This window comes from Lepidochelys kempii, chromosome 13 (assembly GCF_965140265.1).
Source record: "Lepidochelys kempii isolate rLepKem1 chromosome 13, rLepKem1.hap2, whole genome shotgun sequence".
NCBI classification, from domain to species: Eukaryota; Metazoa; Chordata; order Testudines; family Cheloniidae; genus Lepidochelys; species Lepidochelys kempii.
This window is the reverse complement of record NC_133268.1, coordinates 19,267,090-19,338,700: the sequence shown is the minus strand read 5'-3', so window position 1 is coordinate 19,338,700 and position 71,611 is coordinate 19,267,090. Positions and strand designations below refer to the sequence as shown.

Sequence of the window (71,611 nt, the reverse complement as noted above, 5' to 3'; positions counted from 1 at the left end):
CACCGCTTGTGTTTGTACTATCTCCATCAGAACTTCCGATGGAAAGGCGACTAAAGACAGCTTTACCTGGGGTACTGATACAACTTAAACCTAAGCAGTCCAACCTGAAAGCATTTTTGCAAACAGGATGCTGAAATAAAATTTTGGCAACAACAAAATGTCAATGCTCAGCACAAAACAAAAGCACACTATCTGCACTGAAACTAGGGGAAATGTTTGGCTTAGAAGCTCCCAGACATTTTGAAGTGTTCAGCCTTTGACAGAAACTCCCAGATCCTACCTAGTGGAGGCTCCAGAAAGACTTCTCTGGAGGAATGGGGGTTATCTTCAATATTTCCTAACACAATGAAAAGAGGATCTGGGACCTGCTGGTACTTTGTCAGGAAGTGAGCCCCTTCCACAGGGAACTCTATACACAAACTCAACACAGTCTGGAAGAATTGATCAGACCCTCTCAAAGACTTGATCTTTAGAATACTCCTCAGGACTAATTAAATGCAAATTGAAAAAGGGACTGTAGCAGGGTGGCTTGCTCCATGAGCTGGAGAGCCTGGGGCTAAGCCACCCTGAGCCTCATCTGAGGAGAATCAGGCAATTCCCCATAAAGTAGAGAAAATGACTGCTTTAAAGCAGGCAGAATCAGGCTTGAATGGTGATAAAGCCCAGCTGGGGTAGGAGCCGGAGGGAGAGCTAGGTAGGAAGCTTGGACAATCAAGGAAAGCTCTCCAGGCAGGGAGGCCTGGGAGAAACCCTGACTAACCAGGGAAGAGACTGGGAGAATGGAGGGGAACTTAAGAGGCCGAGTAGGAAATGGAGGAGGGAAGACTGCACCACAGGTAAAGGAGCAGACCTAGCTGTTCAATACAGGGCCCTGGGCCAGAACCCAGAGCTGAGGGTGGGACTGGGTTCCCCTACCAGCCCCAAGGAAGGGGGTGTACAAGCCCATTGTAAGGGTTATTGAGCCTAGCACAGGGCTGTAGACTGAGCTGAAGAGTGGGTGAGGAAGAATCCCTGGGAGGGTGGAAGGATTTTGTTTCTGTTAAAGACGTTTTTTTGGACATGTAGTTTGGGACAGTTGGGACCCTGGCAGGGGTGGACTAAAGATGGTGAGCCAGCCAGAGGGCTGTGTTACCAGGCAGAGACATACCACGGCGCTGGAGCAACTGTCGGCTGGGGCTGCTGGCCAACTGAGAGAGCTGCGACTCCATGCCTGGCCACAAAGGGATGCCTAGTGGTGAGTGAACTTGGTTACAAGGACATAGTAGTGTAAATAGCTTTAAGGGATTTGAAGTTTATTTCACACTGTTGTGTGTGTATATATACATGACTTTATAATTTGTTTTAATCTATTGTTATAAAGAAAGGGAGATGTGGAGTGGTTATAGAGTTCCAGGTCCTCCACTTTCTCGAGAGATGACCAGGATGTGTTGCAGCAGGGAACTTATAAACGGGGGAACTTCCTGGTTAGGGAATTCTTTAACTGCTGCTTAAAGCTTGGCTCTTTGTGTTCATGTCCTCACACTACAGTAGAACCTGAGCACCTTTCACTAGCGCACTAAGCAACCTTCCTTGGGTGGAAATAAGGGACAATGCTTTATTTTAAGGGACATTTCAGGGAAACACCATTGCCCTTAGCATATTTTTCTTTAAAGTGTGCATTTCTTCTGCCCTCATGCAAACAATGCAATTATCATAAACGTCAATGTGATGTTTATAATGGTACCTATGCTCAATTGTAAAACATTTCAATATATCTTAAAAATGAGACAGGTCACTGAAACAAGGGGTGGTCCCTTAAAATAAGGGAGCCATGGTCACCCTAAATGTGACTAACATCTGTCATGCGTGGGTCATTCTTTTTCTTGTCCTCTGCTCAGAGGGAAATTGTATGTGCAATGAGCGGGGGTTTGTTAGGTTTTGAAGTTTTTTTTTTTTTAAAAAGTAAATGTCGTTCTTTTTATATTCGAGAAGGGAGGGTGAAGTGCACTTTGCACTTTAAGCAGAAGGTGGTTAGGTACCAGTGAAATGCTCCCAGTGTGGACATAGCCTTAGACCAAAAGGTCCAATAAACACTAAACTTCATATTTAATATAGTTTTAAAAGCTTCAGCATCCTTATGTTAAAGACACCAGCTGATGGGGAGGCAGATTGGAATGGGGAAAACTTCCACCCCTGGGAAACTGGGTCAAATCCAGTCCAGGTTAAGTGAAGTTCATGATCATCTGATGGTGGTATGATGGGTGAAATTAGCTGGTGGGTCTAAGTCCATCTTGTTAGTGAACAAGTGCCCACATGGCAAAAAACAGCACACAGCTGGCATTAATCAGCTCCTCGACTGACTGCCTCAGCATAAAGGCTGGGACGTGAATGGGCCCCTGAATCTCAACTCTCCAGTCCAAAGACCTTTAAACTTTGGTGGGTGGGTCTGGATAGAAACTAAACCTGAATCTAGATTTAACAATTGGTCTGACTTTATAATGGGTCACCCCAAAACTCCAGGATCAGGAGACCCATAATCAGTCATGTCTGAAAATAACAGCTGTAAGGCATATTCTGCTCTCAAGGAATACAGCAAGTGGTGTGACTCTGGAATAACCCTGCTGATTCACTGGAGTGACTCTGGATTTATACTAGTGGCAATGACATCAGAATTCAGCCCTTTACTTTCACCACGTATTCCTGACCAGAAAAAGGCGTTTCTTACTATTCGAGGCATCAAGCTGAGCAAAAAGTTGATTTGTCCTCTTGAGTTTATATGGAGAATATAGGAGGGGAAAATTCCAGTTCAGGTACAAATCCCTCTGTCATTGCATTTTGTGTGCACCCATCTCTGCAGCTCTTGGAGGGGTTCAGTGAACTAGCAGGATACACTTCAAAGCCTGCTGAACTCTCTGTCCAGCCATCTTATACAGTTGATCATTGAAATGACGAGGAGGGTTCATCGGTGCCTGCAAATATTTACATGTTCTTTTGAGTTTAGAAAAACTTCTCTCTAGCCCCCAGCTTTGAAGTGGAGTTCAAAGGCCCAGCACCTGTGAGATCGCTGGTGGAGCAAGCTCTCACAGGCATACAAAAATGCCACTCTGCAAAGGTGGGAACAGAGCCACCAACTCTCCTCATCTAAGCATCAGCAATTGTGCTGGAATCCTGCATTATCCTTCGCAGGGTCCTGCTGATCTCCCCACACTGGAGTTAGAAATGCCCTGCCAATTGTTTGGGGCCTACATTAAAGGAACATACTGAAGAAAGACCTTTTTCAGCAGAACATACATCTCATGTATTTTTCCTAACATCTGAATTGTGTCAACAGAGATTAGGTCAAGTCACACATCTGTGGTGTATTCATATAAAATAGATTTATTTTTTTTTAAATTGTACAGACAAATACAACTGAAAAGAATCCTGTTCTCTTAGGGAAGCTGGTTAATGCTCTGATTAATCCCAGCACTAGGATTTGGCTTCATATTTTTTACTGAGCTAAATGCTGGTGAAAGTTTCCAGCCCTAGAAATCTGTTTATTCTCAAAACAAGTACAGTCCAGGCCGTAGCAATGTGAGCTTTCCCTATGCCCCTCCCCATATTGCCAATTGGATTCATCCAGGCAGAGACTCTCCATGTCCATTCAGGCTGAGGCTGCCATCAGAGGAGACACTTATAATTTGGTGGTTTTATTATTTGTGTTATCACAGCACCTGGGAGTCCTAGTCATGGACCTTGGTCTCACCGTGCTAGGTGCTGTACAAACACAGACCAAAGGACAGGCCCTTACTCCAAGCGATTTATAAACTAATAAGACAGATGGAGGAGTACAAATGAAGAATGAGACAATACGGGCCAGCATGATAGGCACACCTCAGCACACCCGCTGTCTAGCTGTTATCAAGTTTTTTGTAGGCCTTATGGTAAAGGAGAGTTTTGAGGAGGGATTTGAAGGTGGACAATGAGGAGCTTTATGGATGTTTATGGGAAGCACTCCCCAGGCAGGTGGGGCAACATGGGAGAAAACACAAAGGTGCTTGTTTGAAACATTAATAAGTGGGCAGTGAAGGCTGGGATCATGGGCTGATCAGAGGAAAGCAAGCTAATGAGAAAGGACAGGGTGGGGATTGACTGTGAAGGGCCTTGAAAGTGAATAAAATCTGCTTATGTTTGATGCGCTAGACAAGGGGAAGCCAGTGGAGGGATGCAAAGAGTGGTGACTAGGAAAACTCTTTACAGCAGCATTCTGAATGGGTGTGAGCAAGACAAGATTGCTTTTGTCAAGGCCAGAGAGAAGGCTGTTGCAGTATCTGAGATGAGGAGAGCTTAGAGAAGAGGTTTAGCTGTGTGGATGAATAAGAAAGGCCATATCCTAGAGATATTATGCATACGGGTCCACGTCCATCTGTCCACTAGGAATCTTGGCTGAGGCCCAACTACTTATTTCACGTAGGCCATTGAACAGTCACCTAATCACAGCGTAGTCTCGATTTGATTTAAATTGCTGACTGAATGGTGAAAGGTTCCATATCTCAGTCCTAACCTTGTGTGTAGCAAGAGGGACCATCATATTCTGGGGCTCCGTATTCCTTGCAGAATGGGAGGCCTTGCCTAGAGCAAACCTGAAAAGTAGCCATAGTCTACTCCATTTTGTCAGTGTGTTGCATGGGAATTGCCAAACCATATCAGGCCAGTGGTCTGTCTAGTCCAGTCTCTCGTCTCTGACAGTGGGCAGCACCTGATGCTTCAAAAGAAGTTGAATGAAACTCCTTAATAAATACTTTTGGAATAACTAGCTCATAGGGGATACTTAGTCCTAACGTTAGTAGTTGTCTTTTACCTGAAATAATGAGGGGTTTGGTCCCTTATGTTTTGTATCATATCTAGCGTAATTATGAATGTTCTCATTATCTATGACTAGTCCTTTTCCTTAAAAAAAAAATATTGCTAAATTCTTGGCTTTCATTATATTGTGTAGCAGTGATTTCTGCAGGTTCACACTGTGCGGTGTGAAAATATTTTCTTTTTATCTGTTTGAAATGCGTTACCTTTCAACTTCACTCAGCGTCCCTGTGTTTGTGGTATTATGAGTGGGTAAATAGCAATGTCCCAACAACCTTCTGTGCACTATTAACTATTCTATGTCCCTTTATCATTTATCTCCTCTTTCAGCTGAACAGTCGTGATTTTGTTACTCGCTTCTAGCCGGCACAGCTCTGAGACGCCCCAGCTGGAGTTTGGGCATTGCTCCTGACCCAAATGCAGCCACTGTTGGTCGGCACTGGCACCAGGAGCTCCTGGAAGCCATGAATTTCAATTTTAGCAGCAGACCCAGCACTGCTCATTCTGACTGGTAGCTGCTATCTTTTTAGCTAAACAGTGAATGAAGGGGAAAATGTTCGATGCCAAAATACAAGGATTAGCTGGAGTGGAGGTGCCAGGTACGGGGGATAGGGTGGCAGCTGAGTGTCACCTAAAATGCTAAAAATCCAACTAAATACTGCCCATTTAGTTCTGAAAAAGATAGGGGCAGGGAATAAAAAGAACCAAGACCAGATAAAGTGAAGTGTACCCCAGAGCAGAGTCTGGGGAAAGGTTTCAAACTGTCACTGTTTTCCCTGGCATCTGAGCCACATTCCAACTCAAGCCCTCAAAGTTCCGCCTATCAAAATTTCCCCATTAGTTTAGATCCAGAAAAAGCATTCAGTTCTTCTCCTAAAAGCCCAGTAGTGCAGCGTCCTTCAGACAGGACAACTGCTGAGTTCTGTGCCCAAGGTGGCTACATATTGGTGATGGAGATAAATACTGCTGTTATAACATACGTAAAGTGCTTTAGGACTGTGCAAAAGGAAAGTTGCTAGAGAAGTATCAGGGAAAAATATAAGTAACAGAACTCTCAGAACTCTAACCACTAGCCCACAAACCTTTCCAGAGCTGGGAACAGAATCCCAGAATCCTGGGTCCCAAGTCTAGCCAAAAAGCCTATGCTCACACCCCAGAATCCTTGATTTATTTTGGATACTGCACCATCACAATATAGTCCCATAATGTAATGAATCTGCTCTCAGGAGCTCACCACTCTGTGTCCCAAGCTTGGTTTCAGCTCCTCTGAGCTTTGTTAGGTCTTGGCTCATGCAAGCTCCCCCAGGGCCGTACTCGGACAGCAAGCTCCTGTTCCCCTGAGAATTGTTGGTAAAATATTTCCTGACAGCTATTGACAGCAGAGGGAACAGACATTGACCCACCTTGCAAGGAGGAGGAGGGAGACTCAGTAGGCAGCTGGAAATCATTCGTTATATGAGGGAGACTCTGAGGTAATTGTGTGAAACTAAATAAATCCCTGTAGTTTAGTCTATATTTTGGTAAACCAGCTTTCATGGAGCTGGAGCAATCTGCATGTGGCTGAAATGCCCCATATCAGGACTCATCTTCTGTTCTTATTGCTGATGGTGGCTTATTATTGCTGTACCTATAAACTCTTGCCCCTTAAGAGAACAGCAGAGTTCACATTATTTTTGCATTATTTATTATCCCAAATCAGTAATGAAATTCCTGCCCAGAGGTAAATATTATAGAAAAGCATGTGATCCAATAAGGTGTTTCAAAATAAGCTTTTCCTCCATTTACCTGCCGCAACCTGAATTCAGAGCTGGCAACAATAATGACTATTGTTGTGGAAAACGAGTCACGCCATCTGTTTGGTTCAAACAGTCTGAGGTCTTTTATTGAATACAAGCATGCAGGGAGAGGGAGACAGAGATGGTCACACGCAGGTGCCACCCTGGTCTCCTTCTGTCCTGCCCCTATAATATCCATAGGTTACAAATCCAAGCCAAATGATACATTTCCTTATTTTATCTCACATTTTTATCAAGCATTGTTAGTAAAGCCTTATAAGGAGATAAAACAAAACTGTTTCATAACTAGTACTGTGCTCACACATTTTGTTATTATCAAGATCTGCGGTTTGCTTGTGACAGCATTTTTGTTTAGGGACTTTTGCAGGGTTGGGGGGGGGGGGGTGAGTTGCATATAATGGACAGCTAGGGACTTTTGCCCCTTTAGCTCTTTTGTAGCTAGAGGTTGGCCTAGTCCGTTATCTGGGTCAAATGCCACGGCCCAGCATAAGCAAATGCTTAGCTTAAGCTAAATCTTACAGGATGCAGGCCTGTAGGCCTCTTGCATTACCACTCTTGCCTATGTTCATGAAGTGCATAGATCTTGCCGCAGAATGATCAGAATGCTGCAGTCAGGTCAGCAATATTTTCCCCCACACTATGCATGCAAATTAGGTGTCCATTTTTATATTAAGTTGCATGCCTATTTTATTTAAAAATAAGTCGCAGTCATATTTTTTAGAGGTAATTTGCTCTATAATGAGACTTGCTCACAGCTTTGTATTTGGGATAAATACTTTTATGTTTAGGCTTTTCTGGACTGTATCACCATTCTGTCTGAGCACCTCATGAACAATAATGACTTTACTCTTGAAAGACTGCAGTGAGATAGAGAAGTCTTGCTATCCCCATTTTACAGGTAGGATATTGAGGTAACCGAGAGATTAAGTGACTTGCTGTGACCATTGGGCGAATCTGTCTGTCTGGACAATTTATGAATTCTGTGTGAGAGTATGAACTCTCTGTATCTTTATCAGACTAAGGACTCCATTGTGGATGGGGGGGTTCTTTACCTTCTTTGTTCTCCTGTTACCTCTATGTCGGACTGCAATTCCAAAGGCTGGTGGTAAAGGACTGACAATAGAGGGCCATTGATTTAATGGCTCTCACGGAAATGGAATTGTTCTAAAAACCAATAGGTCAGCTCCCACCCAGGAGAACTGTTTTATCAAGGGAGAGTTTGCCTGCTCAGGGTCTAAGATTACCTGAAGAGGCTGACCTGGGAGTCATCTGACAGGGGCAGGAAGTTTATAAGAGGGCAGGAGCTGATCCATTCAGTGTCTTTGGCCATTTTCACCTGCTCACAATGAAGGAAGCTGCTGCAGGAGCCTGATGAGGCAGGGGAAACTCTGGCTACCTGAATTCAGATTGTCTCCCATGGAGAAGGGGGAGCTAGAGTGAGGGGTATTACTCGGAGGAGGTTTGATGTTTGTCTACACAATCTGTATGTCTCAGGCAATTAAGTAAAGCGCAATAGTGCTGTAGGCTCCCGTGCAAAGTGTGTGCACCTTTTATGTGTTATACCTTGTGATCCTTGAGGAGGTAGAGCAGAAGATTCACACTTTTAGCTGGAGTTCTGGAGGAGGGTGTGTTTTTCAGCAAAGGGGTATGTGCTGGTCCTGGGGGTCTAAGGGCAGGTGGGCTGCAGGGGTCCATCTCTCTGAAGGGGTGACAGATCGAGTTGGTGCCCAAGAAATGTTCAGGAGAGGCCAAGGAAAGCAGCAGTGCTACAGCCTGCTGAGACTCAGGGAAGCTGGCAGCACTTGGGGGATTCACTGTCTGGACCTCCTCACAGCAGTCCGGTGGGTGACTCGAGGGCAGGGGGAGACCGACCCAATCTGTGACGCTTCCCAAGGTCACAATGGAACTCTGCGGCAGAGCCTCAAATTGAACCCAGAGCCTCTGAATCCCAGTCCCGTGACCTAACCACAATACCATTCTCCTTTTAAAATTAAAATCTGCCATTGGGCTACACTGCTGAAGTCTGGCTTTACAGAACAAGAAGTCTAAATGTTTTGTAGCCTTCGGTATTAATTTGTTGTTTTGTTGCCACTGAAAAATGAATTGGTCTCTTTATTACTCTTTGAATCTGTAGCTGCCCCATATCCCACATTATTTTGATCTTTGGATATAACCACCAAATTTGCTGAAAATTCCCTTTAGCTAGAATCGTATCCTTTTTATTCATTTGAACAGTCTGCCACGGAAATGTATGAGCTGCAGAGGGTTTGATGCTGAGAACAGAGATAGTTCAGTTTGTACAAATTATCTGGGGTAAGTTTCCACACTTGGTTCCAAAATTCTTGGTTTACGTTGTGGGGAAAGCCTACCACTTGTTTGAACAGCCACTCTGGTTGCGAAATAGCATTTTCTGTCACCTCAGTTACTGGATTCAGTATTTCTGCTGTACATAATGTACCATCCACTCACAGAAGTGAGATCCATAGGTCCGCATGGTACAGAGGCAAATCAGGATCTAAAAGCATCTGTTGTAACAAGGGACAGGCAAAACACCTGGTCCCGTGTCATGGAAAGATTGTCACATCCCTCCCCAGACAGAAGTTTAAAGCCCTGAGAGACTCAAAAGTGATCACAACTGTCCAGCTAAACACACTCTGCCAAGCTTATGGTGAGTGGGGCATGCTACATTGCTTGAGGCACTGGAAATCAAAGGCAGTGTCCCAGGGAAGGTCCAGTACCCCAGAACTTCAGGGATAAGCTCCCATTAAGCAAAGAAAATACTGTGCAAATTATGCTTATGTAGCACCTCTTATGCAAACATCCCAGCACACTTAACAATCAAAATCAAACAGAATCAATCACCGAGATGTAAGCAGCGTGAACTAAGGAAAACAAAGAGCAAGAAGGACTTGGCCAAGCTCCTGCAAGAATGAATTCCCAGTACAAGCAGCTCAGCCACTAAAAGCACATGATGTCCAAATGATTATCATTTTAAAAACACTGGGGGGGCGGGGGGGCGGTGAAGAGAAGCAGCCATGGAGAACCTCCCCAGGGGAAGGAGCTGGCAGATAATGAGTAATAAGCAGATCCATCTGGGTTGCAGGTGTCCTTCTGGGAAAGATCTGCAAACTGGGGAGAGAAACAATAGAACATTTCACAGGTGACTTGAACAGAAGTCTAAACAAGGATAGGATATATGTAGACTTGGCAAAACTTATTTTTAAAATAATTGATTAATAATATTGATATTTTTAAGCTGTTTTAAATTTTTATCCATGTAAATTTTCAATTGTGCAAAATTATGGGTCTTAAGCATTTTCTATTAAATTTTCACAATTGCAGGAAATTATGGGAGAATCAGACAATTATTTAATGACAGTAGATGTTGAGATTCAAAAATTTAAAGATCTGTAAACATTAAAACCCACGTTGTCAATATCACATCAAAATATAGAAAGTAAATATCCCTAAGTCAAAGTTCTCAAGCAGCAGTTTTCTTACTTTGCCTTTGACAATTTTGATTATTACAGATGGAAATGTTTTTTCATCGGCTTCTGTATGTATGGTGAAACTGACATTTACCAACCTTTAGTGATTAAAAATCTAGTCCTTCCAAGCCTTTGTACTTTGGTGTGAAAACTATGGATAGACTGTGCTTGGAAACAATAAGAATCTGCCTGTACCTTTCCCCCAAACTCAAATCAAACTAGAACCAACACTGGTTCTAATAATAGATGAAGGCTTGTATGATGGGGATCCTATTTTATCTGAACCAGATTGCCAATCCTGACTTCATATGTTTTTCTGACTTCTAGTTCAGAGTCAAAGAAGCAAATGCTAGAGAAGCACAGAAGGTAAAGAAGCAGTGAGAAACTTTCTGCATAACCATGACCACTAGAGCAGAGGTGGGCAAACTATGGCCTGCGGGCCACATCTGGCCTGCGGGACTGTCCTGCCCGGCCCCTGAGCTCCTGGTCGGGGAAGCTAGCCCCCGGCCCCACCCCTGCTGTCCCCCCTTCCCCACATTCACACCACCACCAGGTCACCGTGGCTTGCGCCTGCCCACCTCCCAGGCTTTCCAATAAGCCTGTCCTGCTGCTCTGAGTGGCATGGTAAGGGGGGGGTAGATAAGGGGCAGGAGGTCCCGGGGAGCAGTCAGGGGATAGGGGCAGTTGGATGGGTGTGAGGTCCTGGGGGGGCAGTTAGGGATGGGAGTCCTGGGAGGGGGTGGTCAGGGGACAAGGAGTGGGTGGGGGGGTTGGATGGGTTGGGGTCTCCGGGGGCCTGTCAGGGGGCAGGGATGTGGATAGGGGGTGGAGTAGTCAGGGGACAGGGAGCAGGGGGAGTTGGATAGGGGTTGAGGTCCCGTTGGGGCAGTTGGTCCTGGGAGGGGGCGATCAGGGGACAAGGAGCAGGGGGGGTTGGACGGGTCAGGGGTTCTGAGGGAGGCAATCAGGGGGCGGTAAGTGGGAGGGGGCGGATAGGGGGCAGGGGCCAGGCTGTTTGCGGTTCCCTACCCGACCCTCCATACTGTTTCGCAACTCCGATGTGGCCGTCGGGCCAAAAAGTTTGCCCACCCCCGACTTAGAGTATACCTGCACCATATGCACATATAGGAGCAGCAACAGAGATACTGACACTTACTGAGAATCCAATAGAGTCCCAAAGCGGTTAACAGGCCAAATACAGTGTAACAAGCACATTCTTTGACACATTAACTTTCCTCATTACAATACAATGCATTTTATTTTCCACAGAGTCAAGATGCTTCCCAGGTTTTTATTTTACAGTCCATGGGCCAAATTCTTTACAGATTTATACCCTTGAAATCAATGGCACTGCAGTACAGTGCAAAATCTGGCTCCCCTCTGCAAACACAAGGAGGATGCATGTTAAAATATACAAAAGAAGGAAGAGCAGTAGGCTATATCTGCTTTCCCCCCAAAATCAATTCACATAAATATAGATTTGGTCTGTCACAGTTCCACCAGCTGTGGGGGAACTGTTCCCTTACAAATCTTCCATAGGCAATCCCCATAGAGGAAACGACGTGGCCTTCTCAGATGCAAAATCAGATTTCTCCATGTTTAGCTAAACTGAAACCTCCTCTCTGAGTCCCTATAAAGGAACAGTGATTGGCTCTTCTAAAGGAGTATTGGCATGAGCTGGTGGCCCCTGGCAGCAGACACAGGTGAGACGTGGAATACCCCATCTACAAAAGGACTCCAAATAAGGAGGGGGAATTGCTCCAAATCTGCATCCCTGGAAACCATCAGATTTTTCTCACTGAACATTCTAGAACTCATGACCTCAGAGATAATTCTCGTGTTTCAGTTTGGAGTGAAGATAAGAGATCTCGAGCCCGTGACATCAGCTCCACTCATCTAAAACTAGCGCCAACCTTATGAAAGTCTATTCAGATGCCACAATATGTTCCATTAGCAACCAATCAAGCCACCAGTGAACTTCAGCTTACAGTGCACCTCTTTGAAAAACAATCTGAAGACAGCACTACAAATCTAGGAAGCAAAGAAGGAAAAGTTTCAAAGACAGCTGTGCCCTAGCATAAGGGGTTTAAGCAGACAATACTTAACTCTGTGAAACCCATTCCCAGCTCCTATTATCCTCAATCATTTGCGTGAGTGCAGATGTCTTTTTTTAATCCAGGGATATGATGTTGTGACTAGTAACGCTAGACATGGTCATGGCAGCATTGCCAGAAACAACAGATAATTAATTGTCAAATGCCATTATCCTGGATTGCCTTCTTAGCTGAAATTCTCAGTACCAAATGAAGAATGTCTCTGCAATGTAAGCGAACTCCAATGTATCCGTCTCTTCTTTCAGACTGCACAATGTCACAGATCTACTGGTGATGACTTTGAAAACTGCCTTGATGAGAAACCCTTTCTCCTTCTGTCTCCTACTGGGTGTCATCCCCTCCCCCCCTTGTTTTTATTACTAAGGACATTTGTTTGAAAACCAAGATATTTGTTCCATAGCAGTATCTCTGCTCCATGCTGCTTTTTAATTTTAAAAAAATTGATTTGAAATTACTTCCACAACAGCTGTTTGACAAATTAAATCGCTCATAAATAGGATAAAATCACAGGGGGCCAAATTCATTACTGGTGGAATTCCATTGCTTTCAGTGTAGTTCCACAGCAAGCCATTTGGTATTGTGTGTGTGTGTGTGTAGTCATAAGATCGACAATCCTTTGAGCTCCAAAAATTCACTGAATGGATGAAAGGCATGCACATTATGTTAGAAGGGACACAGGGGAGTTGGAATTCATGCTAATGGTTGCATAATATATCTCTTAGTCTCACTCTTGGTTTTTGTTTTTGAGGTGACTAGTAATCTATTTTACATTCTAAAGGGACCTCTCTGACTGGTTAGAGAAGTGAAAGAGTCATCTTTGTCAGTTTAACAGGTTAGATTAGGAAGCTGAGGTAGACAAGAATTTTTCGATGTACAATGCACTTTATTATTTGATGTACATCAAGGAGCCCACTATATTTCAATGGAGTGTCCCAGTGCGTGATCCCCTCTGAAACCAAACAAAAACTCTGTACAAACAGCATTATACATGCCATCTGCCCAGGACATGAACTACTAACCCAAGGCTGACCAGAGATACTATGACTATCAGAAGATGTGTGGACAGGTCTTAGACCCTGCTAGCAGCTCCTGATATTTCCAAGTGCAGAGTACTACATGAAGAGGTGAACAAGACAAGGAAATCTCAAACTTTGGAGATTACCATGGATGTAGACCTACATAAGGATCTTAGGACAAAATGTTTATTTTTATTAAAGACTTTGCCTTTTCAAACTCCACACAGGTCTAGTATTCAGGCTCCTTCTGTCTACAGAGTGCAGCTGGACAGCCTTTCCTAGCCCTAGGAAACATGGCATTTCACTAGAATTAATTGCCAATTCACTTCTATATCACCACATAAAAAATGAAGAGACCTTGAAAAGGCTAGCAAATGGGATGTTCTGGGACTGCCTCTTTGACTCTGCTGTTGAGAAAAGAGCTCAGCTCTGTGGTCAGACTCAGCCAGACGTGTCCATCACTGCAAGCCTGGTAGATCTGGCCTCTGAGATTCTCAAGAAGTTCCTATCTAGATCAAGCCAAAGGAAACATATGTGTCACACTACCACCTACTATATTCTGCTACCTTAATATATCTCAGGGGCTCAGTGACAGAGCTGTGTGATACAGCAGTTTCTGTTTGTGTGGAGTGTGCCAAGGTAGTCTGCTATTGAGGATGGTAGCACAGAGTGGTTAGCCCACCCTACCCCCCGGCATGGCCCTTTAAGGCTTCAGAGGGTCCAATAGATATATATGAGACCTAAGGCTCCATGGAATTAATGGTACTTGAGGAAAGAATCTGGACCCTACACCCCTCTCACCCAAACAACTGGGAAGGAGTTGGGACCTTGGGAGCAGCATAAAGGCTGCCTCCGCCTTCAGAGCAGGCAGTCCCTGACAGAAGGCTACTCTGCAGAATGCCCCAGAGTGGAAGGCTAATTGGTAAGGGTGTTCAGCTAAAGAAAACTGGGAATTTAAGTCACAATCACAGCTCCAGGAAAAGGGCTGGGGAGGTAATCCCTGCTTAAGGGAAGGTAGGAGTGATTAACCTAAGGCAAAGAGGCCTGGGAGAGAACCCAAGCTCCAGACAGAGGGCTGACAGGGACCTTCTACTCAGGTGAGGGTAGGATTGGCTCATCTAAGCTAAAGAGCTAGGAGTTACTTGTCATCTCCCAGCTGCTGGGAGTAACCTTGAGGGGGTAGAGACAGTGGTGAGGAACCAGAGATCCCAATTAGGGATATTAGAATCCGGAGATGTGGGGAAAGATGTTGACAAGATAAGTAAAAGATAGGAGCAGCCCAGGAAAAATGGCAGAGGGATTGAAGGAACAGTCCTTGGCTACCTAAACAAGTCCTGGAGCTGGAACCCAAAGTAGAGGGGGGGGGGCCTAGGTTCCCTTCCCTCTTGATCTGGGGAATGATAAGGGCATCAGAAAGAGAAGAGGTCAAGTATTGTGGGCCCCAGATGCAGGTTGAGGACTGAGCTCAGAAGCCCTCAGACTTTGGGATTTCCTATCTGGGACTTTTCTGTTAACCTGGAAGAGGAACAGATTGGGCAGTGACCTGGCTGGAGGGCTAGGCTACGTATAAAGATGTTGTGACACCAGAATGACTACAGGAGGGCACCAGACTGAAAATAGCCCTGCAACACCACACCCAGACTCAGGGAAGTGATCTGGAGGTGAGAGGCATGATGACAGGGGGCTATAAAAACTTTGTAAAGTTTCTGGCCTATGTTAAGTTCACCACCCTTCCCTCTGAGTTCTGAATTTGAACCCAAAACCTCAAACCTCAGTCAAAACCATCAAGTTTTATCTGGTTTCCATTCAAAACCACAAAAGTTCCTGGGGTTTATTCAAAACCTGATTCACATGTTCTTGCTTGAAACTTGACCCAGGTACACTGAAAGATTCATGAAGCTTAGTAAAAGTCAGGTAAGCTTTGGGTCTGTAATAAAACCCCAGAGCAGGTGAATTTTGTGCCCAGTTTCTGGTTCATTATTAAAGCCTCACATAGGTCTGCTAACTAGTGAGACAGTAACAATCTATGGAGCAATTCATTTTTCTAAATGAGGCTGGATTCAAAGCTGAAATTCCCAGGTGTGCAATACCATTCTGCTCCATTTCTTGGCATTTGTATACACAATGGAGGATTTTTCCAAACATCTGGACAGTGATGCATATTATTATCTGTCACTTTTTCCAGTGTAGGAATATCAAGAAAGGTTCATATTAATTTGGATGATGATGAAAGATCTGGGAATGATTCGTATTTCCTCAGTTGGACCCAGCCAGCTTCATCTCTGGGCCTTCTTTAAATCAGATAAATTAGAAATGGAAAAAGGCCTACTCAATCAATCAGACCAGCTGCCTCTTTAGCTACTTTCTACAGTTCTTCTACAGCTTTGAGGTTTGCATATACTTTTCAGATATCTGTGGATTCTTATCATGTCCCCCCGTCATTATATAGTCCATCAAGATATAATTAGCTTTTTATTCTTTCTTTGTAAATCTCCAGTTTGCGACCATACCCTTCACCAGCTGAAGTGTATCTTTTTCTATTGCAGGAGTAGCTATTGCAGCCATTTCTACCATATCCTATTTACCAGTCTTAATATAGCAGGTGAGAGGTTTCTGTGGCAGCTTACAGAACTGTCTCCATAGGAGTCCTTCATCCGCTTTAACAGGGTTGGTGTGGGCCTCCTGATCAACACAGGACAATCAATAATATGATACAAATTCCTACAGGGTACCTGAATTCTCTGATTCTCAGACTGTGGACTCTCCTTAATTGTTTCAGTAAGAGTCAGTCCTGAACTCCCCTACATCTGGTCAGCTCACACAAAAGCTGTGTGTTCCCCAGTGTAAAACAATCAATCACTTTAATATTGGATGGAAAGGCAGACAGAGACAAACACATGGATGTTTGGGTTGGGTGTGCTGTTTTTTCTTTTTCCAATTAACCTTTTGCGTATCTAAGGCGGTTTCCAAGGAGACAGAGGAATTGTTCAACCCGTTGACAAATGGTTCTCGTCTGACACTGGGAACGCTCTCCTCAGAGTGGGGCCTCTGACAGCCACATAATATGATTGTACTTGGCAGAGCAATTCCTTAAATTTGAGGGGGGGTGTCCAGAGATTTACTCAGCTGTAGCAGCTGATGTGTTTACCAAAAGAGGTTCTGCCATACAGTTCTCAGCAGTAGGACAAACCTCTATATGGGTCTGTAGCTAAGAGTTATAAATTACTTGGACAAAGGAAGGGAGAAGAGGCTTTCTGTGCGGTTACCTTGTAGCAAGCCATACTCCCCAAACCACTGTGACAGACCTCGCTTCATTACCCAAACCTGGTCTCCAGTGCCAGGAGCCACTGGTGTCTGGCAGAATTAAAAAACAAAAAACTATTTAGCCACTAGCATGGGGGAACATGGTGCCTTGTTGCTCTACAGTACTTTGTGTGTCCCAAAGAAGAGTAGCATTGATGGACCCTGAAAGGGACCTATCAAGCACTTCTCAGCCAAAAATACCCTCCCGAGAACTTGAGATTCATAAGCATGTACTTAGTCCCTGTCCCAAAGATCTTACAGTCTGTCTTTCTGCTCTGTTTGTACAGCACCTAGCACAATGGTGTCCTGGGTCCTACAATAACAATAGGCACATAGGCTCCATATGCAGTGCAGGAGAGAGAGGCACCTAAAAATGGGATCCCCAAAAGCCTGCATGGAGAGCTGCCTAAGTTAGCCAGTAGGAGATGCCAACCCGAGGGTGTATCCTAAGCCCCACCCCTCTCGCAGAGGTAGGCACCTACGTACAGGCTGAAGGCAGGTACCCTTTTGTTTGTGATCCATAACCAGGACCACCTTCCTGGAGTAAGGCACCTTAGGCGCTTAAGATGGTTCTTGGGACTGAGTTAGGCACCTGCCTAATTTGAAACAAAATGGCTAGAAGAGAAGGTGGTGATGTGGTACTACTACCCCTGTAACTTTTAGCCCAGAGGTTAGCACACTCACCTGGGATGCTGGAGACCCAGACTCAATTCCCCACTCAGCCTGATGGGGAAAAAAGATTTGAACAGACTCCCACCTCTCCTGAGAGTGCCCTACCCACTGGGCTATGGGATGTTCCGAGTGGGTGTCCCTGAATCTCCCCTACTGAGGCTGTTTTTGGGGCCAGTAAGAATGACTCCATAGCATGGTGGTTAGGCAACCCACCTGGGAGGTGGGAGAGCAGAGGGACTACAGTATCTGGAGTAAGGCAGCAGTGGGAATAACAAAAGGCAGAAATTTAGGTGGGTAAAGAACTTTTAGAGCAAAAATAGGTGGCAAGTGAGTTTAGGCCCTGGCCCGGGGAGTTAGATGGCACCAGATCGGAGCAGGGCAGTGGTGTCTAAATCTCTTTGGGGATGTGGGCCGAGGGGTCTAGTCACTTGAGGCCACACGGAGCATTTCAGAGGGATAAGCAGAAATGAAGCAGGTAAACTGATGCAAACACCCCCCAACCCCCAGGATCTGGTGCTATCCCATGGCTGGCAGGAGTAGCCCAGTTCCTTCCTTTCCTCAGGCACGTGGTGCCACTTAGTGGAAAGCTGTGAAAAAAACTCCGAGTTTATTGAATTATATCAGCAAAGGAGCCAGGGCCGGTGCTAGCGAAGGGGGAGCAGGGCTCACGCTGGCTTTGAACAGCCCCGTTCCCGAGGCAGGTGCTACCGCTCCGCTCTGCCTGCGGGGCTGCCCAGAGCCTTTGCCCCCAGGCCTTGCAGGGACTTGCTCGCCCCCACCAGCGGAGGGCGCTGCCGGGGAGACTCGGGAAGGCGCCCGGGGGGCTGGGCCGGGCTCCCCTGGCGGGTGGCGGAGCAGCAGGGGGGCCGGGCCGGGTGGGGCCCAGCCACCGCTTGGCTCTGGCAGCCGCCTCCGGCAGCCCAGTCTGTCCTGCGACGAAGATAACGGCGCCTCCCTGGGCCTGACGGACGGGACGCGCGGCCCCGCCCGCCGGACAGGGAGCCGCAGCCAGCCGCCCGCCAGAGCCCGGCCTGTTCGCCCTGAGGCCTACCGATGGGAGCCGGTCCGGGGGGCGGGAGCAACCCCCGAGACTCGCGCGGGCCCTGCTGGGGGCGCACGCGCGGGCCCTGAGCAGACCCGCCTGGCAAAGTTGCCCAGTCTCACGAGACACAAACGCGACCCCGAACAAGCAGTCCGCGGCGACCGGCGCTTCCCCCGGGCCAGCCGGGCCTGGCCCTCGGCGGCCGCTAGAGGGCGCCGCTGCCCTTGGACTCCCGTGGGAGCGGTGCGTCGTGACGCACGCACGTGCGGTGACGCAGTACGGCGGCCGGGAGAGGCCGGCAGGCAGGCAGGCAGGCGCCGCCGGGGCAGCGTGACCGTCTCGTCCGGCGGGAGTGACTTTGGGCGCGACCGCACCCGGGATGGAGCCGCTGGATCGCTGCGCCCGGCCGCTGCGCGCCGTCCTGGTGCGGAGCTCGATGCGGCTGTGGCTGCCCTGGGGCCTGCTGGGCCTCATGCTGGGCGGCTCCCTCCTGAAGGCGCTGGCGCCGCTGCCCGACTCCTACCTGAGCAGCAAGCGCAACCTGCTCAACATGTGAGGGGGCGGGGGCGGGACCTGGGGGGGCGGGGGCGGGGGTGGTCGAGGAGGACCGTGCTGGGGGGGTGAGTGACCCTGCTGGGTGGTGTATGGCTCGGGGGGGCTGGGGCTGTTTGAGCCCTGATCCAGCACCAGCCGGGCGCACGTCCCTCCCTCCATGCAGGGCTGCGGAAGGATCCTAGAGAGTCAGGACACCCATGCCACGCTCCTGCGGCTGGGCCTGGTTGCTTGTAGGACACGGAGGGGCAGGGGAGCCCTATGCAGGTGGCCGGCTAGCACCTTCCATCTGTGAGCAGCAGCATTCAAGGGGCCTGTGGACCTGACAGTCCTGCACCAGCCTGCCTGTGCTGTGCCGGCTCGTGTTCCTGTGATCCCTGAGGTTCCTGCGAAAGACAGAGATGAGAGATTAGTTTTACACTGTGCATCTGGCAGCCTTTTGTGTGCAGTCATTTTGCTGCTCTGTTAGTCTTTCCTCTGTGTGGTAAATCAGTTTTGTCTATTTGGATCTTCTACTCAGAAACAGGTTTCAGAGTAGCAGCCATGTTACTCTGTATTCGCAAAAAGAAAAGGAGGACTTGTGGCACCTGAGAGACTAACCAATTTATTTGAGCATGAGCTTTCGTGAGCTAAAGCTCACTAAATCGAAAAATGAATCATAGAATCATAGAATATCAGGGTTGGAAGGGACCCCAGAAGGTCATCTAGTCCAACCCCCTGCTCGAAGCAGGACCAATTCCCAGTTAAATCATCCCAGCCAGGGCTTTGTCAAGCCTGACCTTAAAAACCTCTAAGAAAGGAGATTCTACCACCTCCCTAGGTAACGCATTCCAGTGTTTCACCACCCTCTTAGTGAAAAAGTTTTTCCTAATATCCAATCTAAACCTCCCCCACTGCAACTTGAGACCATTACTCCTCGTTCTGTCATCTGCTACCATTGAGAACAGTCTAGAGCCATCCTCTTTGGAACCCCCTTTCAGGTAGTTGAAAGCAGCTATCAAATCCCCCCTCATTCTTCTCTTCTGCAGACTAAACAATCCCAGCTCCCTCAGCCTCTCCTCATAAGTCATGTGTTCCAGACCCCTGATCATTTTTGTTGCCCTTCGCTGGACTCTCTCCAATTTATCCACATCCTTCTTGTAGTGTGGGGCCCAAAACTGGACACAGTTCTCCAGATGAGGCCTCACCAATGTCGAATAGAGGGGAACGATCACGTCCCTCGATCTGCTCGCTATCCCCCTACTTATACATCCCAAAATGCCATTGGTCTTCTTGGCAACAAGGGCACACTGCTGACTCATATCCAGCTTCTCGTCCACTGTCACCCCTAGGTCCTTTTCCGCAGAACTGCTGCCTAGCCATTCGGTCCCTAGTCTGTAGCTGTGCATTGGGTTCTTCCGTCCTAAGTGCAGGACCCTGCACTTATCCTTATTGAACCTCATCAGATTTCTTTTGGCCCAATCCTCCAATTTGTCTAGGTCCTTCTGTATCCTATCCCTCCCCTCCAGCGTATCTACCACTCCTCCCAGTTTAGTATCATCCGCAAATTTGCTGAGAGTGCAATCCACACCATCCTCCAGATCATTTATGAAGATATTGAACAAAACCGGCCCCAGGACCGACCCTTGGGGCACTCCACTTGATACCGGCTGCCAACTAGACATGGAGCCATTGATCACTACCCGTTGAGCCCGACAATCTAGCCAGCTTTCTACCCACCTTATAGTGCATTCATCCAGCCCATACTTCCTTAACTTGCTGACAAGAATACTGTGGGAGACCGTGTCAAAAGCTTTGCTAAAGTCAAGAAACAATACATCCACTGCTTTCCCTTCATCCACAGAACCAGTAATCTCATCATAAAAGGCGATTAGATTAGTCAGGCATGACCTTCCCTTGGTGAATCCATGCTGGCTGTTCCTGATCACTTTCCTCTCATGCAAGTGCTTCAGGATTGATTCTTTGAGGACCTGCTCCATGATTTTTCCAGGGACTGAGGTGAGGCTGACTGGCCTGTAGTTCCCAGGATCCTCCTTCTTCCCTTTTTTAAAGATTGGCACTACATTAGCCTTTTTCCAGTCATCCGGGACTTCCCCGGTTCGCCACGAGTTTTCAAAGATAATGGCCAATGGCTCTGCAGTCACAGCCGCCAATTCCTTCAGCACTCTCGGATGCAACTCGTCCGGCCCCATGGACTTGTGCACGTCCAGCTTTTCTAAATAGTCCCTAACCACCTCTATCTCCACAGAGGGCTGGCCATCTCTTCCCCATTTTGTGATGCCCAGCGCAGCAGTCTGGGAGCTGACCTTGTTAGTGAAAACAGAGGCAAAAAAAGCATTGAGTACATTAGCTTTTTCCACATCCTCTGTCACTAGGTTGCCTCCCTCATTCATTAAGGGGCCCACACTTTCCTTGGCTTTCTTCTTGTTGCCAACATACCTGAAGAAACCCTTCTTGTTACTCTTAACATCTCTGGCTAGCTGCAGCTCCAGATGCGATTTGGCCCTCCTGATATCATTCCTACATGCCCGAGCAATATTTTTATACTCTTCCCTGGTCATATGTCCAACCTTCCACTTCTTGTAAGCTTCTTTTTTATGTTTAAGATCCGCTAGGATTTCACCATTAAGCCAAGCTGGTCGCCTGCCATATTTACTATTCTTTCGACTCATCGGGATTGTTTGTCCCTGTAACCTCAACAGGGATTCCTTGAAATACAGCCAGCTCTCCTGGACTCCTTTCCCCTTCAAGTTAGTCCCCCAGGGGATCCTGGCCATCCGTTCCCTGAGGGAGTCGAAGTCTGCTTTTCTGAAGTCCAGGGTCCGTATCCTGCTGCTTACCTTTCTTCCCTGCGTCAGGATCCTGAACTCAACCAACTCATGGTCACTGCCTCCCAGATTCCCATCCACTTTTGCTTCCCCCACTAATTCTACCCGGTTTGTGAGTAGCAGGTCAAGAAAAGCGCCCCCCCCCAGTTGGCTCCTCTAGCACTTGCGCCAGGAAATTGTCCCCTACGCTTTCCAAAAACTTCCTGGATTGTCTATGCACCGCCGTATTGCTCTCCCAGCAGATATCAGGAAAATTAAAGTCACCCATGAGAATCAGGGCATGTGATCTAGTAGCTTCCGTGAGCTGCCAGAAGAAAGCCTCATCTACCTCATCCCCCTGGTCCGGTGGTCTATAGCAGTTGTAAAGCCCCAGAAATTGGCAGGGAGACTTGGGGACAGGATCTAAGAGCGATTAGATCAGATGGTGCTGACTCTTTCTTTCTTCTGGCTCCTAAAACACATTAAATATTTGGCCAAGCTTGTAAGGTCTTACGCTCAGTTTGATGGCATATGTCTGGTTATACTGTATAATACAGGGGTCTCAAACTCAAATGACCATGAGGGCCACATGAGGACTAGTACATTGGCCCAAGGGCCGCACCACTGACCACCCCCCGACCTGCTGTCCTGGCCCTGCCCCCACTCCACCCCTTTCATGAGGCCCCACCCCTGCCCCGCCTCTTCCCACCCCTTCCCTGAAACCCCCACCCCAACTCTGCCTCCTCCGTGCCCTCGGGGATGCAGGAGGGGTGCAGGGGACTCAGGGCAGGGGTTTGGGTGCAGGAGGGGTGTGGGTGCGGCACGGGGCTTAGGGCAGGGGGTTCGGCTGCAGGAGGGGTTCGGGGGGCGGGTCCGGCCCAGTGCACACTGGGGGCAGGACAGGCTGCCTGCCTGCCCTGCCCCGCCCCCGCACTGTTCCGGGAGGCGACCAGGACCTGGGGGAGGGGCACAGGGGTCTGTGGTTGCCCTGGCCGCGCCTTCAGGTACCTCCCTCGAAGTTCCCATTGGTCGGGAACTGGGAACCGTGGCCAATGGGAGCTTCGGGGGAGGTACCTAGAGGAGCGGCCAGGACAACACACAGACCCCTTTGCACCCACCAGGTCCTGGCCGCTTCCCAGAGCGGTGCCGGGGCAGGGCAGGCAGGCAGGGAGGGAGCCTGCCCTGCCCCCGGTGTGCACCAGGCTGGAGCCACTTTAGGTAAACGTTGTGGGGGGTCCATGGGGAGCTGGTGGGTCGCAGAAAATAACATGCGGCCCACGAGCTGCGTGTTTGAGACCTCTGGTATAATGCAATAACTTTTGAATGTTGGAAAATTGGAGGACACTTGAAGCCCCTGCCGTATTTTCAAGTACCTCTGCAATTGTCAGTAGATCAAAGAACTGGTTTATGGCAACAATTAATACCTTCCAGGATAACAATATCCTGTCTCATCTCTGTTTATATAATGTGTTGACACCCTGAATGATTTTTCTCCAGACAGAAAGAAGTGAAATAATGATAGTGGGCAGCCCCTGGGATGAGGGGAAGGGGGAGTAAACAGAGCTCTTGGTTTGGGAGGAATGGGGAATCACACAAACCCAGGGGGGAAGTGAGGAGCGGGAGGCACAGAGAAGCCCCGACATGAGCGTGGGAGGTTGCAGAGAATCCCTGGAGTTGAGAGGGAACTTGTAGGGGAGAATGGAAGGATGCAAAGAGCCTCTGGTGTATGCAAATGAGCAGAGCCTACAGCAGCGGCAAAGTGTGCAACATCTCCCCACCCCCATTCCCATGATGTTGATATTACTTTTTCATGTTACCAATTGTAGTTGCTATGGGGATGTAAATCCATTGTGGATTGGAGGGCAGGGGAGACCAGATACTCCAGACACTCATGAAGAGGGAGGGATGTGTCCGCAAGACCATCTATTTGGCGGTCACTTGAAAGCTTAAGGACCCCCTGTTCTCCAGGTTTCTAGATTAGATGCTGTGGTGTTGGGTGCTGTGTAAGTAACCAAGGTAAACAGTTGTGAGTGATGTAATTTAGAAACCTCTTCTATGTACACCCCTAATCCCTACCCCTTCCTTGCTGTCTCGGAGGTTAATATATTTATATGTTTCCTTTGGCTTCTCCCTGGCAGCTATTTTGTCAAATTGGCCTGGGCCTGGACGTTCTGGCTGCTGCTACCCTTCATTGCTATCACCAACTACTATCTCAGCCGAAATGTCCTGGGGGTGCTGCGGCGTCTCGGCACCTTGCTGGTGGGCACTGTGGTTTGGTACGTCTGCACTAGTCTCTTCTTGCGCATAGAGGATTTCACTGGCAACTGCTACAAATCGCCAGCACTTGATGTGCTGTTCCAGGAGCACCCCAGCAAGTGGCAATGCCGCCAGGGTGGTGGCTTCTGGAATGGCTTCGACATCTCAGGGCACTCCTTCCTCCTAACATACTGTGCCCTGATGATTGTGGAGGAGATGGCTGTGCTGCACGTCCTGAACACTGACCGGAGCCCAAGATTACATGCAGTGGTCAATGCCCTGTTCGTTGCCTTGAGCTTTCTGACCCTGATCTGGGTCTGGATGTTTTTTTGCACTGCTGTATATTTCCATGACTTCTCCCAAAAATTGTTCGGCACCCTAGTGGGTCTGTCAGCCTGGTATGGAACATACAGGTTCTGGTACTTGAAATCCTTTTCTCCTGGACTTCCTCCCCAAAACGCTAGCTTGAGTTCAAAGAAGCCTAATTGTAGCAGATAAAAATTTCTGTAATTCAGATTTTGTTTTAAGTACAGGAATATGAGTTTGTCCAATGCTCCATTTTTTTTTTTTTTTTTTAAAAGAGCATATTTAAGGGGATGGGAAGAAAGGCCAATAGTCTTTACAGTCTGATGCCTGGCTTGTGGCTATGGTCTAGTTCCTGGTGAGAAAATGTTGATATCACAGAACTGCCTACCGTGATTGGGTGTAATTGGCTACCTAACTGAAATCTGAGCAAAGAGGCCAAGGGTTGGATCCAGCCTGGAGACTGAATTCTCTTCTCCCTTTCTGGGGGTCCTGCTGGGGCAAGCTTGAGGCCCATTGGCGAGGTGCTGTAAAGAAAGCCTGCACTGCTACTACCTATGCTCTCTCTACCTGTTCTGTTGATAAACAGAGGATCCAGAATTGGCAGAGATCTTCAGTCTTTAGGGCTATCAACCCAACACCTTTCACTGATCTGAAATTCATCATTCTCTTCCCCATCCCCATCATCTTTTTTTAAGATAAAATATTTCACATGGTCCAAACCTTGTGCTCGGTTTTAATTCTGACTTTTTGAATACTCTAGTTGTGATCTTTACAAATGTGCCTGGGGCAGTGTAATGGTGCTAACTATTGCAGCAGACTTTTAATTGGCAATCAAAATGCACTTATTAAAGCAGAATGTAGCTGGGTTGTGAAACTGGAGCACCTCACATTCTCAGACTGTTAAATACTTTCACTTCCCATAAATTTTAATTGGCCATCTGTATATTCAGCAGCAAGAAGAGAGACTTTGCTTTTTGCGACCCAGAGCCTAATGTTAGGTCACAGCTTTAAATTGACTCCTCCTCTCGATCTTTGGAAATGAAATTCCTAAAAAATAAATTTTATTGCTTCATATGATGATAAAAAATTTGATTTGCCCCTTTATTCTTAACACTAATTGTAAAAATAGCAAGATGGTATGTTTTGTTAAAATGTAATAATAAGATGACTCCTCCCAGTTCTCTGTTAATTGGCTTGTACAAAAATGTTAATGATTTAAAAGATTTTTTTTTTCAGATGTTATAAGTTGCAAATTTTGTATTTGCAATAAAAAAGCTCTGTTTGATGTGTTCCTTTCAGACGGACGCCCAGCGGATTTCTGGCCTCATGTAACAAGTGCATTGGCTGGACCCATTATATCTTGAATCATTCTGTTTGTTAGGGGTTGTATGTAATATAGCATTTCTGCCAAGGGTATTGTAGCAATATGTTTAAAGAAATACTTATTCTTATCTTTTTGTTGGCATCAATAAGCTATTTTAACTGCATACTAAGTTGTGGCAAAAAGTGGTAGCCAGTAAAACCCTATTATGTACAAATTGGGATGTCTATGTTCTGTCCTTCATGTGAGATGGACATTTAGCATAATTTTTAGTTTAAAAATTTTATCTGTTTTACAAAAGCCTTATTCATGTCATGAGTAGACAAACCAAAATCAGTTTCACAACAGTACTAGTGAGTCCAGCAGGCTATCAAAAGCTTTTGGTAGCTCATCTGTATGTCTTCTAAACTGTAGCTAGTTCTAGTAGCACAGTGATGGACCTAATTTTCTACATCACTTGATTTTGAGTTGTGTTTTGCTGTCTTTAGGACAAGGGGTTCCATACCCTGATCTTAATATGCTCATGTTGCCACCTTAACACTTCTTTCCTAGCCAGAGAGGGAGACCGTCCTGCAAATACAAACAGGTTAATTTCTCATTTGGGGCCTGATCCTTTGAAATGCTGACTTCCCTCTGTTCCCATTGAATCAAGTGATGGTTGAGGGTCCTCGGGAGCTCCCAGAAGGCACAAAGCAGATCTCAGGATCAGGCTGTCTCATGAGATTCCTGTGAGTAGATGAAAAATACAGCTTTGTGTTTTGGGTTGTTCTTTGGGTATGTCTACGCTTTGAGCCAGAGGTGTAATGTTCAGCTCAAGGAGACATACCTGCACTAGCTCTGTTCAAGTTATCACACTAAAAAGTGTAGGCATGGTGGCAGGAGGTGGCAGCCACCCCGAGTACGATGCTGTCCAGGCCTCTCTAAGAACATACTCAGGTGGCTCGCTCAACATGCTGCCACGGCTACACGGCAATCTGAGATAATCTCTTCAAACTGGAAATTACAGCTCCAGTTCGAACTGTAGTCGGATCCATTGTGTCAAACCACCTTTCAGCTGCTTTATTGGACACCTTGTCTACATGAGAAAGTTTCATCAGTTTAATTTAAATCAGCATTTAAACTGATAGGGTTTCACATTAGTTTAACTATATGCGGACACTCTTATTTTGGTTTAGCTTAAACCTGTTCCCAGTAGATTTAAACAAAACTGCTAAAAGCCCAGACTCCTCGGCGCAGACACCCCAAGATCCCACTCTTTCCTGAACTGATATTTATACTCCTTTATAGTGACATGAGAGGCCACACACGGGTTATATCAGTTTTACTGTATCTGTTTAAATTATGCCGGTGCCACATTCCCATGTAGATAAGGCCTGAGTAGAACCCCAGTATTATTAAAAACTATGCAGTTAAACTGACAGGCTTTTAAAGCTTAAGTTAAAATTAGCTTCCCCTCTGGAAAACACTGTTTTTGTGCAATATGTTTACAAATACTTCCATTCACTTAACCAGTGTGTCATAGTAACTGTTTATTATGATTATTAAAATTAATAGCATAGAATATGAAAATGCTTGAAACTTTACTGTAACCTCAATGCTAGTATGTTAGACAAATGTAACTGATCAAATTTACCTAGAGGACTTACAAGGGGTTGTGTGGTTGAGGTTCAATTTCTGGAGCCTCTAAAGATAAATTAAGGGCCTGCTGCTGCTACTTGTGCCCATGTAGTTAATGGGACTACTTGCATGAGTAAAGACTACTCTGGTGAGTAAGTATTGCAGGATGAGACTTTTAAGTTTGTCATTGAGAATTCCTATGGTATTTGGACACATCAGTAGGGCCCAAATTTTCGAAAATATGAGGCACGAAAATGTATGAGCAAAACGAGTGTTCTAACGTGTGTCCACTGTGCAGACTGATTGTGTAATTGTCTATATAAATACCCATCTGAGCAAACTATCTTAGTAATACACCTGCGCTTTGTGCTCCTAGAGTGAAAACTTTGCCCCATTGAAGTCAATGGCAAAACTCCCACTGTGTGGCCTGGATTTCGTTCCTAATGTGTTTGAAAATCTCGGGGGTAGGTGTCCAGCCTCAGTACAGAGGCCACACGTTTAGATTTCGCTTGCTGCGTTCAGACATTGGAACTTTTGTGCCTTTTGATCCTACCACAGGCAGATGATCTCGTCCTTTTCGTTTTCAATGTTAATCTAATAGCTGTCTGTGGAATTCAACGGCAGGAAATCTTCTCTCCATGTGTATTTTTTTCTCTTTATTTGGGAGAGGGAGGGCGGGTAGCTTATATTTACCACTGGAATGAAAATCCAGTCCCTCCACATCAAGGGTAAATTTGCAGCAGAGAAGAAAACTCCACTCTAAACAGCTGGATTTGGTGTGGATTGTTGCCAAGTGGACAGATCTTTTCTTTGAACTTGCTGGAAATACATCTGGAATTTGCATGAGTTTTAAAAACTAAAAACTGGAAAAAGTATTTGAGAGGACAATATTCAAATCTTGCAGTGGATGGTGATATGAAGCAATTGTAATCATGAAATTATAACTCATAACAGCCTTGTTTGACTTCCTGAATTAAAGTCTCTTGCCTACATTCAGTATTGTGTCCCCGGTGTCTTTGAAATTTAGAGAATTTTTTTCGTCATCATCCCACTACAATACACAAAAAAAGTAAACAAAATACATTTTTAAAAGTAGCTTTTTGCTTATTCCTAGCTCTGTATATTTAAGGTTGTGGCTTATTTTTGGGTGTTCTATATAATGACACCATTAAAAGAAATAACTTCGGATTTTTTGGCATTTCAGATCTCAGAGCTTTCACCTAGCCAAGGGCCTGCCTGTTAAGGAACGGAGGGACAAGAGGAATAGCAAAGTAGGAAGTTTTAAAAAGATTTGGGATTAATTTAACTTCATATTACCATTTCCTATAACATGTTTTATCTATTTATATCCTAATGGGTAGGAACAGAATCCCAGCATGGGGCAGAGGAGAGTTTAGGTCTTTCATAAGAATAGGGTGAAAGGTCAGGTTTTAAACAAAACTGAAACTGCCTGGGTTTCGATGCTTTCTCTTTTTTCCCCTAAGTCTCATTTCTGCCCGTAAATTAAGCTTTGCTCTCTGACCTCGCACACTGGGGTTTACCCCCTACTTTTGATTTGACCATTTATTGATACCACAACCGTAAAACCTTTTAGTGATGTCTGTGTAAGAGTAGTGCAGTTAGGACACCTCCCCTCTCAAACTGCCGAACATTTTGAGTCCACCTCTATTTCTGGAGTGAGGCTGTGATAACAGAATCGTACCTCGGGTGTAATTCGTCTGCATTACAATTCATGGTGATGCCAGATTGTGACCCTGGGTGCATTTTTATGGGCAAATTGGGTGCATCCAACTTTTCTGAAAAACCGAGGCCATTCCTGTTAAAAACCAGTTGGGTGTGAGCGTTTTCAGTGAAATATGTGGCTTCTGACTGTGCAGCAGCAGGTGATGGTGTTCCTGTACCTTGTCTGAGGTCATCTTTTTTTTTCAGTTCTTTGCCATCAGTTACCTAGTCAGACTCTGTTCACTCACACGCCTCTTCCTCTTTTTATAGCTTCTCCTGACCTCTTAGAGCTCCATTTATTAAAAAAGGGTGGTTGTTTTTTCTGTTCATATTCTTAAAGCATTTTGTCAGCCTATCAGGTGGAAGTTTGTTAGCATTTGTGAAAAGCCTCTGCAGCTCTGAACTATGATGACAGTCCTCCTTATGAACAGCTGGGGTAGCAATTGTAAAGTTGGACTAAAATACCCCAGGGCTAGCATGTGATGGAAATGTACTGATATTCCATGGGTCTGTTCTGCGCTGTGCAGAGCTGAACCACAAATGCACTGGGTTCCTGGCAGAAAGGGTGAATGTCACTTGCAGATGGCCCCTATCGTGGTCACACAGCTGCATAGGTCCGGGAACTACAGGTGCTGGGGGTGCTACCGCACCCCTAGCTTAAAGTGGTTTCCATAATATACAGGGTTTACAGTTTGGTTTAGTGGCTCTCAGCATCCATGCTATACAAATTGTTCCAGCATCCCTGCACAGCTGTGTGTTCTGTTAGGCTGATCCCTGTACTCATTGGTAAACCTAGTGTCTCTTGGTGGACTAGGTGAGGCTGACGCTGTGGTTGTCTTGGAGAATGGGCATTGTACGCTGCAGTAACTGGCATAAAGAGGGGCATTGGTGACATGCTCAGCAGGAAATTTAGTTGCTGCTTAGACCCAGGAAGGATGTTTTGGAGCTAAAACTGAATGCACAACAAGGATACAATGAGATTAAAGTTGGGGAACGGAGGATTGAATATCCAGGATCAAAAATATACAGAAAAACATGTAATGTTTAAGGGTCACTGCAACCCTATGGATATTGAGCCATAATATGAGGTGAGACCCCAATTGTACTGTATACCTCTCTGATGCATGGAAAGAGCCTTGAACTGTTAAACAAGAGAAGGTAAATATGAATAACAGTCTAATTGATCTACCCTGTTTCTAAGACCCTCTATTTAGATGTCCAATCTAGGTGCATCTCTGCATGTATAGGGGGTGTGTTTCAAACCATGTCCTACAATGTAATGAATTTTAGAGATCAGAGGGCAGATTCTTAGCTGGGGTAAACTGTCATAGTTCTGTGGAATTCAATGGAGCGATGACTGTTTACACCAGCTATAGATTTAATCCCTATTCCATAATGTTTGTCATGTTGAAGTCAAACCTACCTGAACCTCATGCTGCTACATGTCTGTACAGCCTTCCCCTGAAGTATTCCCGCCTTTCAAGAGAGAGGATACATTTACGAGAATTGCAGGTGATGTGAGGGTGCCTGTGATGGGCTCAGCAGACCATGTCTTAGAACGTGTGGGCTGTGTCTGGGGTTAGCTACATCATTAAAGAGGGAAACCATGGAACTATAGAAAGGACAGTGCTTTGAAACTTGTCTTCCTGGTGTGGGGCTCGACTGAGCTCTGCACCAGATTCATCTTAGAGGTGAGACTGAATCCATGAAACTTGCTGTCTTTTTGTTTTCAAATAAGCTCCAGCCTTGTTGTCAAATAAGCTCATTTCCCCTTGGGCCCCATGCTCTGACCCCAAATTTGTGGTCTGTTTCACCTGCAATAGTATTATGCACTGTGTTACTTTGGAGTGATACTCAAAGTGCAGCCTCCAGGTTTTGGGATGGTCTCTATTTATAGATCACAGAAACAAGCACCTGTTTGTTCATGTTTCACATTTGTTAGTAGTTTAGTTTAGTTTGTATTTATAGACAGTGGCTCTTCAAAGTCTCCTGCATTCCAGGCTCCCAGCAGCCTGTGGTCAGAGCCTGTTCTTTCTGGTTTGGTTTGTGGAGCAGTGTGGAATGCTATTTTTTATCTAATCAAATTGATCTCATTTTTTAAGATTATAGGTAGTTCCAATGGTATAAAGTGGGGAGGGGCAGAAGTGTTTTAGGGGCAAGGTTCCTCCCTGCTGGTACTTTTGTCAAGGTTAGTAGCTTGACATAGTGCAAAAATCTGGTTATTGTAAACCGATTCAAAGCATGTGAAATATTAGCACAAGTTACGTGTGACAGTTTCCTTTTATTGCAACAGATGACAAGGCTGGCCTTAGATTTAAGGCCCTGGCCTGAGCCTCGGCAGATCTGACTTCAGTTCCTGGCTCTGTCACAGATTTCCCAACTGATTTTAGGCAAGTCAGTTAGGGTGAAGCTCTGGCCCTGTTGCAAGCAATGGCAAAATTCCCATTGACTTCGTTCACTAGAGCCAGAATATCACGCTTTGTGTTTGTCACCCATCAAACTGGGGATGACAGTATTTCCCCGCAACACAGGCGTATTGTGAGGATAAATCCACTAATGGTGAGCTGCTGAGAACAATAAAATGCCTATGAGATCACTTGTTTAAATATAACTATTGTCATTCAGGTAAAAATTTGCCTGTTATTGTCTTGGTGACTCTTTCTACTATCCAGTGAGGAAAGGGAAAGAATTGGCAAAGCGGTAGTTACCAGAGAACAGCTCTGCAGACACCGGCTCGCCTCCAAAATAGTGACCTCTTATCCAAGTGTTTTCACTCTGCCAATGGTACAGGCTAGGGGATATATTCTCCTAGAGGTGGGGACTTACACACATGGAATTGGGATGACACTTTCAAAAATGTTACCTGTTTCTGGAGTGAGCTAGTCTCTGCTCCCTGGTTTCTCAAAGCAGTGTTTGAAATCCCCTGTCGTAGGAGAGACACAATGCTGTGAAGCTCTGTGTAGATCTTGACATGGGTCCCAGTAAGATCTCCTACAACTCTTAGGAACATCTTTAATAAAAAGCAGGACAGAAGAAGAGGTTCATGATAAAGACCACAGCTGGCTGTCCCCTATGGTGTGTAAAGGACTGGAGAATAAACCGCAGGAAATAATCCTGCGCTAGTTAAAGGACCGGGGCAGCAGGATATAGATCAGATGGCTGGGCGGTGAACGGACTTTTCTCTCTAGTGTCTGTGATGCCAAGTGGCACTAGCAGCTCACGACAGGCCCACCTTTTAAACTAGATATATTTTGGGCATCAGGCTTTTTTGAGTCTGGCATGGAATCATAGAAATGTAGGGCTGAAAGGGCCCACGAAGGATCATTTAGGCCAGTCCCTTGTGGGGAGGCAGGACCAAGTACACCTGACCCTGGCAGATAAGAAGGGGTGCAGAATCATGCCAAGGAACTGGTGCGTGTGAGCAGGCCAGGGGAAGAGTGGGCATGTAGCCGGTGCATCTACAAACTACTGTGCATGGATCCACTGTCAAAAGCCCCATGTAAGGAATCACGCAAGGCTATAGCTGCTGCTACAGTCCATGGGCTGTATCTGCATGTGAAATAGCTTTAGTATGTCTTTACTCACTTCCCATTATATATGTCACTTGGGCCTGGGTAAATACTGTTGAGCTTTGATCTTATGTCCTGAGAAGCACGATGGGTCTCTGGAGAGCGCTCAGGATGATCCCATCTCTCATTTGCAGGCAGCTTTCTTAGTCTCACCTGTAAACCTAGCGCTTTTCTCTAGCGTTGAAATCCTGAAGTGATTTAACTCTTCATTCATCAAGCTACACTCATCTTTCCTTATTCACATGACTTTATCCAAGTTGGCTGATCACACCAGTGTATGGCCCTGGGTTATCAAGACAGAACTGAATCTTTGAGCCAATTGTATCCCTGATGTTCCTCTAATTGATTTCAGTGGTTACCTCAAGGGAGGATTTGGCCCTTGGTGCGGCACGGGGCTAAAGGAACAAGTTTTTCTTGAAACTATGTGGCACTTCCCACCTAATAAATTACATTATTTGGACAGTCCCTATAGCCCTGTGAGGTAGCTGAGGGTTCTTCTCCCCAAGCTACAGATGGGTAAACTGAGGCACGGAGGAGTAAAATGATTTGCCAAAGGTCTCCCAGGGCCAGAACCCAGTTCCACTCCGCATACACTAAACCGTGAGTCTGCTATTCTGACAAATGCAGGAGCATTTCATTCTCAGCCAAAACATGAACCGACAAGTAGTTTAGTTTATTGTTTATATTGAAGCTGCTGTCTAGGAAACAAGAATTGGTCAGTGTTAAGGTGAAATGGAAGGCAAAGCAATCCGTTTTAGAGTGTTTGAGAGCTACAACCAAAGCTGTATGTACCTACAATGCTAAACCTCAGTGTACAGACAAGGTCCAGGCTCTGGCTTCCATTCACTTCCACTTTCCCTGGTTGCTACAGATTGAGTTCCCTGATATTCTTGCTAAGTGCAATAAGTGGTAAAGAAATCTACAAAAATAAATCTGTGATGAACCAATTACCCATCTATTTTATTTTCTTAAAACAAGATTATAATATTTCCAATATACAAGTCATTTTAAAAAACCGACAGACTGTGTTCATAATGTGTAATTCTTCATAGTGAAGGATGGGAAACTCTTGTAAATGTCTCTGTACGATAAAGGACAATATACTAGCAAAAAGTAAAGTCACGTGGACATGCTAGGAAACCAAAGTAAGAACAAAGGATGTGAAATGCACTCATGGCTGTTTATTTCAGACTGAACAAAAGATCCATCATTTTTGGCCTCAACCAGCTAAAAACCCTGGCCTTAGTTTTATTCAGTACTGGAAATGGATTGGTCTGGATTCCCTAGTTCTTGGTCATTTAGGCCCCAATTCAGCTAAACCCTTAAGCACATGCTGAGGTCTAACCCTGTTCACACAAGTGCTTATGCATGTGTTTACACCACATTAAAGTCAATGGGAGTTAAACATGTGCTTGAAGTTAAGCATGTGATTAAGTGCCTTGTTGGATAACAAAAGCACTGGTTTGCTGAAATGGGGCTACGGGGCTTGATTCTGCCTCACTGAGTCAAGGAAAGCTTTTGTCATTGACTTCAGTGTTGGGTCAGAACTTTATTCTCTTCTATCCTATGAATACCTGCAGATGCAAAACTGCGATATTTAATTTCTGATATTCAGAGCAGTTTCCTTATCCTTGGATTATTCATTCAGTGACTTATCAATACCTAAAGGCCTTTAGTAATATCTGATAAATTTGGTGCATTATTGTAGTGTCCTAAAACAGGATTTTGGAGCAACCTGGAGTGGTTTGACTTAACTCTTGATGGTGTTGACCAATGCTGTAGAGTTTCTTTTAGCATAAGTTTAAAACATGGCCTAATGTTAAGTAGTTTCACAAACACTATCATTTGCTATGTTTTTTTTTTTTTCCTTTTAACTGATGTCCCGGATGCAAAGTCCTGTATCTATTTAGTCTCAAACAGGCACAACACGTGCAGCGCCCCTGCAAGCTTCCCCCACCCTGCCCCATCTATGGGCCTTGACCAAGCCTGACCTTAGATGAGCAATCTGAGAGGATAATTCTAGCTCCATGGCCCTGCACTCCGTACCTGAGCTGTTCAGGCTGCCAACAATTGTGTCATGTGGACACTTGTCTGTTCAGAAACAGACTATGATCCTGCCACTAATTTCACGAGCAGTCACCAAATGTTCTTTGAACGCTACGAACCTGGGCGGGGCTCCTATTGGCAATCTAGAAAGGGAAGGCTCTGTATCGTGTTCTCGCTCTGCTGATCATCTGATCAGTTTTATTCCTGAATGCGCCATTTTGATGGGGGAGTTTCCGCTCTGCCTTGAAAAATGAAGGAGACGAGTAAGGTGTGACAGGACAAAATCAATTGCTAGATAAAATGACGTACTTACATTTTTCATTATTGAAGCTTTCAAACAAAACCCCAGAAAAAAAGAGATTTAAAAACCGTTGTGTTTTTAAAAATCTGAACAGTGGGAGCCATTTAAACTGGAACAGTAGCTGGGAGTAGAGATCAAATTGACTGGAGTCTCCAGCTGAAAGTGAAAGTCTTGATTACCCGAAGGACACAATGTATCCACAGCTCACTCCTTGCCACAGAAAACATAGATCTCTGATCAATCCTAAAAGACCAAAAGTTTTGAAAGTGGCCTCTGATTTTCTGTCCCCAAATAATTGCAGGTTCAGTGTTGGAGCGCAAAATTTTTTTTTGAAGGCACTTAGATGTCTAAAAACTTGATTGCATCCACAAATCACGTAGTTAGACTTTTAAATGCTGAAAATATATCCGGGGCGGGAGGGACTGCAGGAGCAAAATCAAAAGCCAGGTTGAGGCCCTTTTAAAATGAAAGTTAAAACACTTAGCGCTAGATTGTGGCTCAGACTATGCCCCCATATAAAGGAAGAAGAATTCTCCTTACACACTTATGGGGGCCTTAGTTCAAAGGAGTAAGTGGGGCTACTTGTCTGCTTACTCCCTCCCAGGAGGCTGTAAATGGGCAGGGGCAGGGAATGGGTAGATCCCTGGCCTGAACCCCCATCCCCAGCTTACCAGCCTTTGTAGCTAAGCCAGCATGGTGGGGGTAGCAACTACTGCTGCCTAGGATAGCTGTCAGTTGCTACGCCCAGAAGCAGAGTGGGAATTCACTCGATGTCTCAGGCACGTTGCCCAGCAGCACTCATGGGGTGTTGCAATTTATGCACCACCCCTTGTTCAGGGCTGTGCCTGAAGTCCCCATCTAACTCTAAGGGCTGGGATGCCACGTCTGCAGTGGGTCACCAGTTCTGCCTAGCGAGAGCACCTCAGGTGGGGAAACCCTTGTCTAGGAGGGTTCTGTTGCAGCTGTTGCCTGGTTCCACGTTAAGGTTACAGTGATAGGGAGAGAACCACTTGTCACCTGAATGCATAGAAGAGGCTGGCAGACAAAGGCCAACTCGTAGATCTGGAATTACATTTGATCGTAACTGCCTCTAACTATAGCAGGACTGCACCGTAATGAAGTGTGTGCATTAATATAGGTTGGTCGGAATGGTAATGCTCATCCGTAGTTCATTTCGGCAGTGCCTTTGCTATCCACCTAACCTCCACAACAGTCCTTCTGATTGCTGTTTTTTACTGTCATGGTCTTTCCCTGGAGTACTTACTTTAGCCAGAGTCTCCAGCTGATTTCATTGTTGAGCGAATTACCAGGGAAACCAGACTCACTGACCCTGGAAACATGCCAGGGTTGTTGGCCTCTTCCACCTTTTCTGAATTGTTTATTTAATCTACATCAAAATCTCTGAAAAGGACTCCTCTGGTAAGCATTACCAGCTAGTGCTCGCTGTCGGGTATGCTTCTATTCTAGTCCAGATAGATTCTTTCACTGTGATCATCACCGTTGTACTTAGGTGCCTCCAGCAGTGCATTAAGCAACACAACCACACATCTTCCGTGTATTTGTTGAACTGAACTGGGCTGCACTTTCCTTTGTCTCCTGTCCAGTGTCCATAGGACTTTCTTACTGAAACAACATGTCCTAGAACAACAGGAACATTCTGTTTTCCCTGTCACTTAAAGTTCTCAATTGCTCTGTCATTTGACTCTCCTGTTGGTAAAAAGCAGCCACCTGCTTATCTGCCCTACCTCCCAGCATCCCACTAGTGACTTTCTTCTGCATAGACCTCAAGCCAGAATCCTAGGAACTCTGGTCTCACTGTCATCTCTAAGCAGATTCAGTTGGGTCTTGTTATTCCCATCACTCCTGGGACTTCTGCTCTTGTGGCTCCACCAACAGCAATGGCTACATTCTGCATCTGGCTTGTGCATTTCATTGTTCATCGGAGGGTGAAATCCTGGCCCCATTGAAGTCCATGGCAAAACTACAATGACTTCAGTGGGGCAAGGATATCACCTGGGAGTGTCTTTGCAGCTGCCTCCTAGGTATCTGATATAGACCGTTGCTCTAGATCAGTGGTTCTCACGTATCCCTGGGGTTACATAGACACCTTCAAGAGGGTACATCAACTCATCTAGATATTTGCCTAGTTTTACAATAGACTACATAAAAAGCACTAGCGAAGGCAGTACAAACTAAAATTTCATGCCGAAAATGACTTTGTTATACTGCTCTATATTCTATACACTGAAATGTAAGTACGATATTTGTATTCCAATTGATTTATTTTATAATTATATGGTAAAAATGAGAAAGTCAGCAATTTTTCAGCAACAGTGTGCTGTGACATTTTTGTATTTTATGTCTGATTTTGTAAGCAAGAAGTTTTTAAGTGAGGTGGAACTTGGGGTTACGTGAGACAAATCAGACTCCTAAAAGGGGTACAGTAGTCTGGAAAGGTTGAGAGCCACTGCTTTATAAGGACCATTGGCCCGCTCTAGGGTGGCAACCCTACATTTCTATATTAGTCTTTTCCTTTCAAGCTTTTAAACAAGGGGAGGAAATTGGGAGACTCTTCAGTCTCACGCCCCCCTTATAATGTACCAAATTCTGTGGTCTCCTATTTTGGAAACTTCGGGCCAAATTACCACCAAGTTTCCACAAATACACCAACAATATTTGTGGGAATACATTTACCCATGTAACATTGCACCCATTTGGTCATGTAAATAGACACTTATGTACAATTGCCCAGTTTGCATATACAAATACTGGTTTGAGGGTTTTGCATGTACCAATGGAGGCATGTGTACATGCACACACCCACATTTTGAAAAATATGGGTCTAAGTCCTAAGAAAAATGTGTGCATGAATTGGGTACCTCATCTGTGTGCAAATGATTGCACACTCAAACTGACTGCATGCTCTACTGTATGTGTAACTGATCGTGAAAATATAGAGTAAGTTTGTGCATTTTTGCCTGCACATTTGTCCAAAAATGTACACATTGGTCCCTCATGTTATTTCTGGTGAATTTTTCCATAATTTCATGACTCGCAGGGTGGGGGACCATGGATGTTGCTGTGAAATCCTACGTCTCACAAACGCATAAAGAAACTACTTTTGCCTCTTCGTATCAGAGGCGAGGCACAATGTGATTCCTAGCTCTTGTGCAGTGCTCATTGTTAGCTACCAAACCTAGAGATGCCGTGCTATTTGCCAGTGATCACTTGGAGCTCTGAAAACTAGGTAGAGGAAATTCTAACAGGCTCAGATCTCGCTAGAAAGATTTGATTGAAAAGGAGGGTATATTGCTTCCACTTGGGCTTTATTTCAATCCTTACTGTGCAAGGAAACAGCACAAACCACCTGACAGTCCCTCCAAATACTGACCCCCTTTGAAATAAGAGTCAACTGATGTTAAACACATTTAGAAATGTAAAGCAGTTACGTCTCCCATCTGGTTTATTCCGGATCTCGTAGTTTTCTAAGCATGAGTAGCAGTGACACCCATTATTCTTTCCAACATGCAAAAGGCACAAGAAAGTGATAAACGTGATTCTGTGCAAAGAGTCTCTAAGAAAATACACAGGGAGAAAATTACTGAGAGGAGCCCCCAACAAAAGAGAAAACAAAAGCATCTTTAGGCAAGTGCAGAAAAGTTCTGAGAACGCTTGCATTTTTCAGAGTCCCGAGAACTCCGTCGGTGAAAGGTGCTTTGCAAATCCAGGAAAGGAAAATCAAGGCAAAGAGCTGCGAGGCTAAAAAAAAAAATCTGTGTCTGACAGAATTCAGCCTGGAAGTCAAAATGATATCACTGAGAAATAAATGTGGCTCTTAATAACAGACACATGTTAAACATTAAAAAAAAAAGAAAGCAGATGTAGAAGGTGGATACATTCTAAGAGCAGCTCATTAAAAATATTTGATTTAATGGAAATAATTAAGAAAATGAATAATTAAATCATTCAACTCCACCTTGATCTTGACTGGCTACTGTACCTCCCAACTGGCTGTGTCCTCTCTGCTTCCAGGAAAGACCCCAGATCAGAAGAGTGTAACCATTTCTAGAAGAAGAACATCCCCTCTACTTGCACTTGTGAAATGTGTGATGCAGCCAATGTACATTTTGAAAACATAAAGGTACAGCACAGAGTATCCAAATCCCATAGTGTAACCTGGTGTTTTGAAAACTTTCCAGGGTTGCCATCTCTCTTCCACCGGAATTTGCCTGCTCCGGAGGCAGTTTCACTCCATGGCAGGTGTGTAAGCCCAGTAAGTGCCCGAGTATGACACTCACCGGTTGCTACTGTTTAATACTTAAACCTAAAAAAAGCCATTTATAAGTTGACTTATTTTTGTGTCTTATTTCCTTGCAGTACAAGTTTCTACTTCTAGACTAGGGAATGTTACATCAACAATATAATTATTCATACCTTGTTTTAAATTTCATTACAGTTACTTTGAAGATTCATCGTGATTTCACACAGCACAGAGACACCAAACTAAACACCAAACAGCCAGCATTAGATGTATTTTTTCTTTAAATACCAATAAGCAAAATATCCCATTCCCCCCAAAGATCCCATAAGGAAGGAGGCTCCAAAGAAGGAGGGGGGTTTCCGTTTGACAAGCCGGAAGGCATTGGGTACCACGGCCGAGAGAAGGGTGGTGTGTATGTCTCCCAAAACTTTCCTGAAGGCAAAGCGGTTTTGTACCCTGTCAAAGAAGGACCGTAGGTTAGGTCTGCTGCCATCTTCCCAGTATTTTTTAGACAGTCCTAGAAACTTGAGGCGGTGCAAGGTGGCTCCCAGCAGGATGTCGGCCAAGGTAAAAACGCATCCGCAGAGCCAGAGTTCGCACTTCTGCCCTGGAGAATTAAGCCACAAAAACAGACAAGATGAGAACAAGCTGCTGTTTAGAAAATTGGGGCCTGGCCCAAAGCCCACTGAAAGCAATGGGGAGTCTTTCCACTGATTCCAGCAGGCTTTGGATTAGGCTCTAAGTAACGCTGCAGAGTTCGAGCTCATGAAGGAACTGGTCTTCTGCAATGAGTTCCTAGGGAGTTGAATTGGGCCCTGGGGAGTTTTAAAAAGCTGGGCTGTGAGAACTTGCTGAATTTAGAACTAGTTGTGAACCTCCTCTGTGGGCTCATTATAGATGGTGGTTCCTTATCCTGCTTCCAGTGAGGTTAACGTCAAAACACCCTTTGGCTTCAGTGGGACCTAGTAAGTGTCCCAGTGCCAAATGAACAGCTGTCCTATGCACTCAGGGAGAGCAATTACCTTTGTCCTTGGCTGCTGGTTGAACATAGTGCAGTGTTTCAGAAATGAAGGAGGCCCCAGTGTCTCGGCCAGTACTGTTCCCCATTTTCTATATTAGGGATGCTAGAAATACTTGGGAATCCAATAAATTTCCTACAGAGTGTGGGACTCAGCATAGCTGCTGGTCCCGCGCCTCCAGCTCTTCCTGCTGCCACTAACAAGCACCCTCATGACCTCTGGTGGAAACTCTATTCCAAGACACCAGAATTATCAGCACTTCTGTGATGGGAATCAGATTGCAGGGGGAGGCAATATTTAATGCTGACAGGGGCTATGAGAACAGATACCACAGGGTTAAAGGCTCCCAGTCACAGGCTACCCTAAGCCATAATGTCACAGGAGAAGTGGTCTCAAAGAGAGTCTGTGATGGGGTGGAGGGACTCCTGCATCGGCACTGGCCAGGAGGGGGTTAAAACACTTCCCCAAACATCCTTCTATCCCTGTACCATGTTAACCGGCAGGGGCAGTGGCAGAGTAGCAGGTGAGTCTTGTTAGTGACAGCAGCTGATTCCCTTAAGAGTGGGGTTACATAAACTCACAGCGGAGCAAGGATTAGAGCTGAGAGAAGGGAAAAGGAGGTGGCAGGCTGGCTAGGCAGGGTTTCTGTCTCTCCCTTTAGGATTTTAGACCCCCCTGAATCCCTTGCTATGTTCTGTAGCTGTAGGAAGCTTTATTGTTTGACCCATGGGAGAAAATGTTTGGAAGTTAAATGCCCTTCATACATTTTTCTAAAATCAATAAACAGGCAAAATCTCTAGTGCTTCTGAGTGCTGGGACATGAGTAACTTTCCAATAATAAATCATTGGGTGCAGTACAGAGCCAGGGAGCCTCTCTACAATAATACACTAGTGTGTGTAGCAGAGCACTTAAGAGCAACCCTACAATATCCAACCAGGATGTGCAGGGTGCGAGTGCTCATGAACAGACCTGCAATGACAGACCTGTGAGCCTAGCCTGTAATGTGGGGAGCTACCCTCTGCTATAAAAGGTTACGCTTTAGTATGAGGTTAAAAGTTGTCACACACCCTGCAGGATATGATGCTAGACCACACTTCCTATGGACTCTCCCACAGACGCAGGGATGATCTTTTTTAGGAAGAGGGAGACAAGAGAATAAAGCCAGGCTAGATTACAGCAGCATCTGTGCTGTGTTGACTTGCAAGCCATTTGTTGTTGTTAGGTAAATAAGTAAGTTATCCTAAAACCTGCCTCAGTCATCTCTGAAATACCACAAACCCTTCATGTCCTTCTCTGAAGGACACCTCACTAATCTGAGGAGATACCAGAGGGTTGACGATAGCTAGAGGAGAAAGGGAAAGGCTAAGTAGAAGAGCAGACCCAACCCCGAACAGGCCACGTTTGGGGGCCTGCAGGGGGATAGTGGTGGATTCCTAGAGCTCTGGGTTCATGCAGGGCAGTGGCATAGGGTGACGTCCAATCTGCTCATTAACAAACAGCTCTGTTTGTCAGAAAACCAACCTACTTTGGCATGAACCCCTCTTCCCCCCAGCTTGTTCTTCCCTGCCCTGCCAGCACTCCAGGCAAGGACTGTGTCCTGAATTATTCCTGCACTGTCCTGATTCTGTGGTAAACATTTAAATGGGGGCAGCTCTCAGCCCAATTCCACCCTCCGAATAAATTAGAGCTGTGGAACTAACGACAGAGAGAGAACTCCTGTGGACCAAAGGGAAGCCTAGCATTTCCCTTCTGAGGAAACCTGATCTCTGCCCTCTTTACCCTTCCTGAGCCTGTCCCCTTGTTCCAACCATGAAAGGGAAAGTCCTCCTCCGCTGGCGTATGCTCCCCTATCTGGGGATGAAGATGCTGCCCCCTCTGCTGTAGTGTAAAAACATGCATGCACTGAATCAAACCTTATTTGTTGTTTATTATTGCTGTTAGTTATTGCATTATTAACCCAATCTCTAGCCTTGCAAATGTCCATGCACTTTACAGAGAGTAGGGAAGACACGGTCCCTGTTCCGGAAAGCTCGTTATTAGGCAAGTGGAGCAGAAACAGACAATTTTTGGCACTGCCCAGGCGGGGAGCTGCAAACAAGTGGTGTCTGCCTGCTTTGAGAGGCTGCAGCAATGGAGCTAATGTTAATGGCAAGGCCTGGTTTTTATTGGCTTGGCAGCTGTCCTAATACTGCCAGACACACACAGCAGGTGACAGCACTGGTGCCTACTGGTGGAAGGGGTTTTACAGCACTGGTAGGCGCCATGGGGGAGACAATCTCACCCCAGGACTCAGGCCCATGTCTATAACGGGCCAAACCTGAACACCCCTAGATAGCGCGGAAGTTCAGATTGAGGTTTTTCACAATGGGGGTCCGTCTCTAGTGCAAAGCAGGGTGGCCGTAGCCCAGCATGTGAGTCACACGTCGCCCAGTTTGTTCTACAATGCATCCCTGCCCTCTGTTAGAGAGGCAGGCCAAAGGGTGGCAGGTCCCAGCCCAATAAGCCCCCTCTGGCTCCAAGCAGCTGGGTAGCTGGAGCACTGCGCTTCAGGCCCTGTAGCCTCAGTGACTGGAGCTCTGGACTGAAGATGAGGGCTGCTGCAGTGCAGCTTGTGGCCCTGTCTAAGTGGGAAGGAAACAAAGTGCCTTTGAGAGACCTTAGCTGTGGCCCTTGGCTTCATGCCCCAGAAATCTCCCATCGGAGGGCACCATAATTAGTACTAAGCGTGAGCGTATCTGATAATGAGAGTATTATCTGCCATGATTAGCAGGTGTAGACACAGACTCACTCCAGTGACTACATGGCTTTCCATAATCCCCGCACCTGTGGGATTTGCTGGGACTGAACTTGATAGCTATTAAGACTCCATGTTGCTTTTGACTGGGAATGACACAACTCCTATCACACTCAGGACCAGTTATCTTGCCCTGGAGAGTGAGATGGCTGCAGGAATCGTTGCTTGACGAACCAGTTCCAAGATCTGTTCCAAACCTGCCACCCACGATTTTCAAGCCCCCTCAGTCCTGCTTGTCACACTGCTTAGAACCACTTTCATTGCATAGTGTCTGAGAGCGTGCTGGGTGTTCACAGAAGTGACAGTCTCTGACTCAAAGAGCTTATAGCCTCCATTGTACTCATGACAATGAAAGAGGGTGGCTAACAGAATGAAGGGGGCAGGACAAGGAAACAAAAGATTAAAGGTTATTAAGAGAAGGGTGATTCCTATGAATCCTTTATTAAGTATCAGTGAAGATCTGTTCCTTTCATTGGCAGCATTGGCCTTTGGGATGACTCTGTTCAGAGCAGCAATCCCCAGGGGCTTCCCATATTCCTGGCAAGCCGTTTCCCTGTCTGTTGTACAGCAGCCCAGTTCCAGATGGAATCTTTCTCTGTTCACATGCCAGGCTTCCTGCGGGTGGGGGGGGGGGGGGAAGCCCTGTTGGGCTTCTTTGCTCTTGTCTGGTAATTGATAGCTTTCTTTTCATCAGGCTTTCACTCTCTGTAATTGGGAGTTAATTGAATCTTTCAGGCTTCTGCAGGCATTTTATGTAGTATCCATAAAATACCTGCCGTCCATGAGCAGCACAAACACACTCTGGGTTTTCCATTCACACTCCTGTCGGTTTCAGCACAGCTGGGGGACCATAACACCCCCATTCCCAAAGTCTCTGGGACTGGGCAGATGCTGGTGGTTCCTGCTGTGGCCTGTGTGCGCATCACAAAGCATTTACTGAGGGACAGCTGAACCAGTCATGTCCTTGGGAATAACCCTGCTTTTCAGGAAGGCTGATGCTTGATGACAGGCATCAGCACAGCCTCCTCCGGAAACCCAGACACCGGAGACTGGGCTGCTACGTCGATAATAGAACACAAGGGGAGAGGAATGACAAAATGGAAGAGAAGGAAAGCACAGGAACTTCAGTGTGACCAGTGATGTATATGAATTGTGACGTGTACTTTCTGATGGTCAGAGCATGGGATGTGCAATCACGAGGCCTGAGTTCTAGCCCCAGCTCTGACACTGACTTGCTGTATGACTCTGGGAAAGTCACTTAATCTCTCCATGGGTCCCTGTCTAAAAGGCTACTGATCTACCTGACAGGTGAAGGGATAGTATGAGCCTTAGTCAATTGGTATTTGTGAAGCACTTTAGGATCTTTAAATGGAAAGCGCTAGAGAAGTACAAAGATTTAGGGTTATTCTTAATGGAAATGTCACCCCATCAGTCTGTTTTCCCTGGCCCTAAACATTCAGTGATAGATGATCAGAAATACCGGTGAGCAACTGCAGGCCTAATTTGCACAATCAATTTCCTTGACTGCATGCAAAAGTTGTCCATATGTATATGTAAATAATTAGTGAGATTTATAAATGGTCAATTGTGCACCCAAAAATCCAGGTTATAAATGTGCATTTACAAAAACTTTGCATGCGTATTAGGTGTACAATTGCAAATGCATTAAGAACAGAAGAACGGCCACACTGGGTCAACCAATGGTCCATCTAACCCAGTATCTGTATTTCAGCTGCCATTCTGCTGCCCAGTCACCCTGTTTAGTGAGATCCTTTTGTAACTCTTTGTAGTCAGCTTTGGACTTGACTATCCTGAGTAATTTGTATCGTCTGCAAATTTTGCCACCTCACTGTTCACCCTCTTTTCCAGATCATTTACCAATATGTTGAACAGAACTGGTCCCAGTATAGATCCTTGGAGGACCCCACTATTTACCTCTCTCCATTGTGAAAACTGACCTTTTATTCCTACCTTTTGTTTCCTTTTAACCAGTTATTGATACATGAAAGAACCTTCCCTCTTATCCCATGACTGCTTAGTTTGCTCCAGAGCCTTTGGTGAGGGATCTTGTCAAAGGCTTTCTGAACGTCCAAGCACATTACATCCATTGGATCACCCTTTTCCACAGGCTTGTTGACCCCCTCAAAGAATTCTAATAGATTGGTGAAGCATGATTTCCCTTTATACAGGCTGTGTTGACTCTTCCCTGACATACCATATTTATCTTTTTCTGATCATTTTGTTCTATAGTTCAACCATTTTGTCCAGTACTGAAGTTAGGTTTACAGGCCTGTAACTGTGAGGATAGCCTCTGGAGCCTTTTTTAAAAATTGGCATTACATTAGCTACCCTCCACTCATTGATACAGAGGCTGATTTAAGTGATAGGTTACAAACCACAGTTAGTGGGAATATTTTTCTACATTTTTTTTTGCAGTTTGCATCCATAATCACTGAAGCCTGGTTCACACTACAGAGTTAGGTCGATGTAAGGCAGCTTAAGTCGACCTAGATCTGTAATCATCCACACTAAAATGTAGCTCCCATCAGTGTAAACTTGCCCACTACGCTGACGTAATAACTCCACCTCCGCAAGAGGTGTAGCGCTTAGATCGATGTAGTTAGGTTGATGGAGTGTCAGTGGAGACACTGCGCTGCTTACCTTGACTGTTGCTGCCTTTCAGAAGCTGTCCCCACAATGCCCCACACTGAGAAATCGACGCAAGCGCTCCCAATGAGGACATGCACTGCTGACTCAAGGAGTGCAGTGTGGACATGCAAAAGAGATTCAATTACTGCGGTCGCTGTACGTCAATGTAACTTAGGTCGACTTAATTTTGTGGTGTTGACTTGCCCTGATTATCTTATAATATGCTATCACTTTGGACCTTTTGTATGACTCCCCCATTCCCAAGGAATTTCACAAATGAGTCGCTGGGAGTGAATAGAAGCTTCTTGAATTAAACAAACGCCGATGATTTACAAAGCCATAAACCAAAGCCTGCACAGGCCAGTGCTAAAATGCACTGACAAGGCCACTTATTAGAAAAGACATGTTTATGCAGAAAAGGCCAGTCTTTAATCCACCCCACTGCCTGAGCAGCGAAGGCTGCTCAATCTCTCTCTACAGAGAGTGCCCTGCTGTGTAACTCATGAGCACTGGTTTATTTAACTCTTTCTAACGCAGCTGTGTATTTCCAAACCCTACTCAATGCATCTGAGCAGAATTCCTTGCTCCCCTCCTGCTGCATGAGAAGTGGTACCATTCCAGGTTTTCAGTTATACTCCTGGCCTCCCTGAAGTTGCATTACTGATTGTAGTTCCTCACAAGCTTGCTTGGGCTTCACACACAAACTATTGTTACTTTGCAATGGACTTGGCCACAATGGGAGCAGAGGAAGTTCCTCTGCCCCACCCCAGCTCTGACGTTTTCTGGGGTCACTGTGTAATGTCAAAGCAGCTCTCGCCACAACCTGGCTTCCCGTGTAGGCATATTCGATGGGAGGTGGGTGGAGCAGTCGATCTGAATGGCGAATAACAAGTCACACCACTGACATTTCACCATAGCAGTTGAGTGCAATTACTCCTCTGCCTCTGAACTTTCATCTGGTTTCTTGGGTGGCTCATTATGACGTGTCATCACGCAGCCAGCAGAGGGGAGTGAAAACAGGGAGAGAGGGATGTGTGGAACCATGTAACCTGAGCATCTGAGATCAGCAGGGAACCCGTAACCCCTTGTGTGCTGCACCACACAGGTGTTACTTCCCAAGTGGTTCCTCCCAAGGCATCAAAACAGTGTCACCCCAGGGATAAGGGTGACTATGGTAAAGAGAAGGAAATGCCTCACAATAACCACTGGATGAGAGGGTGTGACTGTCGTGGTGCTGCAAAGCTACTGCTCTGTACTGGGCCAGTGCATCAGCAGTGCCTTACAAAACACCTCACAAAGCTGCCTACCTTGATACTCGAGTTTCCTCTTCTCCAGCTCGGCCTCAATCTGGTCTAGTACCATTCCCAGCTCGCCAAGGATTTTCTTCAAATAGCTCACATTGTCGTGTTCCAGGATCTTGGCCTAAATAAAAGCCAAAGGTTTACCCTGAATGGGTGGCCCTAAGACCATACGTTCCTTGCACAGGTGCTCTTGGCACTAGACTGGGTGCAATGCAGAACGTACACAGCACCTTCTAAACCCCTTCGTCATTCTACTTATCCAACAGCTGTAGGAGGAGTTCACCAGACTCTGGAGAGGAGATTCACCTATGTAAAAGTGACTCCCTGCTGAGACCTACTCAACCATGGGGAGGCGACTTCCATTTTAGCCCAGCTCAGCACAGTTCCTACTAGCTTTGGCTAAGAGAAAGCAACTCCTAGCCCAAGGTGGCTTCCAGCCGAGACCAGCACAGCTGCTCACGGCTCAGCAAGGGGTGGAGGACTCCTAGGTGAGATGAGCACAGCTGAGCTCTTGCCACTTTGGCCAGTGGAAGCAACTCCCTGGTAAGAGCAGCTCGGCACAGATCCGACTGGATCAGCCAGAGAGAGGCACCCTTTGGGCTCACATAACGGAGCTGCTTCCTGGAGACCACACAAGCCCCAGCTGGCATCTCAGTTGCAGTAAAATTCAGGATGCCCCATAGGGAGCCCAGCCCCTGAGAGGGGTGGGGGGAAAGAAAGGCTCTACTAGTGGTTTCAGCTCACTTGGGAGTCTGGTCCCCAAGTGGTACAGACACAACATGAGGGTGACTTGGGAGGAAATATTCAGCACTTTAGAATGGACCCAAATGCTTCCCCGGGCTCTCAGTAGTATCAGGGACCCAGCAATGGACCAGTATCAGGGACCCATCCTCCCTCTCCCTCCTAGAAATAAAGTCCCAGGTGTTGCTGTAGACGTCTTACCATGAGTTTCTTCTGTTTGGAAAGGTATGGCTCGGTCAGCTGGGGCTCCCCTTCGTAGTCCAGCTTCATCAGCTCCGTGCTGGCATTAGCTAAGTGTCCTGGGGAGAGACAGAAGGACAGTTTGGGGGAGCTGTTGCATCCTCTTGCACTGCAGACGGAAGGCGAGTTTCAGCAGTGGTGATGCCGACCTGGCACTGTGTGAAAAGAGCCTCTTGGCTACGAAACTGTCATTCTCCCACCATTCATTACGCCACGAAAAATGGTTTCTACTGCACACCTGTCTGTATAGTGGCCTCATTCAGCCTTGGTGACTTCCTTTTGAAGCCATTCTTCTGTGGAAATGGTACATGTCCAGCTGAGGATGAGTCAATATTTTACCCCTGGGTGGTGGGCAGAATCCAGATCTACTTGCAGCCAAAAACTGCAGCTGCCCATGAACCTTGTGATTGTGCAAATCCTGCTAAAAACATGAAGGTAGATCCTCAGGTAAATTGGTGAGGTTCTCTTGAAATCAGTGTACACCAACTAAGGATCTGACCCATTAACTTTCACAGCAAATATTTGCTGAGCCATTTAGTTCAGCTCTGGCGGGTTTATCCTTGGAGAGTGTAACTGATAGGGATTTGTGAGCATCATCTAGAGAACAGTTTGAAAACAAGGCCGTTCATCTATAAATCACCTTGAGGTGCAGTTCATTTGTGTAAAAAGTGCTACTTGAATATGCAAGAACTTACAGTACCAGAAAGCACGTCAGCACATGCTTAAATCCCATTGAAACTGGTGCTTTTCTCAATCTGGGCCATGTCGAGCAAAATTCTGTTCTCAGTCCCACTGGTGGTTTCAATGCAGTTACTCCAGATTTTACAGAAGTGTAACTGGGATCTGAATCTGGTTTATTAATAATAATAACGGATCATTAATAAGCAACAGCCTGATTTAAGCTAGAGATGAGAACACTTTCCACTGTGAGCAAGAGGCATGGCTAGCGCCATTATACCAGGTAGATACATACTACCCCAGCAACAAGGAGTACGAATAGCCTCCCTGGGCACTTCTATGGCCTAAGCCTGACCCTGCATTTCTTTGGGATCCCAAACTCCCAGTGAAGTTACTGGGATTTGGGGATGTGGCAGGAATGCAGGACTTGGCCTATAATAACAACACCTTAAGTATAGCTAGATGTACAGCAAGGTATGCAGTGCACGTTCACCCTTCCTCTGAGAATCACCTGTCCAGGACACTTTGCTTTTGGTAGCAGATGAAGCGGTGAACAGGTTACTAGATTAGAAACAGACACCTCTGCAGACTCTTCAATGGATAAGATAGCCCAGTAATGACTCTCTTCCCCCTCGCTTTCCTGTGCCTCCCTTAAATGATCACTGGTAATTATGACAACATCAGTGGCTCAGCAAGATGCAGAGCTAGACTATAAATCAGCCTCTGGCTTTCCCTTCATTCCCCAGCACAGCCAGAGTGATTAATGTCTGTACAGTATCACAGCCAGCCCACTGCTCATCTCCTTGAGAGGGGCGAGGTGTACCTGGCATAGCGGCCTAGGGTTGGGGAGAGGGTTGCGAGTACGATACAGATATTTCCTCATCCACCCCCCTCACTCTGCTGCAAGTGAAAGTTGGACCTGGCTGTTTATCCAGGTCACGGGACTGATTTTAAAGAATAGTTATGCCATTTGGTAGAGTCAGTAGTTTCCATGCAAGAAGAACCCAGCAGTGGAATACAGAGTGAGTTGCAGGCAGCTTTGGGGCATGGGCAGAGCTGTGTCTGCGGAGCCTAGGACCCAGAATAGCAGTGCATGCTGTGGGTCAGGATTGAGATGATCAGCAAAGCCCCCCATCCTCCTTCTCTCTAACTCTGTTGCTAGATCAGGAGCCTTGGCGATTGGGGAAGAGAGGGATGGAGTCTGCCCCACATTTCCCCTATACCTGGCTCAGTTCCGTTCTTTTACTCTGTGATTTACACATGCATCCTACTGTGGATCATAAACAACTCAGAGAAAGAGAGTTCTTTATTCATCACCCAAAACTTCTTTAACGAGAGTCCAGGTTGACCGTCAGGGTTTCGTGAGTGCATGAAAGTTGAGTGCACTTAGACGTAAACCTCTGAAAACCAGGAAATGCAGAGTTAAGGCCCATGCCAGTCCCGCCCCCAGAATCTTAACTCTGCCCTCTATAAGGGATGCCATAAAGCGCCCCTGGCAGACATCACAGCTCGCTATCCTTCTGGATGATATGGAGCACTGTGGGAGCGACATGGAGCACGAGACAAAAACTGTCAGTCCATGTCCGTGCTAAGGCAAAAGTCACATTTAAGGTGGGCTTAGGGATCACCAACTGTCTCTACCCGGCCTAGACCAAACCACTTCACCTGCTCTGCACAAACCATCCCAGAGATGCCAGATGTTTCTACCATTTGTCGCTTGTCCTAAGGATTCTCTCTAGGACATCACCTACACTTATCCCTGCCCATATGGTTATGTTTGCTATCAGAAGAATCTAAAGAGCAACTAACTAAAGACACAAAAACTAACAGCAAATATTTTTGTGAGTACGCCAAAAAGCAGGAAAGATGCCAAACAGTCAGTGCGACCACTGGACAATCGAGGTGCTAAAGGAGCACTCTAGGAAGACAAGGACAGTGTGGAAAAGCTAAATTAATTCCTTGCCTCAGGCTTCACTGAGAGAATGTGGGGGAGATCCCCACACCCGAGCCATTCTTTTTTGGTGACAAATCTGAGGAAATGTCCTAGATGGAGATGTCAGTAGAGGACATTTTGGAACATATTGGTAAGTTAAACAATAATACATCTCCAGGACCAGATGTTATTCACCCAAGAGTTCTGAAGGGACTCAAATACGAAATTACAGAACTACTAACTGGTATGTAACCTATCGCTTAAATCGGCCTCTGTACCAGATGACTGGAGAGTAGGTAATGTAATATCAATTTTTTAAAAGGCTCCAGAGGTGATCCTGGCAATTACAGGCTGGTAAGCTTAATTTCAGTACCAGGCAGATTGGTTGAAACTATAGTAAAGAACAAAATTATCAGACACATAGATAATCATGAAAGGTTGGGAAGAGTCAACACTGCTTTTGTAAAGGGAAACCACGCCTCACCAATCTGTTAGAATTCTTTGAGGGTGTCAACAAGCATTTGGACAAGGGTGATCCAGTCGATTCAGTGTATTGGACTTTCAAAAAGCTTTTGAAAAGGTTCCTCACAAGGCTCTTAAGAAAATTAATCAGTCATGGGATAAGAGGGAAGGTCCTCTCATGGTCAGTAACTGGTTAAAAGACAGGAAGCAAAGCGTAGGAATAAATGGTTAGTTTTCACAACTGAGAGAAGTAAATAACAGGGTCCCCCAAGAATCTGTACAGGGACCAGTGCTGTTCAACATATTCATAAATGATCTGGAAAAGAGGATGAACAGTGAAGTGGCAAAATGTGCAGATGATAAAAATTACTCAAGATAGTCAAGTCCAAAGCTGACTGCAAAGAGTTACAAAAGGATCTCACTAAACTGGGTGATGGGGCAACAGAATGGCAGATGAAATGGAAAAAATTATCTTAAATATACATACAAAATGATGGGATCTAAATTAGCTCCAGAAAGAGATATTGGAGTCATTGTGGATAGTTATCTGAAAACATCTATTCAAAGTGCAGTGGCAATCAAAAAAGCGAACAGACTGTTAGGAACCATTAGGAAAGGGATAGATAAGACAACTGAAAATATCATAATGCCACTATGTAAATCCATGGTACTCTCAGACATTGAATAGTGCATCAGGTCTGGTCACCATATCTCCAAGAAGATCTATTAGAATTCTAAAAGGTGCAGAGAAGGGCAACAAAAATGACAAGGGGTACGGAGCAGCTTCCATACAAGGAGATTAAGAACACTGGGACTGTTCATTTTAGAAAAGAGACTACTAAGGGGAAATATGATAGAGGTCTATAAAATCATGAATGGTGTGGAGAAAGTGAATAAAGACGTGTTATTTACCCCTTCACGCAACAAAAGAACTAGGATCACCCAATGAAATCAATAGGCAGCAGGTTTAAAACAAACAAAAGGAAGTATTTCTTCCCACAATGCACAATCAACCTGTGGAACTTGTTGCCAGGGATGTTGTGAAAGTCAAAAGTATAACTTGGTTCAAAAAAGAACTAGAGGAATTCATGGAGGATAGGTCCAACAATGGGTATAAGCAAACATGGTCAGGGGTGCAACCTGACCTCTAGGTGTCCTGACTTCCAACTGCCAGAAGCTGAGACTGGATGACAAGGGATAGATCTCTTGATAATTGCCCTTTTATGTTCATTCTCTCTGAAGCATCTGGTACTGGCCACTGTCTGAAGACAGGATTCTATTGGTCTGCCCAGTATGGCCGTTCTTATGTTCTTACACTGGTACAAATCCCCATGGCAAGAATAGACCATTTTGCTCCTCTTGAACAACCACCATGACTCAGCCCAGAATTAAGGAGTCTGTGATCTCTCTGGATTCAGACGCACCTCTCCTAATACCACAGAGCAACCTGCTGCAAGTCTGCTTGCAGTTTCCACGGCATGCATCTGATGAAGTGAGCTGTAGCTCACGAAAGCTCATGCTCAAATAAATTGGTTAGTCTCTAAGGTGCCACAAGTACTCCTTTTCTTTCTGCTGCAAGCAGTCCTTGCACCAGGCAATACACTGTCCCTAACACAGTGCAGGGCAGCTGGAGTGCATACCAAAGAATGAGAGAATGCAATTCTGTGGGACACAACACGCTGCAGAAAATGCCACATTCACCAAGTCATGCCTCTTACCTGCAGCCCAAGGGCAGCCCTTGCTGAAACATACTTGCAGCACATTTCAAGCACTTACCAGCTGGTAAACAGTAAGCTGGTCTCAACCTTAACAATAGTGGTGGCACAGTCCCACTATAATAATAAAAGCTAAATGCCATGTCATCCCCCAGCAGGTTCATCCCAACCCCAGTGGGGTTCAAATGATTTTCAGCTCTTCATTTCCTCTTCTGGATTCCTATTAGAGATGCCAGCATATGTACTTTTTAAAGCTTTCTGAACACTTGCTGTGGCATACCTTGCTGTCGCAGCTTTATCCCCATCAGATCAGCAGTTTGTGTTGTGTTCTTTTAACTCTCATTTGCCTTGTGCATACAAAATAGACATTGCTGGGACCTTTATAAGAGCTGAGCAAATGGTTTATTAATTACAAACTCTACCTTTGAAATTCTGTATATCTGTTCCCCTACGAGCCCTTCAATGCCACTGTTATGTAACAGCAACTCCTATCAAGCCTGACAAACTCACTACACCTAACACATTGCTGTCATGATATTTATCACAAAGAATGTTGTGTGAGATATCAAATGAAAGTCAGTGACACACTAGTCATTAATATCACTTTGAAGTGTACGTATTAACACTGTATGAGGAACTACCGATATTATGCTTTAAAGTCTGTGACCAGAGAAAGGGAGAAACAGGTTTTCTTCCAGTCAAGACGCAGGATAGTTATCTCCCTGTCTCTAATGTAAATTGAGCAGAGTGATGCCAGAGACAACAGGCAGTTCATTTGCATCAGAGGTAAACAGGAGGAACAAATTAATATGAGGATGTGAACTCAGCATGGGAAGATGCTGGAGTCTGAATGCCAGGGGTTCATCATGACAGTGGTGACACAGACAATAAACTTGGCGGGAATATAAGGAGAAGCAAAAAGAAATTTTGGTAATCCACCACTGAGGGAACAAAGAGGTCAGTGCTCTTTGCATCCATGAACTCTGGATTCCCCACCATGTGGGTTGGTGATGCTAAGAAGTAGTGGTAGGTGAGAAAACTGCCTTAATACAAGGTTTGTAGCCTGCCAAATTTAGTCACTCAAAAGCTCATTATACTTTTGTTTTGTTTGTAACCAGTTTGTTCCTATTATCCTTGCCCATTATCACTTAGATCTCTGTCCACTATTAATAAACCTGTTATTCATTTTACTATAAGTTCATCCCAGTGCAGTGTGGTTACGTAAAGTGCGAAACTTCTGCCGAGCCAACGGGCTGGTGTGTACACTGTCTTGGAGACAGCAGACTTGGTAATCTCTGGGAGTGTCCAGTGGCAGGGGCTGGACACTGCAGAGGAATGCACTTCTGGGGGGGGGACGGCGGGGGGGTTGGGGACTAGGGTGTATCAAGCGTTACCTGCCAGGCAAAGAGGGCTGGCAGAGTCCTAGGGAACTTGGTTGGCTGGCTAGCAACCTGGGGTGACACCCGCAAATCTCTCTTTTGCTAAGGCAAAGGGGTAACAAGGTCAGCTGGAGTTCTGGTCACCCCGAGAAAGCATCCCAACATTTACCTCCCAAGCAAGGAGTACTCAGTCAGTCCTGCCAGGGCACTTTCTCCCTCTAATGAATGTGCCGTCCCAGGAGCTGAGGAGTTCAGGATTACAATAGTAAATAATAAATGGCTTTAATGGTATGTTCTTTCATCCTACATCCCTCTCTCTCTGTTCTGCATCTCTCACCCACTGGCACTAGATCCTCTGACAAGGTGGCTGCCCAGCAGCTCCAGTCCGAAATGCACCCTGGCTTCTTGGTTCCACTGATCCAATGGACTGGCATAATCCTGACCCTAGAGAACTTCTTTTAGGCATACAGCTTGAAGCCTTTTACTTCACAACAGCGTTGTCATCAAGTCTTCATAGGCATGCAGCATAGGGAAAAGAACCCACACTCTTATGCTTGCTTAGACGGTACGCTCTTTGGAGCAAGGACCGTCTTTGTAGTCTGTGTTTGTCCAGTGCCTAGCTCCTCGGGGCTACCGCAATATAAACAGATACTGATAATCATCACTGTGCTCCAAAACCTCAAGGTGGTACTCAGTAAATTGAAGTAGTGGCACTAACTTCACCAGTAGAAGGGTCTACTATCCACATGAGCAGATCTGCTCCCACCCATTAGAAAGCAATAGTGTGCGTGTGCACATAGACACACACACGTGTGATGGAGTGCAACCATCTCGACATAAGAAACCTACTGATGTCAAGAAAGAGCCCACCATACGCACTGACCAATAGGAAGACTTGAGAAGGGAATGAGATAGAAAGGGAGGTGGTGCTTAACCTGAGGTACATAGGGAGAGGATAAGTAAAATGGGGAAAGAGAAAATGAAACAGCAAAAGACCCTGAAGAAAATCTGGCCGAGAAGGACCTTATCAACAGTAGAAGTTTGATTGTCTGTGATGCATGAGCCGAGCTTGAATTCCAGGTCCTAGGATGGGCTTGTCAAAGGTAAAAAATCTTTGTACTTGTAAACTGTGATCCATGAGCCATTCTGATCCAGAGTCCTTGAGAGGCAATAACGGTGGGGCCCTCCAGTGTCATTTTGACAATGTCACTTTCCGGAGGAGAACAGTGCTTTAAGAGTAGTCCTTGCAGCTGAGTTATATTAAGTATTGTCAATGTTTCATGATTGCTTGAAGGTCAAGTACACAGTCTTATGTCGCTTCATCCAGTGTCTGTAATTGAATCCCTGTGCAGTCTCCCCGTATGACCTTTAAATGATTGAAAATAATAATGAAATAACCCACTGGAGGTGTGGGGAAGGAGAGGAAGAAGGAGAGCAGGAGAGAGCACACATGAAAAAGAGCAGAGCAGCAAGGAGAAAGCATGCATGAAAGAGATGGAGAAAAAGAGAGACAAGGAGAGGGAGGAAAGAGAGGCTGTTATTTGGACACCTGATGTGGTCTGTTGTGATATTCCTCCTCCTGCTCAAAACAAAAGTACTTGGGTTTCAGGGAAGGCACTTGGCAGTCTTTGGGGGTAGAGTCCCTCCCCCAACCCACAGGCAGGCCACAGGGCTAATATATCCTCCACCACCTCACTCACATACCCATGGCTGCTACTCCACCTACCTGGGCCTTGGGGGCCACTGGATCCACACAGGCCTCTTCCACGCAAAGCCCTGCACCCATGCTGGCCTGTTTAGTACTGGTGTGGATCCCCCTCCATGGTGTGAAGGGCGTAGATAACCCCTTTGTGGCCAGGACTCCAAAGTCTGTACTCGCCAAAATGCACAGCCCCACTGGGCGTCAGTGGTTCAGAGGGCTTTCTCAGTCCTCATGAACCGACAGCACATGTTAGAATGGAATGCGCTCGGCAATCACGTAAACCTGGGCCCTAAGCGTATGCAGCACGTGCCCTGTTTGACGCAGTCTCTGAGCTGTAATGTGCAGGACAACAATCTCTCCTACCAGCGCCCCCTCAGCAATAACAGGTAATGCATCCAAATGCAATATGCTTTATAAAATAATGAAGGGTGCAGCATGTCCTCCACCTGCATGTATGAATAAAACATCTGCAAAGGGCCCAGTAACTGAGAGAGATAATGTTGGTCCTGGTTGCATGGAGGCTGATCCTTCTGAACCATGACTAGATGGACTCCTACCCTCTGCCCCAAAGGCTGCAGTCGATTTCTCTGTCTCCTTTCCAGATCATCTGCTACCTTAGTTGTTTGGAATCAGAACCACCAAGCCATAATTCTCTCAAGTGAATTACAATGCCATAGAAAGCCGTAAAGAGGCTACTCACTGGCTGAGCATCTTAGTCATGACTCTGGCAGAACGTAGTGCCCGGATGTTAGCCACTCTGGATCAGGTTCAGTTCTGACTTAAAATAATACAACTCCACTGAAGCCCGACGGACTGGCACCTGCTTGTGCCAGGGCTAGAGCTGGCCCTCTGGGTTTTTATGTCTGTATCTATTATGATGACAAGGCTTTGACAGCAGCTCTTCTTGATGCTGAAATTGCACCCCATTGCATGCTCAGTGCCTGGTCATGAGAGCAGTCCTGCAGCTCCTATTGTAGCAGGTACAAAATCCCCATCTGCCTCTCTGGTCACAGGGTACAAATATCCAACAGGAAAGAGACAATCGTCTTGGAGAGGATGATAAGCCCCATCTGGGATCCTGCGAGCAGTGCCCTGGGCAACACCCTGCAGGAAGATTATTGTCCTAGAGAAGGGGACCCAGAAGGAAGCAAGGGTGATACTATGTCCGGAGGCTCTACCTCACTGTCTCACAGGGACCCAGGGATGCTCCTTGCCACTCAGCAGTTGACTGTGAGTAGAGTTGTGCGGGAACCAGAATTTCCATTTTGTGAAATGAAAAATCACAACGTTCCATTTAAAAAATGCCAGAATGGAATGTTCCAACATTATTGAAACAAAATTTTGACATGATCCCCCCTGGGAAATAGCAGGTTCAACTAAATGGCATTTTCCAATGGAAAAACTTCCTGTCCAAAATGTTTCTACCAGCTGTAGCTGTAAGCTCTGGGGAATGGTTAAGGGTTGATCCACCATGAGAAAAGGAGACTGAGATTTCCAAAGTGGCAGGATTTCCATTGTTTCAGGTCTATTTTCCACGCTGGGGAGGGGCACGGTGTAAAAGGTGAGTGATTTGGAGTAAATGGGGAACTCGTGCAGAATGGCTTTGAACCAGAGAGAATAAATATCTGGAGTGAAGCTCCCGGAGAAGGCAACTGAAGTAAAGAGCATACAGGAGTCTGAGTGACACCCGACGTTTGCTTCCAGAGAAGCCAGCGTATTGGGTCAGAAAGCCACTGGACAGTCTCCTGTTCTTCAAGGAAGAGTTCTGCTTTGTCTCCTGGGCACCCTGCTGAACCCATCTGTTTGAGCAGGCCCCGACAGAGGGCTGAAGTCACAGAAGGTGAAATGTAGTCACATGCCCAAATGATGTGCAGTAGCACAGGGGAAAGAAGTGATGCTGCTTACGCTGCATCTCCTATGCCCTTGTGTTTTGAAAGGTGTGTCAACAGCACCTGTCGGCGTGGAGTTTGCATAGGGCCAAGATAGAAAGAAATAAACATCCCCCACCATCCCACTGTTCACTAGTGATAGGCAGCCCTGCTAAGGAGGCAACTTACTGCGGATTTCAGCTGTAGCGTACTTTGGAATCATGGAGTCAGTGGTGAGCTCGGGATGGAGGATGCAGCCGTGAGTGTAGGCGTCCATGGGCAGTGAGTCCAGGAGCTCTCTGTACTGCACCACTCTTGTATGAAGAATGCTCCCGGCATCGGGGATCAGCTGGGTAACGTTTTCTGAAACGTGGAACAAAAAGTTGGCATTGGTTACAACTACCATACGTCAACTTGTTCCCATGTGACTTGACTATCCCCAGGCCACAGGGATGATCAGAGATTGATTTAGGGTGGCTCATTACTTCCTGTTTTGCGACACCGGTTTGTGTTTAGCTTGTGCTAGTTCTGATTAGAGATGGAATCAAACCATTAATTGAAACACCTTCCTTCAGAATGTTGGGGGCTCAAGTGAAGTTAACCCTGGAGCTAAGCTTTCCTGGTTTGGTTGGACAGGTCCCTCCTGTGCACTGGTTGATTAGGTTGATCATGTACAGTATGCCCTCCCCCCGCACCCATTGAGCGTAAATGTTCAGGACCTGGGTCTCACAGTCAGTGAGTATCTGCAGCTCCTATTGAATTTAGTGGTGGTTGCAAATTCTCTGCATCTCTAAACATCAGGTGCTGAGTTCTGTTCCCAGGAAAGCAAACTGGCACCAATCCTCTGTATCTGGGATTGATGACATTTTCTGAATGCCCTGTGTATGGAGTTCTAGGGCAACAGAACTATTTTATGATACTCTTTATTCCAAGTGCGGTCTCTTGGCCAATCAGTGCACAGCCACAGCACCTCTCTATAAACCAGATCCACCACGTCTGCTTTAGCTGTATGCTAATTCCTGGATGCCAATTGGGGCACTGCCAAGCACCCACAATCATAACACTCAATAATAACAGCAATACTTAGTACTTATATGGCACTTTACATCTTCATAGTTCTGCTCTAATATTAACTACCGTAAGGTCAACCCTGGCTGCGTTATGCAGCGCGTCATCAGCCCACACTCACTGACACAATCACATTTGTGTGAGAGCTTTCTCTTCCTGGCTAACAACATTCAGTTCCTTCTCTTCTTGCCAAAAAGTGTGAGTTAGTGGCCTGATTTTCAAAGCCACAGCCCACCAGGGTTGTTTACAATGGCAAGTCTAATATATCCATGTAATTACTGTGAGTTCACATGCAAATCACATGCAAACGGACCCTTCTGATCATCTTCAAGCAGTCTCAGTAATTATGCACACAAATTAGGCACACTGTGGCACCTACATCTTTGGCAACAGCCCTTGGCTGCGGGGTTTCTAAGAAAGGAGGCTCACGATGTCTGAAAGCTTCTTTCTGTTTGAGTACAGCACCAGAGCACCTCACAACTGTGAACGTTCATCTTCGTATCCCTACGAGGTAGGAAATATTCCTGAATTGAGACACAGAGTGATTAAGGCTGGGATTTCCAAAAAGAGCTTAGTGGAATTAGGCACCTCTTGAATCAGTGGGGGTTGGGTACCTAATTCCCTCGGATGTCTTTGAAAATCTCAGCCTAAGTGACTGGTCCGAGGTCCCACAGAAGGACTGTGGGGGTGTGAGGAATTGAGTCCAGCTCTGTTGAGGCCCAATTCAATGCATTACCCACAAGATCACCTCTCTTCTCTAGTCGGGACATGTAGTTTCTCAGTCTGTTTTGAATCATTCAGCTTCTGTAACTTTCAATGTTTTATGGCTTTGCTGTTTCTAGGCTTATTTTTCCTGGTTCGCTTCACGCTGGTAGTATGAGCTATAGGGGCCAGTTGGTAGCATTCTTTTTATTAGACTCACTGCTGAAAATACAGAGGGGATGACACTGGAATGAGGGAAACATTATTTTTCTGGGCCATTTTTATGGATTTTATAGATCGCTTTTAATGGCCAGTGAAGTAAATTTACCACGGGGGCTCAGTTAGCCATACTGCCTGTCTGCTGTCTGCAGTGCAGTGCTCTCTTCCTGAGTTCTCTTCAAGGGGCCTGGCTCTTGATCTGGGATAAAGAAATTAAAGTTCTAGGGAGACATTTTGTAGACATTGGCTCGCATTGCGTCTTAATTAAGGACCTGAGCTGACAGCCCTTCCAATGGCATGCAGCCTCCTCTGAAGTCAGTAGGACTTACTCACTGGCATGCTGCAGAATCCGACCTGATCTGTGTTTTCACTGCAGATGTACATTTTGCCAGTCAGTTCAGGTACAGGCCACATAGCAGCCGCCAATACTCACAGAGTAATGCTTCATTTAGACATATGTAAATCAACAGTGCTGGTTTTTGTGTTGCAAACCTTACTATTCCTGCTTCAGGGATCTTCAATAGCTAAATAAAGGTCTGGGATCGTGCCTGCCTTTTCTCGCTGAAAGCTAGTTATGGCATCTGAATGGCTTTGTACCACCAATACAGGGTTTTGTACATACCAGGGGATTTTGCAGGTGCTTCCTGGAAACCCAGTGAAAATGTGGCCCCAAAAAATCACTGAGGATTTAAACAGTTCCTGGAGAACATCTGATTTCTTCTCAGCTGTGATTGGATGAAATCTTCCACTGGTCCCAGGACTTCTATTTCCTTGCACCAAGCACGGAGTCAAACCAGGAAGTCCTCAGTTTTACTCAGCCTGTACTCTGGCAAACTCTCACTGACTTCTATGGGTGTTTGAGCATGAGCCCCAAGATTTGGGTTATAGCTATAGCCATGGTACATCCTCACACTGAAAAGCACATCAGACTTGGGAGGGAAATAATCCCTGGTAGTTGGTATGTAGTGCTCTGCATCTTCAAGCCCTGTTTAAACCCTAATTAAACCTCATCACCTCCCTCTGAGGTGGGTAAGTAAGTGCTATCCGCAGCAATGGGAAAGGCTTGTCCCGAGAGATAAGTGAGCTGGCTATTCCCTAGGATAATATAAATCTAGAGTCTATAAAGTACTAGTAAATGCACTATCGGGAACATTCCTGGCCTGGCCCCCAGGGATGAACTGCATGGGACCAAGTGAGGTGTCTCCATTGTTAGTTTTGGGGATTCTATCAAATTAAACCCTTTCCCACTGAATTTTTCAGACTGAGAGATTTTCACAGCTTCTAAACATGATGTGGTTGAGCCAAAGTCCTTCATGGGGCTGCTAGTTTGCCGTTCACCTTCATGCTGCCCCTGGACCAAGTACAAGAGCCAAGATCCCAGCCACAAATGGGGACTTTTCATTTGAGACCAACCACCAATGGAATTAAATAACACTACTATAGAATCCCCAGCGCGCATGTGCCTTCCGCTGGCTCCCAGCCAGCATCGTACCAGTTCATGCCGAGGTTTCCCGGGTTGGAACCCAACACATTCAGAATAGCCAGCCCTTCAAGCAAGGCTATTCAGTAACCACACTGAAACGCAACAGCTCCGGCTGTAGACCCACTCCCTTCAGCTGGTGTCGGAGGCATTAGCTCACCGGAATGGCACCGGTTCTCCCTGTTGGTCACTGAACAAACTCCACATATTGGGCCGATTGCTGCTGATGCCCTGTTATACGTGACTCCACAGGGTATTGCTGGTAACTAACAGAGCTAGGCTCTGCTTCAAGCCTGCAACAAAATGAAGCCTTGCAGATATCTATCCTTAGTATAAAGAGCACTTCCAGGATTGAAACATTTTTATGGCGTGAGTGATTTGTCTCGCCAGCATCAGCTTCTAAAGACTGGCATTGCAGGTAAAGCCAGAATGGGCTGGACATGATTCCAGAGCTTGTTAATATGACTAATAGAACTGCTAACCAGGGTCAGAGCACTTTTTTCCCCTTCCCATCCCCTTCCCCAGCACCATGGCAGATCTGTAATTATCTTTCACTCTAGGAGCTGTTCCATGTCACTGGCTAGGTCAATGCCTTCTGCTGGTGACAGGATGCTACCACATGTGCATCTTCTGCCCTCATTTAGATGTGTGCAACCCTAATAGAGACAATGTAAAGTCACATCTGTAAGGGGGAGCTCACTGGGGATTAGAAATTAGTGAGGTTGCATTAATAAAGCAGAATACGGCCCGCTGAGCCAAGTGTCTGAGAAGAGACTTTCAGACTGAACAAAATCTGGGTCCTGGCCTGGTCCATAAGCAGGAACCTCTGGGAAGCTGGGAGGGTTGGTGACAAATGGTCCTTTGCTTTGTTTAAGATGCATTTGTTGAAACTTTGGGCATTCAGCAGAGACCAGCCAGTTCAACTAAACCTAAAAAAAGCCTCCAATTGGGTGGGGAATCTTCCTGCTTTTGCTGAATGCCTTCTCTGAGCCATGTGAGAAGGGAGTGCTGGAGTCAAGGAGAGGAGGGCAACCGCTGATCCGCCAAGGCTCCCTTATGTTCGGAATCTATTTTAAGATGTTTTTTAAAGTCTCTCCATTCCTAAGGTGACAGGCTGTGTGATGAACGTCATGATGACAGAGTTAAAACCTCCCTCCTAAGCCTTTGAAGTCTCCCGGCTTGCTCATCCCAGTCTGACAGCCCTGAACTGGCCAGCTCTGCTCTGGCAAATGAAGGGAACTCAGGAAAGCACTGGTGAGTCATTGCCTCAGCAGAGAGACCCGGGCCCTCTCTCTGTGCACCCGTAGGGTGAAGCACCAGGGCAGAGCAGTGTGGGGGAGCTCGCCCTGCCACTAACCAGGCTGCATTTGCTCTGGATAAATAATGGGATTCACTCCTCAGGGATGGCAATTCTGTGCCGCTCACTAGCACTACATTCATGTAACACCAAATGTAAACATCTCCCCTCCAGCCCTCCTTAACGGCTGCCATCCCCTTTCATTTCCTCCCAACTGGCAATATACCAACCTGCCCTCCGACTGCAGCCACTCACCAGCTCAGCCCCAGTGCACTAAAAGCACAAGCAAAACCCTTCCCGGGCACAGTCAAGAGAGAGGAATGTCAGAGCCCGGTGCTACTGGCCAGGATGCCAGAGCAAGCTGCTTTTGGCAGGCTATGAAAGCTTCACGTCAGACAATGTGACGTCCTGCTAGGGGGCAAAACCCTGCAGAACTATTAGGTCTAAGCAGAGGTTGAGCAAAAACCACAATTGGCACTGATTTTGCCAAATCTCACTGGCCCTGGCTGGTTCAGAGCTAGGCCTCATTTTATCCAAACTCATAAAGGTTGTAGAGGTGGAGAGTTGAATAAGTGGCTCCAGTTTCACCCCATCTCTGCACATGAACTCTCATAATGATGATGCATAGAAAGAATAGAGTTGTCACAGCTGGGGATCGGTGAAGTGGCCTGGAACATAGCCCAGAACTCAAACCAAAGACAAAAACAGTAGTCCTGCTGGGGAGCCTGACTCATAAAGGAGAATGGGGACACGAAGAGCATGAACTAAAACTCCCATAAGGCACTGTGGTGACATTTCCCAATTGAAATGGTTGGTTTTCAGCTGAAAGTTTTCAGTTTTGGCTGAAAATGTTTTGGCTTTGGAATGTTTTGTTGTCAAAGAAAAGCTGAAATTTTCCTTGAAGAGCAGACACTTTTCACCAACAGCTTCCTTGAGCTGAAACCCAATTTTCCACCAAAACCCCATTTTGATGATGAATTTTGACCCACCCTTCCTTACCTCCTGTGAAGTTCTTCTCCAGGTAGTCGATGATCTGGTTGTAGTCACTGACAATGTTGTCTCCATGGATAATCACGGGCACCTCCTCCCCGAGGTTGAGACGCATGAACCAGGGCTCTTTGTGCTCAGTCAGGGGCATGCTGACATCCCGCTCCTCGCACGGCAGCCCCTTCTCTGCGATGACCAGGCGGACCTACAGCAGGAAGCAGGGCAGAGAAGTCTGATTGCTGCCCACCAGGCTCTGTATATGGTCTCCCATACCCACAAAGTTCACAGGACAGTGATGCTCAGCCACTTGTGGCTCTTTGGGGCCCAGTGCTGCACAGGGCTGATTGGAGCTCCTCTTCCCAGTGGGCATTCAGTAGAGTGCCCATCCTAGGATTATTCCTCATGCCACCTGACACGTCCTATGGAGCAGGACATCAGGAGGAGCCCTGACCCCAACATACCAGAGTCTCTGGCATCTCTCCCAGAAGCCAAGAAGGAGGTAGAAGGCAGAGGTGATATTTTGTTACCCAGTCTCAGAGAATCACAGAAACTTTTTATTTATATTATAATTTCTAGGACCAGCCATCATGTTGTTCTAGGTGCTGCACAACACAGAACAGACAGCCCCTTCCCCAAAGAGCTTACAACCTCAATATAAGACCAGACAACAGATGAATACAGATCAATAGGGGAATACAAGGAAACAATGAGACCATATTGGCCAGCATGATAGGCAGTGGTCTCTGCACACCAGCAGTTAAGTGTTTTGTAGGCCTGGCAATGAAGGAGAGCTGTAAGGAGGGTTTTGAAGGTGGATAATAAGTTGGGTTTGCGGATGTTTATGGGGAGCTTCTCCCAGGCACGAGAGGCAGCTTGGGAGAAAGTGCGAAGGTGCTCGTTTGAAAATTTAACAAGTTAGTGATGGCAGGTGGTGTCACGGGCTGCTCAGAGACAGGCATAATCTCAGCATGCTGTCCTCCTCTTGTGCCATTATGTTTCATCACAATGGCTCCTCCGAACGCGATATCCTTGAGACACAATGACACGCCATGATACACATGTTGCAAATCTAGGACAGGACAGCATCAGGTGATTATTGGGCCCCTCCCTTACATGCCAAAGTGGCTGACGGCACTTATACATGGAGTATCGTTGCCATAGCAGGGGAAGGCTTGCTGTTTTCCTCGCTCCGGCCAGTCAGTGCTCCCTTGGGAACATTTCTGGTTCCAAAAGCAGAGGGGAGTGTCATGGTGAGAGGAGAATGCAAATGTCCAACAGGGAGAATCCTGCCACGTCTTGCAATCCCCTCCCCTTTCCCTTTGTTTTCCTAGCACTCCATGCGGTCAGACAGCCTTATACCCCATAGCTCCTGCTCTGTGAGACAGTCTCCATCTATCTATCTCTTTCCTCCTTTGCCTCTGTTCGCTCCCTGGCTCCTGTTGTTTATCCCTGTGAAAGATTCGGGGTGATATACTTTGGATGAAGATGCTGTACATAAAGGTCCCTCGTTGCCTGTAACTTCCTTCTTTCCTTTTTCCTGGCCCTTGTTGCTGGAGACATTTGATATTATAGAAGGGTCTGGCTTCTTGAATGCTCCTGCTGCATGGTTAGAGCAGGGAACTGTGAGCCAAGAGTACTGAGTTCTGATGATTTTACGTTTTCTTCCTGGTCATTGATAAAAATGTTAAATAGAGTAGGGCCAAAACCCGACCCCTGTGGAACCTCACTGGAAACACATCTGCTTCATTACAATTCCCTGTTTACAATTATATTTTGAGACCTATCAGTTAGCCAGTTTTTAATCCATTTATTGTGTGCCATGTTAATTTTATATTCTAGTTTTTTAATCAAAATGCTGTGCATTTGTGGGTGTTTGTGAGTGTGGCAATTAGTGTGCTTGTGTGTGTATCCGTGTAACAGGGCTTGTCTCTGTGAGTGTGCACATTTCTGTGTGCTTCTCTGTGAGGATGGCAGATACCGTGTGTGTTAAAGCAAAGCATCACTACTTGCACTCCTTCTTGGACCAAAAGGTTTGGACTAATCAGATCTCTGTGCTTTAGCTCAGGCTGTCCCCTGACTTATCACTATCAGCTGGTAAAGGCCAGTGAATGCTTATAAAGCCCTTAAGCTTCTGTGTGATTGGATTTATGGTTTTATCACCCGATTACCAGTCGCATTGTGAGAATGGTGTTTTGATCAGCCAATCTAGTCCCCACTCCCTTCCAACACGGGGATCTGCTGAGACAGAAAGACATACTGTGCATTTCTACACCACCCACAGTTTCACTACTCAGCAGTAGTGGGGAGCACGACTCAGGCACTCTGTCTGGCTTCTCCATCTTTCGCTGCTCCTTATGTGTATCTACAGATAGTCACCTCTAGAAATCTTCCTAAAGCTGCCAGAGAGAAAAAACTGCCATACCTAATACAGTTCATACGTCTGTTTTAGGATGATGGTAGGCACCATATTACTTCCATCTGCCCAGCTGGTGCACATACAGAGCTATTGGCCACGCAGTGGATCTCATTTAGGGAGGCTCCCAAATTCTTGCTGTATGACCCCAGTTCCCAGTTTCATGGGCTGAGCAGCTCTAAACCCAGCATCATAAAAAATAATATCACCTAGGTCTTACACAGCACTTTTCAGCCAGAGATCTCAAGTCACCTTAGAAAGGAAAGGCAGAATCATTATCCCCATTTTACAGATGTGGAAACTGAGGCAGAAAGAAGCCCAGCAGACCAGGGAACAGAAGCCAGCTCTTCTGAGTCCTAAGCCAGTGCCCTAACTATGGAGTCCTTCTGCATGAATACAAAGCCTTAGGAGGATCAGTGCAGTTTAGAGTCATCCTCTGACACCTCTGAGCTGGCTTAATAGCTCCTATGCCAAATCCTGCCTTTCTGCCAATGGAGGAGGTGTGGCCTGGAAAAAGGGAAACAGCCAATGCCACCTGTGTGTGAGTGACCCCCAAACGCTACATCACCCCCATGAGGCCATTGGCAAGTGGTATAGGGATCAGCCAAAGGGTCCATCCCAGAACACACCTGACCCAGGAGGACTATGGAGACACATAGGTGGCTTAAAGCACCTTTGCACTCCCTGTCCTGAGCTGTTCTGTATATGCCTCCTTTATATCTGTATCCCACCCTTTACATGGCTTTTGAGCACCAGGCTTGGCTTCTTCTTCTGAGTCAGGGAGATCAGGGGTTTAGATCAGTGAGTATCCCAGCTTCTTTGGGCAGCTGTGCCAATTTTCCAGTCTAGGCCCTTGGCAGTACCAGTAATGCCCATTGCCTCCCATTCAGCTGTGTGCGCTCTAACCTGCCAGAGGGGTTGGGCTGCTACAAAATTGACTCCCAATGCAGTGAGCAGCACACGCATCAGGCAGGTTGAACTGTGTACAGCTGAATGGGAGGCAGGCAGTGAGGGCCTCATCCTTAGGGTAGGGAACAGTCAGGGAGCCTGGAGTACCAACCACAAAAGCGTGGCCCATCACACTGCCCATCCAGCTCTTTTAGAGGCACCCAGTCCTGTTTCATTTGCACCCTCACATACAAAATTGCACTGAGCTTTGATTTTTGTTGTTATTTGTCAGATCTTCCTAGGCACATGGAACATGAACCAGTTATATTTTTCCAGACACTCAACAAATTGTCCAGATGGATGGTATTAATACCAGGATGTTTGTTTTCTACTTGTTCTAAATAAAAATAACTCCAGGAGTGACAGGTTTGCTGTGACATGGGACTGGGAGTTGTGAGTTCTGTCCCTGACTCTGAGACAGACTTTCCATGTGAACTTGGGTAAATAACTAAACCTCTGTGCCTCAATTTCCCCGTCTGTAAAATTGGAACAATGGTAGCAACCACACAGGGGCAGGAGGATTTGAGATAGAATTAGTAACACTTACAAAGTGCTTCCAGATCCTCACATGGAAAACGTTAGAGAAGTGCAAGTATAAAGCGTATAAAATGCATTGGCTAACATTTTCAAACCCACATGTTCAATATTAGACCTCCAAGCCCATATTTAAGGTTCTGATTTTCAAAGGTGCTGGACAGTCACAAATCCCATTGACTTCTAGAAGAGCTGTGGGTGCTCAGCACCTCTAAAAATCAGGCCACTTAATTTAGAATCCATAACACGAATTTAGGAGTCTAATTTTAGACATATAGGTTTTGAAAATGTTCATCACTATCACTTAAGTAGGGCACACGACTAAAAACAAAAACACTGGTGTGACACCTAACAGGTGCTTAACACACAACTTCTGAATTAAAAACAAACAAGCAATTGTTTTCTTACAACTAGAATTTGCTAAAAATAAAACTTTAAAAAATAAGCATTTTTTTTATTAGAGCCTCCAAACAAAGAGTTTGCAGAACTAGCAATTCATTATTTATAGGCTCGACAATTTATTTTTTCCTTTTAACATAAAACAAGTCAAAGCCTGTGCCCCTTGTTTTCAGACTCCTCTCGTTCTGCCCCTGTGTTGCTGAAAGGGAATTAAATCCCAGAAGGGACAGTGCTGGGATAACCGATCCTGCCACTGAGGACGATTGCCCCAGTCCCCTTTTCTAATCAGTGAGCCATTAAGGAGCCAGTGGCCTGTTCTAGAACTGACAGGAGAAGCAGAGCTTGCAGCAGGGGTCACCACACGTGTCCAGCAGGTACAGCATGGTACGGTGTATCCCTGGCACAGCAATTTGCTACCCACATTGCCTGACAATAGTCATCAGGTGCTTTGTGTTTCTGTAGCACCTCCCATCCCAACCTCTCACAGCATCTTCTAAACATTAAGAAATGAAATCTCACAGCCCCACTGTGAGGTAGGTCGGTGGGTGCGATTATCCTCGTTTTGCAGGTGGGGAATTGAGGCATGGAATGGGGAAGTGACTTGCCCAAGGTCACACAGTGAATAAATGCCAAAACCACAAATGGACTCTAAGGATTCTCCTCCTGGAGTTGTCCTTTAACCACTAGACCATGCTTCCTACCTGGATGTGGAAGAGGTTTCCACTCAAGCTAAGACAGAGCCACCTTGAGCTCAGACTCCATTTCAGAGCCTGGAGTAGAAGAGGATTCTTATGATAATAAGCACTGGCATGCCGGGGCAAGCCTCTCTCTACAAAATAACCTTTGGTGCATTTTGGTTCTGATGGAAGCAGCAAGCTCGACAGCCCTGGAGACGGATCTCCTCTAGTCACAGAACACGTACAGCAAGCATAGTAGCAGGGCAGCCTTCCCACACACAGCACCCTTCATCAGTGTAGTTCCACCCTGACTACAGGTCAGGAACTGCATCTAGGCTAAGAGAAGAATTCATTCTATCAGGCTTATTCACTTCTTGAACTCTCATTTGAGGCTGCCAAGAAGGAGGGTGTTCAGACCAATTGCTATGGCAATTTTTATCACATAGAAAGCTGATCTGCTAGGAACTGGACTAAGACCCACCAACTCATTTCATACAAGAGATTCCAAAGAGCTGCCGGAAGGTAATTACTTTGGGTCACAACTGACCTGGGCTGGATTCAAACTGATAACCAAGCTGTGAAGTGCTCACTAATCAAAGCAGTCCCCTGAATCTCCATGTCAGCCTCTGAGAAACCTCTGGTAATAGACTGCAAGGGATTCTGCCACCAGATCCAGCGACCTTGCTTAGCTAGACTATTTCTTTACAAAAAAATCACTGGTCTGGGTTCCAGATGTGCACAGCGTATGAGAGCCACTGACAATACGTCTGAATCCCAGAGACCTAGGGTGAAATCCTGGCTCTACTGAAGTCCAGGGCAGCTTTGCCATTGACATCAGTAGGTCACAAACTCACCCCCAAGGTCTGAGGGGGACCATCAATTAATGGAAGAAGGTCCAAGGCCTGGTTAAGAAACACTGGGCCAAATTTATACCTAGGGTAACTAACCCAACTGGGTTATACAGGAATGAATCTGGTTCTTTGGCTTGTGCAGGTAACCCTGCTTCCCTCCCCGTCTCCCCCAGCTTGTTTCTGGAAGGCTGAAGGAGACCATCTTATGCTCTGGCCATGGTGCTGAATGGGGAGGCTGGGCCCAAACCTAGAACAAGGAACCCCAGGTATTTCTTTGCAGGGTGGCTAGATCAGGTGGCCTGGCTGTGCATAGCACTTCAAGGTACTTCTGTCATCAGGCATCTGCACAGAAATGTGAAGCTTTTATTGTGCCAGACACCTTGATTGAAAGAAGAAACCTTTTCAAATTAAAAGCCTATTTCGCAGCAGTGAGGGCCAAATCAGGGGTTCAGCAGATGATCCCCACGTCTTAGGGTTTGCCCCTGGAATCCCACCCAATTAGTCAATATTCAACAACTTTGGCAGCAAGATGATGGATCTGTGCAATTAGTCAGGGAGACAGGGGCTTGGAAACAGCTTTACTCCTAGAGGACTTTTAACAACACTTCTAACATAAGGGAAATTTCCTATCAGAAAGAGGCTTTGAAGGATATTTCAATACCTGGCATAGATCTGCTTTCTCCAGCAGGCTGTGTCCATTACACTTACATGTACAGGTTGTCTTGCTAGTTAATCCCTAGTTACAGTGAACATGTTTCAGGGTGTTATTTCTTTGCAAGTGACTTTAAAAAAAATCAAATTGGGATTTCAATAAATAATATGAAATTGTGCACTGTGACTTTAAATGTGCCCTATAGTGTTCATGGAGTGGTTCTGGCAGAGGTAGGGCTAGGCCTGGATTGGTTGTAGAAAATCCTGTGTGAGTGGCTGGTTAACTGTTTCCCTCCCAGTGCTGGGAGACAAATGAGAAAAGCAATAGATAAGGATGCAAATAGCAACCTCCCAAAAGGGACATTGCAATGCAGGGAAGGAAGGAAAGATGGGAGTCAGATTGTTTACCCTAAAGACTCAGCTCTGCTAATGCAGAATAAACACCTTAGTTAGAAGAGTGCGAAGAAAGGACTCAACATTTGTAGACATCCAGCTGCACTGTGTGCCCTAGGATTTCTCTGTGCACACACAGAAGCCTGTCCTCCCCCTGCGTCCCCTCACCCCCACAGCCTCCCGGAATGTGCTTGGGGTGAAGGGAGAACATTCTGCTCTCATGGAAACCCAGAGCCCTTGCAGCTTGAAAACTTTATGTTCACCTTCTCCACTATGAATAATTCAGCTCACATATTTAATGAATGTAAGGAGAACAACTGGGACTGTTGGTGACTATGAAAATAAGGTCAGGTTTGTTGAACATTGGCTGCTATCCTGAGCTGCAGAAAAGAACATTTACTATTGACTGGAGGATATGACTGATTGTTATTTGTTACCAAAATCCATGCATGGCAGTTCTGAACTGACTCAGAGAGTTGAGGGAACAGGATTTCAATAGCATTGCTGCAGCATCAGGAGCAAATTTGTTTGGCACAGTGCTGAGCCAGGATGTATGGGAACTAATGGTGACCACTGTACGTATGACTACTGTCCCCTCCCCCAACACCAGGACAGTCCTAGCTAGCCAGTATTTCAATGCAATTGTCTTTGTCTACACTTCTCCCTGTCAGGTAAGATTCAGGTGTTAGATGGAGCAGAATCATAAATCAGAAACATCTCCCAGCACAAAATCTGACTCCAAAGCAAAGGCAGAATTACAAAGAAACCCCCCCACCGCCACCCCAGACAGATTCTGTCAAAAATGCAGAAATACAGGCACAAAACACACTGCTATTTAAATATTCCGGTTGCCAGCTGTACCCCTATTCACCTCTGAGGAATAGCCAATCTACTCATCCTACAAAGCACCCATCCAAGCCATTTTCCCAAGGCAGGGATATGCCCTGGATTTTGGAGGTGATTCTTCCCTGGGAATCCAGCACAGCATTTACCTTTTGTGAGCTGAAAGACTGGGTCCAGTGATACAAAACCAGCCTATCCTTGGATCTGAGAGCAGGGTCTGTTGGGTCCTGGCTGTCCTCAACCTCTGCAGATTTCCCTGCATCGTTCTCAAGAGCTGAAATGGGCCACCAGCTGCAGTTGGTGGGAGTAGCATTGTTGGGAGTCGCCATGACAGCCTGAGATTGGAAGAACGGGGGAAGGAGAGAGCAGCGGCAGCTGCACTATCCAAGCATCACATGGGCTCATGGAAACAGCATCATTACTCAAGCAAGTGGACTGAATTTCATTACACCCTCAGTATTAGGTGGGGAACGCAGGGGAGCAGAATCAGAATCAGGTCTGAGTTTACAAAAGAAGGGGATTGTGTGTGTTAAATCAGAACCTGTTTACACTCATGTCAGAGCTCCCACTGAAACATACTACAGTGGGCATGCATTGTTTCATTGGAACAGATCAGAAACAGTCTCTGCTACCGGTGCTACCAACACAGCAGTCCAC

At 46.1% G+C, this 71,611-nt stretch overlaps 2 protein-coding genes across 2 annotated transcripts; one reads left to right on the top strand and one right to left on the bottom strand.

The window, feature by feature from the left end:
* The first annotated feature begins 18,525 nt into the window (after positions 1-18,525).
* Positions 18,526-25,118, top strand: FITM2 (fat storage inducing transmembrane protein 2). Its single transcript, XM_073309575.1, has 2 exons — positions 18,526-18,804; positions 23,750-25,118. Exons 1-2 carry the CDS (start codon positions 18,632-18,634, stop codon positions 24,363-24,365), a joined length of 789 nt encoding a protein of 262 aa, XP_073165676.1. The 5' UTR covers positions 18,526-18,631; the 3' UTR covers positions 24,366-25,118.
* Positions 25,119-38,058: 12,940 nt separating this feature from the next.
* On the bottom strand, positions 38,059-71,323 carry GDAP1L1 (ganglioside induced differentiation associated protein 1 like 1). The gene is made up of 6 exons (XM_073309574.1): positions 71,104-71,323; positions 63,258-63,450; positions 57,682-57,855; positions 47,717-47,814; positions 46,781-46,895; positions 38,059-39,617 (listed from the first exon to the last, which is right to left on the bottom strand). The coding sequence occupies exons 1-6, from the start codon at positions 71,281-71,283 to the stop codon at positions 39,274-39,276; spliced, it is 1,104 nt and encodes a 367-aa protein (XP_073165675.1). The 5' UTR covers positions 71,284-71,323; the 3' UTR covers positions 38,059-39,273.
* Positions 71,324-71,611: the final 288 nt, after the last annotated feature.

Coding starts and splice junctions, on each gene's coding strand:
- GDAP1L1 (XM_073309574.1), bottom strand. CDS start 71,283: ATGGCGACTCCCAACAATGCTACTCCCACCAACTGCAGCTGGTGGCCC. Junction 63,451..71,103: donor AGTCTTTCAGCTCACAAAAG/GTAAATGCTGTG, acceptor TTCCTGCTGTAG/GTCCGCCTGGTCATCGCAGA. Junction 46,896..47,716: donor CCAAACAGAAGAAACTCATG/GTAAGACGTCTA, acceptor GCTTTTATTTAG/GCCAAGATCCTGGAACACGA.
- FITM2 (XM_073309575.1), top strand. CDS start 18,632: ATGGAGCCGCTGGATCGCTGCGCCCGGCCGCTGCGCGCCGTCCTGGTG. Junction 18,805..23,749: donor AAGCGCAACCTGCTCAACAT/GTGAGGGGGCGG, acceptor TCTCCCTGGCAG/CTATTTTGTCAAATTGGCCT.